This window comes from Notamacropus eugenii, chromosome 2 (genome assembly GCF_028372415.1).
Source record: "Notamacropus eugenii isolate mMacEug1 chromosome 2, mMacEug1.pri_v2, whole genome shotgun sequence".
NCBI classification, from domain to species: Eukaryota; Metazoa; Chordata; class Mammalia; order Diprotodontia; family Macropodidae; genus Notamacropus; species Notamacropus eugenii.
Window position 1 is genome coordinate 483,865,508 of NC_092873.1, and position 72,089 is coordinate 483,937,596.

The 72,089-nt window shown below is 38.2% G+C and overlaps 1 long non-coding RNA gene across 1 annotated transcript; it reads right to left on the reverse strand.

The window, feature by feature from the left end:
• Window positions 1–5,921: 5,921 nt before the first annotated feature.
• On the reverse strand, window positions 5,922–37,633 carry LOC140529832 (uncharacterized). Its single transcript, XR_011975699.1, has 4 exons — window positions 37,443–37,633; window positions 20,860–20,918; window positions 12,481–20,686; window positions 5,922–11,955 (listed from the first exon to the last, which is right to left on the reverse strand). It is a non-coding gene; the product is annotated as an uncharacterized lncRNA (long non-coding RNA).
• Window positions 37,634–72,089: the final 34,456 nt, after the last annotated feature.

The following is a 72,089-nucleotide window of genomic DNA, read 5'->3' on the forward strand; positions in this document are numbered from 1 at the left end:
ATAAGAGATTGGAAGTAGAAGTATAAGCGGGGAGAGAGGGGGAGGGGAGAGAGGAGAGAGGAAAAGCGGAGCCTTCTGTCCTGTCCACTCCGCGCCCCTCCGCCCAAGAGAACTTTCAGGCTTTCCTGATCCTACTTAAACTCTTCAGCAGCATAGTTTGCATCTGAATACCGTGCTGTTAGATAACAATAGTGTGCCCAGATCCGGGACAATCTCGAGGGCGGGGAGAGCTCTCTCCCATCACGTTTCTCACGGGAAGAGGCGGAAATACACGAGATAGCTCGGTTCACCTCAATTCCCAGTCGTTTCCTGGGGGGTCTCGTGAGAACTCTAAGATTTAGAAGTTCCCACCTTTACCCGCCCGAGACTGTCCACATGGAATTGAGCTTCCAACCCTAGCACCAATACATAGTTGGTGCTAAATAAATACTTGTTTCCTTCTTCTCTTGTACTTACAAGTAGCTTTGTGATACAGTGGATAGAGTGCCAGGCCTGGAGTCAGGAAGGCCTACTAGCTGTGTGATCCTGGGAGCGTCATTTAACCTCTGTTAGCCTCAGTTTCCTCAACTGTAAAATGGGGATCACAATAACATCTCTCTCCCAAGGTTATTGTGAGGATCAAATGAGATAACATTTGCCATACACTTACCATAGTGCCTGGCATCTATCTAGTTGGTAGTTAATAAATGCTTGTTTCCTTCCTACCCAATTCTACTATTGTCTAGTTTCCTCTTACATCAAATAAGGAGATCTAACTAATCCAGTGCTTCTCTGAACAAATCTGACCACACCTGGGGGCCAGAATTCTGAATGCTGGTCTGGGAGACTTGGAATAATGTTGCTCTGGGAGACCAGGGCAAAAGGTGAGAGTTGTGTAGCAAAAAGGAGAAGGAAGAAGAAGAAGAAGAAGAAGAAGAAGAAGAAGAAGAAGAAGAAGAAGAAGAAGAAGAAGAAGAAGAAGGAGGAGGAGGAGGAGGAGGAGGAGGAGGAGGAAGAGGAGAAAGAGGAGAAGGAAGAGGAGGAGAAATGAACCTTTTCATACTGAGAATATTATTGCTCATTTATTTATGGACATCCTTTTTGTAGATGCATATTTAATATATGCTTTGATTGTAGCAGGTGCTTGATAAATATGCTCATTTTTTCAATGAATTTTGGAGGTAAAAATTTATTAACACCAACATTTTCTTGTGGAACTCCAATCATATGATTTGGGGTATATGGTTCCCTTGAATATAGCTTGGGAAAGACTTGAATAGAGATTATGTCTAAGATATTATCCTGGTCCAACAAGTTTCTATGACTTCTGATTTCTTTAAAAATTAAGTCACTCTTTCTTGCCTCTTATTCCTTCCTCCCCTCCACAAACACAAATTCCAAGAAGTTGCCTGACTTTTTTCCTCCTGATAGTTGTAAAAAAAAATGGTATTAAATTAAAATCATGAAACCATAAAGTCTCAGAATTGGAAGGGACATTACAATGATCATCTAGTCCAATCCAATACTCCAATAGACAGTGGGGTAGTGAATAGAGCAGTGGGACTGATGTCAGGAATAGTCATCTTTGTGAGTTCAAATCTGGCCTCAGATATTCACTAGCAGTGTGACCCTGTGTCATCTAACCCTGTTTGTCTCAGTTTCCTCATCTAAAGAATGAGCTGGAGGAGAAAATGGTAAATCATTCCAGTATTTTTGCCAAGAAAACCCCCAAAAGGGTCACAGATATGACTGAACAACAATAAAATTGATTGAGAAGTCAAGCAGAATAAGTCTAACCTTTTCTGTTGTTGTTTGCTTTTGGTTTTGATTTTCACAAAATAACTCTTTTCTTCAAATTATTGCAACAGGAATCATGGTCCTCTCTACCTCCATCCTAAACCTGCTCTTTTCTAGGCTAAATATTCCCATTTCTTTGATCTGATTCTTTGACATAGTTTTCAGTTCTCTTCCACATACCCATTTCATGTTCAATTCAATCCAGTTCAGTTTAACAAGTATGTTGTTAAGGACATATAGAGTGTTACACTAGGCACCAATGTACAAAAACAACAATGAAACTTTCCCTCTTCTCAAGAAACTTGCATTCCACCATTTCGTTTTTGGTTTTGTAATCCTAGTGCCTAGCATACTAGCTAGAAGATATATAGAAGATACCTGCTGGTTCTTGAGGCAGCTAGGTGGTATAGTGGACAGAGAACTGGGCCTGGAGTCAGGACAGACTAGAGTTCAAATCCAGCTTAAGGCATTCACTAGTTGTTTGACCCTATCAAGTCACTCTACCTCTTTTTCAGTTTCCTCAATTGTAAAATGGAGATAATAATTGTACATATCTCCTAAGGTTACTATGAGAAACAAATTAGATAATATTTGCAATATACTTCATAGTGACTGGCACATGGCAGGTACTTGCAAAATTCTGGTTTCCTTTGCTTCTCCACCTTGATTGATTCTACTGTGGGTACTTATACGTAGAAATTTGAATCAGTTCTTTCTCTGTTTTGGAAATGAGACTTTTATTGGAGAAACCTGTTGTATATTTTTTTTCTGTAACCTGCTTCCCTTCTGTCTTTAGCTGCATTGTTTTTGTTTATGTCATACCTTTTAAATTTGATATAAATAATATATTGTCCATTTTATCTTCTTTAATCTTTTCTATCCTTTGGTCATAAACTCTTCTCCACAGATCTAAAAGGTAATTTCTTCCTTGAACTTCTAATTTATGTAGGATGTCTAAAGGATGTAATCCTTTATGTCTGAATCATGTACCTATTTGGAGATCATCTGGGAATATAGTGTGTTGATGTTGACCTAGTTCCTGCCAGAATGCTTTAAAGTTTTCCTAGGAGTTTTTGTTAAATAGTGAGTTCTAACATCAGCAGCTATAGTTTGGGAGCTTATCATACACTGGGCTATTGTGTTCTGTATGTTGTGTACTTAGTCTGTCTCATTGACCGATCTCTATCTCTTAACCATTACCACACTGTTGGGATGATTACTGTTTTATTGTATAGTTTACTTGGGTTTTAAATTATGTTAGTTTTGTGGCTTTTTAAAACTGCATGCCCAATTCATTACTTTGTTCTTCTCTTTTGTTGATCAAAGTATTTAGAACTATGTCTTCCTGTAAATGCCACTTTGGTTATGTCCCCCCAATTTTGGCTTGTCTCATTATCCCTAATGAAATTATCAATTGTTTCTATTATCTGTTTTTGACCCACCTATTCTTTGAAATGAAGTTATTTAGACTTCAATTAATTTTCAGTCTTTAGCATATCTTTATTAAATATCATTTTACTGAATTGTGGTCAGTAAAAGATTTGTTTGATATTTCTGGGAGTTTTTGCATTTGCTGTCTATATTAATTTCACAGATCAAATTATTTCCCACAGTAACACAGACTCACATTGCTATAAAAACTTTATAACATTTTCTAATGGATGTCATGGTACCAAATGCTCAGTTTCCAAGCTACATGAAACAAAAGCTTTAAAAATATAGCAGAGGAGATTAAAATCATGTGGGAGCAGGCTGAGGCACCTGTCATGTTATGTCTACTCTTGGGTTGTCCAGAGCACATGTTCAGTGAGCATACAGAGGATGAGCTTACATCCTAATGATTTTATTCAATTATATAATTCATTATTTATGAAAGAATAATAGCAGTTCTTGTCCCAGAACTGTTTCTGTCTTATCTTTGTGGAAAAAAATATTATGATAAAAATAAAAATAAAAGAGGAGAGCAGAAGAGCAACAGAAGGTAGGGAATAAAGGGGAAGTATCTTCCTTTACCACTCCCTCCCCATTCTTTCCAGAACTTGAGCATTACCAAGAACTCCTGGGGGCATGGGCTTTTTGGCTACTTATGCGGTTCTGTTGGCTATTTCCCCCCACCTCAACCTTTGCTCTTCTGCCTTCCCCATCCTGTTTCAGGGTTCTGTAATCAAATGTGAGCTTGATATAGAGTTATTGCACCCAAGCATGGTCTTACAGAGAAGGTTCTCTTCTTTTTCTAGGCACAGAAGGGGGGAAATGTCATTCCTGTGCCCTATTTTATTGCCTAAAGGGAAGTGGTAGTGATGATATAAAAGAGCCCTGTATCCATATTCATAAGACATGGATCATAGATTGGAGATTGAATTTTGCTATTCAGTAGCTATGTGAATCCTAATCAATTTCCTGAGCCTCAGTTTCCTCATTTAACAAATGAGGGTCAATCAACCAACACTTATTGTGTGTTCACCATCCATCCAGCATTGTGCCAGCTAGCAAAAATGTAAAGATGAAATTAAATGGTCCCTCCCTTCTACTGGAAGAGACAACATGAACACACACAAGTATAGTTAAGTAACTATGTAGAAATACTTATATGTATATAGTTATATACATGTATATATACATATGTAACACATTACATTACATACCATCTTGCGATACTACTGGACCAGTGGGTTAGGGACACCCTCTTTCACTAAGTAATTCTAGGTATGGGCTCACATGGATAGAATTCAGCCCTGGGGGAGCCTGGCCTCTATAGTAAGAGATCACGTTCTTTGTCATATTTTCTGCCTTTTTACTCCTTCCACCCTGAGACTTTAGGAAAAAATCACATTACTTATGTTTGACTCATGGGTAGGGTTTCCTTAAAAGAGTCAGAAATATATTCAATATTTAATGTGGATTCGGTCTAGGACAGCTATTTGTTTTCTCCACACAAAAGAAACGCTTAAAATATAATAGACCCATAAAACAGATTAATGAAGACTTAAAACATGAAACAATAACCCATAGCTTCTATTATACTTTCCCTGAAGGTTGATGTTTGAAATATTAAAACATAAACTACTTAAAGAAGTAGTTAAACAGTCATTTCCTACTATGGTAACTCTAGCTTTTGTCTTTCCCAATAGTTACAAGCAAGTGGCTGAGCTTTAGTGATAGAAGGAACTTCTACACTGGCTGTTCCTCATATCATGGGAAATCACAGGTTCGTGTTTCTCTAACTCTCTGTATCTTTGTTTTGTTTCTGTCTTCATATATGTCTTTACATTCTAATCTCATTGGAACCTTACCATAACTCCATTAGGTAGGTAAAGTGTTATTACCATCCCTATCTTACAGAAAATTGAGACGAAGAGAGCTCAATTACATGACTACAGTCACATAGCTAGCATGGTTAAAAGTCCAAATTTGAGTCCATGTCTTTTCCCTGTCAAGCCCAGCACTCCACACGTAATTCTGCACATTATGGTGCAGTAGCCATACTGCTGGGCTTGGAGTTATGAAGACCCTAGGTAACATCCAATCTTAGACACTTACTAGCTGTGTGATCCTTGACAAGTCACTTAACCTCTGTTTACCTCAGTTTCACATCATCTACAGAGTGGGGATAATAATGACACTAACCTCTAAGGGTTATTGTGAGGATTGAGATAACATTTGTAAAGAGTACTTAACACAGTTGTCTGACAGTAACTTCCGTATAAATGCTTGTTTTCTTCCCATTTCTTCTTCTTTCCTGTTCAGATAAAAGGCCTATTTTTACTTTTCTGCTAGATGCCTAACACAGAACAGCTGCTATTATCTCTCTGGGCCCCAAAGTTAATGCCCTTGATCTGTTGGCTTGTAGCTAGGCGTTGAATTCCATCAAATTTTGCACTCTAAATGCTCTAAGTCAGGTGTTCTGGCTCTAAACAAGCTATGGTTACCTCCACATTTAGTGTGCACATGGAAATAATTCTTGAAATCAGATAGATTCACCAAACTGATCATTTAGCTTTACTTGGCTTACAAACCTACTTCAAGACATAGAGGAGTTTGAGAGAGGATGATGAACTGAAATGCATGACAGGGTAGCTGGGTAGTTTTCCTGCTGCTCCAAAGTCAGACACCTTCATTATACATTAGGATTATTTGAGGTTTTCAGATAAGCCCATAAACAAAGTAAAAACAAACAAACAAACAAGTATAGGATCAGTTTTAATATCTGCCCTTTAAGATTATCATGTTCTTTCACTAATAGTATTGTGAAGGAAAGATCCCTGGACTTGGCATAAAAAGGTCTAGGCTGGATACATACCCTCAGTGTTCAGTTGCTGTAAGTACATGAGGAAGCAGCTTCACTCCTCAGAACATCAGTTTACCAATCTGTAAAATGGGGATAAGCACAGTTGCCCTGCCCACTTAACAAGAATGTTGGGAAGAACAAATTGCTGATGTGCATGAAAACTTTTTGCTTCCAGAAAGTTCTATGCACAAATGAGCTAATATTATGACCAAGGTGACTAACAGTGAGCTTGAGTTGAATGCGCACATGTAATTGCAACTCCCACAGAACCAGAGTACCTTAGATTATGCATGGAATTATGACTTTTTTGACTTTTTGCATGGTGAATACACAAAGTAATCACCTCCTCGAAGAAGGGAGTTTATGAATTACTACAAAATTTTCAAACATTTATTTAAAAAGGTTACTGCTGAATATGCTATTAATAGAAATCAAATTTTGGGTGATATTCAGATGGGAGTGGGGTATACAGTAAATACAATCCAGAAACCATTAAATCCATGTAGAAGACTTCATTTTCCAAAGAAAGACAAATAGGTTTGGTACATGCAGAACAAAACAATTGTAAAAATCAAAAGATATTTCTTTTTAGATTAGCACTCTTCATATTTGTGGATTTGGACCAATCATGTCTGGAACAGATTTGCCCAATGACATCCATGCCATTTCACTATTTCTATGGAAATTTTGTATGGGTTTCAGGGTAATGAGGGGGAAATAATTCATTTGAAAGGACAAAAGGCAGTAACTCTGTGGCTTGGATCCATATGAAGGTATTTTTCCCATGTTTTTCTTCATTTTTATTTTTTTCCCAATAAATAGCAATTTATTTTTTCCAATTACATGTAAAGATAGTTTTCAACATTCATTTTTGTAACATTTTAAATTCCAAGTTTTTCTTCCTCCCTCTCCTCCACAATACAGCAAGTAATCTGATATAGGTTACACATGTACAGTCATGTTAAACATAATTCCACATTAGTCATGTTGGGAAAGAAGAACCAAAACAAAGAGAAAACCCACAAGAAAGAAACAAAGAACAACAAAAAAGTGAAAATAGCATACTTTGATATGCATTCAAACTCCATAGTTCTTTCTCTGGATATGGATAACATTTTCTATCATGAATCTTTTGGAATTTTCTTGAATCATTGTATTGCTGAGAAGAGCTAAGTCTATCAAAGTGGATCTTTGCACAATGGATCTGTTACTGTGTACAGTGTCCCCTTGTTTCTGCTCACTTCACTCAGCATCTGTTCATGGAAATCATCTGAAATTTTCCTACTCATTTCTTATATAATAATAGAATCCCATTACATTCACATTACTTGTTCCATCATTCCCCATTTCATGGGCATCCCCTCAGTTTCCAATTCTTTGCCACCACAAAAAGAGCTGCTTTAAATATTTTTGTGCATATGGGTGCTGTGTGGGATGCCCCCTCCCTTAATAAAATTAGAGTCTTGACCAAAGGAGTAAAAAGGAAAGATATTTATTCAGCTTTCTTGAGAATGGGCACTCTTGTCTGTGCTCAAGATGGCGATGGCTGAGAAGGGCAAGGGTGTGTCCTGCATAGCAATTTTTATAGACCCTGATCACAATACCCCCACCTTAACCCCCTTCCTCTTAGCCATTGACTGAGCCTTGAGGGTACAATGTACCTGTGGAAAATCTACTCCAGCAGCAAGGAATAAGTGTACAAGAGTAATTTTTAGAATGTGGGGGGGGGGGGTAAGAGAGTGAGCAACTTCTGTTTAAGGGCTATGGTGTAACATAGAGTAATGTCTAGGAAAGGAGATAAGAGAGTGAGTAAAGGCAGTCTCTGTCAAGAACTATCTCGTAGCACATAAAGAATTTTTAAGAAAACAGAATCTCAGGGGCAGAACCAAGATGGCAGAGTAGAAAGACACACATATGCTAGCTCTTCCCCCACAGCCTATAAAATACCTGTAAAGAAAGACTCTCAACAAATTCTACCACAGCAGAAGCTACAGAACAATGGAGTGGAGGATATTTCCAGCCCAGGGTGACCTGAAAGGCTGATGGGAAAGGTCTGTCACATGGGAAAGGGGAGCAGAGCCCAGTCCAGCCTTGGCCAAATAGCACAGCACCCAAAGGAGGACCACAGCAGGCCTTGATGACTGAATCCCCAGTGGCAGTAGTGCAATTTGCAGATCCCTCAACCCACAGGTGCCAAAGGTCAGTGAGAGGGTTTTTTCAGCTGGCTGAGAAGGGAGCAGGGTCTTCCCATTGCTCCAGCCACATGCAGCAGCAGCTTCCACAGCAGCCTGCATCCATTGTTGGATCGTAAAACCCCTGGGGGTACTGAGCAGTTGATTCTTAGTTCAGCCCTGTGTGGGCAGCCTGTCCCTACCTAATGCTCCTGGGGGAATCAAGCAACTGATCTTTATCTCACATTGAATGGCATCACTGCCCCACCAAAGCCCCTGAGGGAATTGAGCAGCTTAGTTGAATTTCAGCTCCCAGTGCTGGTTTGGTGGAACTGGAGGTCAGGTGGGTGTGGAGAAGAAACTGCTACTCACAGATTCTGGGCACAAAAGTTTCTTGTTGTCCCCAAACCAGTATACACATTTCATTGTGCCACCTTGGAGGAACTGAGATCTTAAAGATCTCCAGAGTATACCCTACTCTTAACAAAGGACCCAAAAGTCAAGTAACTGGATGGGAAAATGCCCAAAAAGGGAAAAAATAAGACTATAGAAGGTTACTTTCTTGGTGAACAGATATCTTCTCCCATCCTTTCAGATGAGGGAGAACAATCCTTACCATCAGGGAAAGACATAAAAGTCGAGGCTTCTGTATACCAAACATCCAAAATAAATATTGAATGGTCTCATGCTGTGGAAGCGCTCAAAAATGATTTTGAAAATCAAGTAAGAGAGCTGAAGGAAAGATTGGGAAGAGAAATGAAAGCAATGCAAGAAAATCATGAAAAACGAGTCAACACCTTGCTAAAGGAGACCCCAAAAAATGGTGAAGAAAATAACACCTTGAAAAATAGGCTAACTCAATTAGCAAAAGAGGTTCAAAAAACCAATGAGGAGAAGAATACTTTAAAAAGCAGAATTAGCCAAATGGAAAAGGAGATTCAGAAACTCACTGAAGAAAATAGTTTTTTTTAAAATTAGAATGGAGCAGATGGAGGTTAATGACCATGAGAAACCAAGAAATCACAAAACAAACCAAAAGAATGAAAAATGGGAGATAATGTGAAATATCTCATTGGAAAAACAACTGACCTGGAAAATACATCCAGGAGAGACAATTTAAAAATTATGGGGCTACCTGAAAGCCATGACCAAAAAAAAGAACCTAGACATCATCTTTCATGAAATTATCAAGGAAAACTACCCTGATATTCTAGAGGCAGAGGGCAAAATCAATATTGAAAGAATCCACTGATCACCTCCTGAAAGAGATCCAAAAAGAGAAACTCCCAGGAACATTGTAGCTGAATTCCAGAGTTCCCAGGTCAAGGAGAAAATATTGCGAGCAGGTAGAGAGTAAGAATTTGAGTATTGTGGAAATATAATCAGGATAACACAAGATCTAGCAGCTTCTATATTAAGGGATTGAAGGGCGTGGAATATGATATTCCAGAAGTCAAAGGAACTAGGATTAAAACCAAAAATCACCTACCTAGAAAAACTGAGTATAATACTTCAGGGGAAAAAATCATCTTTCAATGAAATAGAGGACTTTTGAGCATTCTTGATGCAAAGACCAGAGCTGAAAAAAAAATTTAACTTTCAAGCACAAGAATCAAAAGAAGCATGAAAAGGTAAACAGGAAAGAAAAATCATAAGGGACTTACTGAAGTTGAACTGTTTACATTCTTATATGGAAAGACAACATTTGTAACTCTTGGAACTTTTTTCAGTATCTGTGTAGTTGGAGGGATTATACACACATACACACAAACAAACACACACATGTGTGTGTATACATACATAGAGAGAGAGACAGAGACAGAGAGAGACAGAGTGTGCAGGGTGAGTTGAATAGGAAGGGATCACATCTTAAAAAAATAAAGTTAAGGGTTGAGAGAGGAATATTTTGGGAGGAGAAAACGAGAAATGAAATGGGGCAAATTATCTCCATAAAAGAGGCAAGAAAAAGACTTTTCAATGGAGGGAAAAAAGGGGGAGGTGAGAGGGAAAAACGTGAAGCTTACTCTCATCATATTTGACTCAAAGAAGGAATAAGATGCACACTCATTTTGGTATGAAAACTTATCTTACAATACAGGAAAGTGGGGGATAAAGGGATAAGAAGGGGGGATGATGAAAGGGAGGGCAATGGGAGGAGAGAGCAATTAGAAGCCAATATTCTTGGGGAGGGACAAGGTCAAAAGAGAGAATAGAAGAAATGGGGGGCAGGATATGATGGAGGGAAATATAGTCTTACACAACATGACCATTATGGAAGTCATTTGCAAAACTACACATATATAGTCTATATTGAATTGCTTGCCTTCTCATTGGGGATGGGTGGGGAGGGAGGAAGGGAAAGAAGTTGGAACTCAAAGTTTTAGGAACGAATGTTGAGAATAGTTTTTACATGTAACTGGGAAATAAGAAATGCAGGTAATGCGGTATAGAAATCTATCTTGCCCCATAAGAAAAGAGAGAAGATGGGGATGAGGAAAGGGAGGGATGTTAGAAGTGAAGGCAGATTGGTGGTAGGGATAATTAGAATGCTCAGCATTTTGGGGTGGGGGAAGGGGAAAGATAGGGAGAAAGTTTGGGACTCACACTTTTGTGGAAATGATTGTTGAAAACTTAGAACAAATAAATAAATTTTTAAAAAGAATGAAAATAAAGGTAAACATTAGTACATTTTTCCCTTTCATATCATGGGGTTTTAGGCATGCAGCACCCTTGAAATTTGGAAAAATCAAAATTAAATTTTTGGTCCTCCCTTTGTATCAGAGAAAAGTCTGAATTATCATGTTACTAAAAGAGAAAATATGTTGGTATTATACAATATTATATATTTTATGCATTTCCAAGTTTCTTAACTTTTTCTGTGTTGTCTACTGGTCTTTGTGTGTTATGCTGACCTGTCATATAGTGAAACCTCTATGGAGAAAGGTGTGATGTGGAAGTGATAACTTTATAAGGAACTGAAGAATCCTAAATTCCTATTCTGAACTTCCCACCTTGACATATAAACTTTCTATGTTGTACGAGAGAGAGAGAGAGAGAGAGAGAGAGAGAGAGAGAGAGAGAGAGAGAGAGAGAGAGAACAGAAAAACAGAATCTCTATTGTTTTGTTTCTCAGGGCCAAGTGAGACAAATGGGGATGATATAAGGGGCCCCTGAGAGGTTTTCATTAAATATACCTGTTCTGCTCAATCCCTCCTATTTTTTTTAAAAGGAAAGATATTTATTTCTCAATTGAAAACTTCCCACACCATTCCTGGTATACTTCAAAATACCTGCAGCAAAACAAAGAAAAGATATAACAACTAACAAAAACAATAAACCCACAACAGTCCTTTCCATCATAAAAGGATCTGTCTCTTCCTTCAAATTTTAAGGTTCCAGGATCTTGTGATGACAGTCCACTGGGTCAGAGTTAGCACTGGTCCCTTCACTCAGGTATGAGGCTGATTGATGCATTGACAAATTAAGGGGGGGGGGGCAGTCCTCTCCATGAGATTTCACTGAGGAGTCAATAACAGGCTCCAGTACTTACATAAATATACTAAATAATCATTGTTAACACAGCACATATCACTTCATAGAATAATTCCAACTTCTGGTCATGTGATACTTCTTCAAGCCATCTTCAGCACAGCATCTCAGCATCTTCTTTCCTTCTCCTTCTTGTAGAAATCCAGATGTCCACTCTCCTACAAAATGGACCTTAATACAATAACATTTTAGATGACCATTCCATGGCTTTATACACTTATCACCCTTACAGAATCAAAATTGTAACTTTGACCATTTGTCATGTTTAAGAAATTCACATTAACCAACTGAGGCAAAATAATAACTATGTATGCTAACTTCACAAGCCCTTGACCTGATTGTCTCCATACTATTACTAAGAATTAAAGGACTATAACTTATTGCTCATCTAAAATCCTAAGCCTAATAGCTTAATTTTTTAACTTAACTTCAAATATTCCCCTACTAATAATCTACTATTTAATAGCTCTGGTATAATGCTGCAAAACTTTTGATTATAGGAAATTCCCATTAAGAGTAGGGAAATTTCAGGGAAACATCTCCCTAACTTCATGTCAATCCCAAGCAGAAGTAGATTGTCACCTGGCATCCAGCCAGGCTTAAAGTCTGCCAGGTGTCAGTGGGAAAATTGAGTAAGGAAAATTCTACCTCAGCTCAGGCTGAGCAGTCGTTTCCCCAACCTTTCCATGAGCTTACCTTTGCAGTTTATACCAGCATCTCACAGACTCACTGGCATCATGGATCAATGGTTCAGATGGTCTTTCTTGCTATCCATACCTGGACTTAGAAGAACAGTCAGTTAATAGTCCCATAAAATCTTAACATAGCAAGCCCTAATTATCAGTTTCAGATATGACTATAATTTCACATTGGCTAAGGAACTATCTTGCTATCTTTCAAAACAAGTCTTAAATAGCTTGCATTTCTTTCTATACAAGTTCTAATTCCTGATTAAAAAACAATCAAAATCAAATTTACCATTAAAACCATGTTATTGCTCTAAATTTACATCTGTTTCCCAAGCTTCCCTATACCTTGAACCCTACACAGCCTAAAAGAATAAGCTACACATATGGTAAGTTCAAACACTAATTTCAACTTATGTTCATGTAATGAATTCAAATCCAAACAGAAACATTTAATTTTCCATTAATTCCAAATATTACCAGAGGTTACCTGCCTCTAAGAAACTGCACAAATTCTTTTCCCCTAATTAAAGATGTCTCTGATTTAGTCTGAGTAATCTGATTCAGTCAATTATTTTAATGTTAATTCCTTTTACATCATTTTGTAATAGGTAAAGACCTTATTCCAAGTTGGGACTTTGTCCCTTACTCCAAAGGAGTTTTAGTCCCATTTGTCTAAAAGAGCCCTGGAAAAACCTCACATTGAAAGCTCTTTAGATTTCTCTATTTGATCTGGCTCTCTAGAGGCCCATAAATTCTTCCTCATAATTATACCCAAATCTCTGTTTTATTTCCCATCTTTGATCCTATCAATCCAAATCTCCAGGTTGCTGGCTACTCCAATCAAGACCATCCCTGGAACCCCCAGAACACCTGGGGCCACCCCCAGACTCCTTCCTCAGTCCCTCTGTAGGTAAGATAACAAACTTCTTTAGCTGAAAGAAACCTTGGGTTGAATTCATTTGAGCAGGACTCAACATGTCACTATTTTTGGGTCGCGAACAATCACAACCTCAACAATTCCATACAATTACAGTTAACTTTAAATTCCAGTCTTGCTCTGTGGAACAATGATACAACTATATTTATACTTTGATTTTCTTTCTTTTATCTAATTATTTCTATAACATTCAGAAAGAATGTCCCATTCACACCAGAGTACCCATCTACCCAATTAATTCGAAACAACAAGATTCCACTATTTGCCTTGTGCTTGCATCTTAAACTATCTGCTTTGATTATAGAAATGTCATAAAGATGAAAAGTAAGAACCCAATTAGATATCAACTCCACTTTATAACCAGACTCAGAAATAATCAGTCACTGGAGATCATTTCTTTACATATTCAAATTCTCACCAAAGCAAGTTTTCTTTATACAATCTCCTCAGTTGCTGGGGCTGTACTTTTTGACTAGTCTTAGGACTGCTCCTTTCCACATATACACACACAGTATAATAGCTTTAGGTTTTAGCATTAGAACTATAAACAGCAAACTTACAATTTTCATAAGTGATAGCCAAATTGTTTTAGCTGTAAACATGAACAATAAACTTCAGATGACATCAACTGCATTTTCATGTCAAGATGGGCAGTCTTACCAATTGCAGACAGCAACTGGCTGGCTTCTCCATCCTGACTCATTCCCCTTCACCCTCTATCCACAGCTGTGGCTATGTGCTGAACCTAGATATATTCAGGCTGTAATTTTTTCACTAGAAGCAGGCACTTCCATCACGGAAAAAAGCCCTGAGGGCCCTGTGGGGATAGGAAGTCCCACTTTGGTGAGGGAGGGGATGGGGAATGCTGTGTGGACCAGATTAGACTGCAAGGTCAAGGTATCAGGGTGCCATGGGGAAAAATCCACTGAGGAAGAGTATGGGTCAAAGGGGAAATGGTCAAGAGAGTGCCATGGGAGCAGGGCCTGAGGTCTAAATGGGTGTTGCCTCAGGAGGAAGGGCTACAGAGTGTTATACCTCAGCTGGGTTGGGGGAAGGAGAGAAGGCCAAAGTCAGTTGACCCCCATTGCTCTTTTGGGAGGGAAGTTCTAACTATGAGCATCTCACAATCTCTCCTGAGAACAGGGTTCTGAGAGCTTGACAAGGATCATTACGTAGGAAACTTCTACCTATTTTCCCTCTAGGCTCACAGTACAATTTTAACTGTAAGAGAGTATTTATTTTTAAAGTCCCAAAAATGGGCCATGCTTTGTGGCCCTCTAGGTGATACTGAGGTCAAATAGTGTTGCAAAAGAACATGAACTTTTTCTTTTTATGTTCTTTAGAGAAACTAAATTTTTCCCAATTTTCTAAAAGATGAACTTTTGAGAACTGAAGAAATTAACTCACAAATACAAATTGGGTAGGGCTTCCAAAAATCATGCAAAGATTTTATAAAGCATTTCTTCATACAAAAATAAATATCTTCCTCTTTTAAGAACGTTTACAATTTATCACAAGACTCTCATGAACCTAATTGGCAAAAATTGCAAAAGATCTAAAAACCAAAGCCTTTTCATAGTTGCCCATAAGCTTCTTTTTATAAACATATCTTTGTAAATGCTTGATTCATAGCAAAAACAATTTTAGTTAAAACATCCTTCTTAACATCAGAAATAAACTTTTTAACATACTTAATAGATCCTCAGGTGGAACAGGCTTGAAAATCACACCCATATATAAAACAAATATGTATTCTTTTAAGGATCCTCATTTTCTCAATATGAATTCTACAACACAGAAACTCTTACATAGAATTCATAACAGCTTATTTTAACCAATTCATTATTAATTTAATAATGCCATTCCTAATATAACAACACTTAGATTTACTTTAAAAATTTAAAACTATTTAAGTTTACTTAAAACTTAAAAAAAAAATAATCATTAACCCATTCAGGTGAGTGCATTTCCACATCACTTTGCACAGTAATTCATCTTTGTACCACCATGTGTGCACACTCTATCACCTGACCAGATAGAATCATCTCCAATTTGTGTTATTAATTATCGAATCAAGTTACATGATTTTTCTGTCTCCTTAAAATACTCCCTTACACCCTCACCACTTACTGATGCCATCTGAAATTGACACAACAGGTCCAGGACAACTATCTAGGGACAAGAGGGGTTTAAATAACCCCCATTTATTCCCAAATATTATCTGCCTTCCATATTTTCAATCAAATCTTTATTCACCTTTCCAAATCTCTCAATTCCGTTACTCAGATTATACAACTTTCCTTTACATTTTAATCATAAGATAAGATAAGTCATAAGTTATTACTTTTTATTTAAATTCAATCTAAATAACCTTTCTTCTTTTCTGAAAAAGTTTAAAATTATGTTAACCTAAAATGTGCTTAAGTCAACTGGCTTTAGCCTTGGTAAAAGAGATCTTACTAATTCTGAACCAATGTTAACTAGGTGGGCTTGACTTACCCTCCAAGAAGGGAACTTGGAAACTTAATAATTCATTGAATTGTAACAATTACCAATCACAATAACTGTCTGTCAGTTTTCCAATCAAATTACAAATTTTCATTTTCTCCACATACCCAAATCTTCTGAACTGATATGGGGAAGAGAGTGGCTGAAAGCACATGAGCCTATTTTTGCCCCATCTCCCATTTTTCTTTATATCATTTTTTTCTTTTCTGCTTTTATTCAGACTACCTTTATTCTCCTTTATATTCCAAATAAAAATAAAATGCCTAACAATTTTGTCCTACCTCAAACCTTAAAAACTAGAGGGAGTTAAATGTCTAACAATTTGCATACCAAGAAAGCCACATTTCTTCCCCTCCTTAAAAAGATAAAATAGAATGAAACCCTTTTCTTTATCCTAAAGTGATCACTTAAAAAAAAACCTCTTCTTATTATTCATTTATTTTTATCGCTTTAAAACCCTTGTCTAGTATCAGATATATTGACTTAATTTGAACATAAAGTATCAACTTTAGCTTCAAGACCTAATTAAACCTAAATTCAAAACTCTCAGACCTTCTTCTAAGTTGCCTGTTTCAGATTTTTTGGCTAATCCACCACTTACTTCCACCAGACTTTAATAAATTCTCACCTATCTGAAACATTAAATTAAGAGTGACACATATCACCTATTCACAGTTCCAAAGATGACCAGAGTGAATTCAATTACCTTTCTGTTGTGTTCCATTACACAAAAATTTCTCCTTTGGGCGAGGCAGGAAATGATTAAATGCTGGTTAGCCTGCCTTTCTTTGGTCTGAGAAAAAAGGATAAATTCCCTCCATCCCTGTCCCTCTGTCAAGGACAGTCCAGCTCAGATTTTCTGTTCTTACTGGCTGACTGGATAAATTTACAACCTTATAAAATGTCAAATAAAACAGAGACACAGAAATATCAACACAACATATATAGACAAGGCATTTAACAAAATAGGAGTGTACATATAGGTTTAAATTTTTGGCAAACCCAGTCGTTGGAGAATCCATACTTTGGCCAGAAGACATTTCCTCCAAGCTGAGTGCCTGCTCAGACTAAACAATACTTAATCATCTTCTTCTCATCTTTTCCCTAATATTTTGGTAGTTCATTCCAATTACTAAGTTTTGACCCAAGAGGACTATCAGTTGCCATATGAGGTAATTCGCCACCACTTTCCTTAGAATTAGTCTTCCCCATCTTTATGGACTCTAACCACTTAAGTGGGAGATTAAACAGCCCTTGCAGACTCGAATTGCTTAGGATTACACCTACCCAAACCTTATGGACTCTAACCACTTAGGAGGCTAAACTACACTTACCCAAACCTTACTGACTCTAACCTTTTAGGTGAGAGGCAAATCCAGGAGCTCATTGGTCTTAGCTAGACAAGCCTTATGGACTCTAACCACTTGTGGTGCCAAGTCTCACAGATCTTGCTTGCCTGGATAGGGGGAGGGGGGGCCATTGTGCACACTAACTCATGACACCAAGTTGGTTTCACTTTGATCTGGTGGCCTTGATGACCTCTTTGTTACCCCTGGAGCTCCACTGTTTCCTTTTTACTGGGTCAAGAACTCTCTTCAGGACTTTCCCTTCTCAAGGAGGATTCCCTGGGAACCAGGCTCATGAGCCACCAGGAAAGCTGGCATGGCACCTGCCCCCAAGTTGGTACCAGAGAAATTCCAAGGAAAAGGGGAGTTTCCCTGTCAACACACCAAAACTGTGTGGGATGACCCCCTTAATAAAATTAGAATCTTGACCAAAGGAGTAAAAAGGAAAGATATTTATTCAGCTTTCTTGAGAAAGGGCACTTCCACCTACTATCAAGATGCTGATTGCTGAGGAAAGCAAGGATGTGCCCTGCACAGCAGTTTTTATAGATCCTGACCACAATACCCCCACCCTAGCCCCCTTCCTCTTAGCCCATTGTCTGAGCCTTGAGGGTACAATTTATCCATGGAAAATCTACCACAGCAACAAAGAATAAGTGTACAAGAGCTATTTTTAGAAAAAGTAGGGGTAAGGGAGTGAGCAACTTCTGTTCAAGGACTGTCATGTAACACAGAGTAATGTCTAGGAAAGGAGATAAGGGAGTGAGTAAAGGCATTCTCTGTCAAGGACTATCTTGTAGCACAAAAAGAATTTTAAGAAAACAGAATCTCTATGGTTCGGTTTCTCAGGGATGGGTGATACAAACAGGGCTGATACAAGGGGCCCCTGAGAGGTTTTCACTAAATATACCTATTCTACTCCCTGAGGGGTCTTTATTAAATATACCTGTTCCACTCAGTTCTTTTCCCTTTGTATGATCTCTTTGGGATACAGATGTAGTAGGGGAATTGCTGGATCAATGGGTATGTGCAGTTTGGTTGCCTCTTGGTCATAGTTCCAAATTGCTCTTCAAAGCTCCACAACAATGCATTAGTGTTCCAATTTTCCCACATCTTCTCCAACATTTTTCATTTTCCTTTCTGTCAGATTAGCCAGTCTGATAGGTGTAAGGTGATACCCTTGAGTTTTTTCATTTGCATTTCTCTAATCAATAGTGATTTAGACCATATTTATTTTACTATAGATAGCTTTAATTTCTTCATCTGAAAATTGCTTCTACATATCCTTTGACCATTTATCAATTGGTGAATGGCTTATATTCTTATAAATTTAATTCAGTTCTCTGTATATTTGAGTGATGAGATCTTTAGCAGAAACACTTGCCAAAAAACTGTTTCCCCACTTTCTGCATTCCTTCTAATCTTGGTAACATTGATTGTGTTTGTGCAAAATCTTTTTAACTTAATGTAATCAAAATTATCCATTTTGCATTTCATAATGTTCTTTATCTCTTGCTTAGTCATAAAATCTTCCCTTCTTCATAGATTTGACAGTAAACTATTCCTTGCTCTCCTTATTTGCTTATGGTATTACCCTTCACTGCTAAATCACATAACCATTTGGACCTCATCTTGGTATACAGTGTGAGGTGTTGGTCTATAATTAGTTTCTGCCATGCTGTTTTCAGTTTTCCCAGCAGTTTTTATCAAATAGTGAGTTCTTATCCTAGAAACTGGACTCTTTGAGTTTATCAAACAGTATATTACTATAATTATTTGCTACTGAGTCTTGTGTTCCTAACCTATTCTACTGATCCACCATTCTATTTCTTGGTCAGTATCAAATAGTTATGATGATTGCCACTTCATGATATAGCTTTAGATCTAATATGGCTAGGTCACCTTCCTTTGCATTTTTTTCATTAATTTCCTTGATATTCTTGGCCTTTCATTCTTCCAGATGAATTTTATTATTATTTTTTCTACTCTATAAAATAATTTTTGGTAGTTTGATTGGTATGGCACTGAATAAGTAAATCAATTTAGGTAGAATTGTCATTTTTATTATATTAACTCAGTCTATCCATGAGCAACTGATATTTTTCCAATTATTTAGATCTGATTTTATTTATATGAAAAGTGTTTTGTAATCGTGTTCTTGGGTTTGCCTTGGCTGATAGACTTCCAAATATTTAATAATGGAATAACTGTAATTGTAAATGGAATTTATCTATCTCTTGCTCCTGGGCTTTGTTGGTAATCTATAGAAGTACTTATGATTTATGTGTGTTTATTTTATGTCTTGCAACTTTGCTAAAGTTGTTAATTCTTTTTAGCAGTTGTTTTAGCTGATTCTCTAGGATTCTCTATGTATATCATCATACCATATGCAAAGAGAGAGAGTTTTATTTCCTCATTCCCTATTCTAATTCCTTCCATTTCTTTTTCTTCTCTTATTGCTTAAGCTGACATTTCTAGTACATGTTAAATAATAATAGTAGTGGTCATAGACATACTTGTTTCACCCTTGATTGTACTTGGAAAGCTACTAGCTTATTCCCATTCCATATAATTATTGCTGGTGGTTTTAAATAGATATATTTATCATTTTAAGGAAAACTACATTTATTCCCATGCTCTCTAGTGTTTTTTAATAGGAATGGGTGTTGGATTTTGTGAAAAGCTTTTTCTGTATATATTGAGATAATCATATAATTTCTGTTAGTTTTGCAATTGATATGGTCAATTATGCTGATAGTTTTCCTAACATTGAATGAACCTTGCATTGTTGATATAAATATCACCTGGTCATAGTGTATTATCCTTGTGATAAATTGCTCTTTGCTAACATTTTATTTTAAAATTTTTGCACCAATATTCTTCAAGGAAATTGAAATATAATTTTCTTTATTTTGACTCTTTCTGCTTTAAATATTAGCACTATATTTGTGTCATAAAAGGAATTTGGTAGGACTTCATTTTCACCTATTTTTCCAAATAGTTTATATATTATTGGAATTATTTTTTATCTGTCTCTGGAGGTTTTTTTTCCTTAGGGAGTTCCTTTATGGCTTGTTCAATTTCTTTTTCTAAAATGGGGTTATTTGGGGGGGTGGAGCCAAGATGGTGGACTAGAAAGACACACTTACATAGGGTCTCCCCACACAGCCCACAAAATATCTGTAGAGAGGGACGCTCAACAAATTCTGGAGCAGCAGAAGTGGAGAACAACAGAGTGGAGGAGATTTCCAGCCGACGGTGACCTGAAAGGCCCACGGGAAATGCCAGCTGTGCCAGGCACAGAACGGAGCAAGGAGCCCAGCCTAGCCTTGGCCACAGTGCAGGTGTGACAAGACTCTGGGAGGAGGACACCTCGGGGACAGAATCTCCAGTCAAAGCAGTGGGGCCTCAGATCCATCAACCTACAGGCGCCAAAGGTCAGTGTCAGGGTTTTATCAATTAGCCAGGAAGGGGGAAGGGCCTTCCCATAGCTCTGGCAGCAGGCAGCAGCCACAGAGGGTGCACAGCAGCCCATACAGACCGCTTGTTGTTGGAGCTTAAAAACCCCTGGGGCCACTGAAGAGCTGAGTCTTACCTCAGCCCTGGGTGGAGGACCTGGCCAAGCTGGTCTTTGTCTCATGCTGAATGGCAGCCCTAAAAAAAAAAATAAAAAAAAAAAATGAATGGCAGCCCTGCCCATCCAGCTTATCTGAAAATCATCCCCCAGTGCTGGCTTGGTGGAACTGGATGCCAGGTGGCTGTGGAGAGGTAAATGCTAAGATTCTGGGCACAAGAATACCTCTCTGCATCCAGATTGTGCCACCTTGGAGGAACTGAGATCTCACAGATATCCAGAGCATATCCTACTCTTGACAAAGGACCCAAAAGTCAAGTAACTGGTTGGGAAAATGCCCAAAAAAGGGGGAAAAAGTAAGACCATAGAAGGCTACTTTCTTGGTGAGCAGATATCTCCTCCCATCCTTTCAGATGAGGAAGAACAATGCTTACCATCAGGGAAAGACATAGAAGTCAAGGCTTCTGTTTCCCAAACACCCAAAATAAATATTCAATGGGCTCAGGCCATGGAAGAGCTCAAAAAGGATTTTGAAAATCAAGTTAGAGAGGTGGAGAAAAAACTGGGAAGAGAAATGAGAGAGATGCAAGAAAAGCATGAAAAGCAGGTCAACACCCTGCTAAAGGAGACCCCAAAAAATGCCAAAGAAAATAACATCTTGAAAAATAGGCTAACTCAATTGGCAAAAGAGGTTCAAAAAGCCAATGAGGAGAAGAATGCTTTAAAAAGCAGAATTAGGCAAATGGAAAAGGAGGTCCAAAAGCTCACTGAAGAAAATAGTTCTTTAAAAATTAGAATGGAACAGATGGAGGCTGATTTTGTGAGAAACCAAGAAATCACAAAAGAAAACCAAAAGAATGAAAAAATGGAAGATCATGTGAAATATCTCATTGGAAAAACAACTGACCTGGAAAATAGATCCAGGAGAGACAATTTAAAAATTATGGGACAACCTGTAAGCCATGATCAGAAAAAGAGCCTAGACATCATCTTTCATGAAATTATCAAGGAAAACTGCCCTGATATTCTAGAAACAAGGGCAAAATCAATATTGAAAGAATCCACTGCTCACTGCTGGAAAGAGATCCAAAAAGAGAAACTCCTAGGAACATTATGGCCAAATTCCAGAGTTCCCTGGTCAAGGAGAAAATATTGCAAGCAGCTAGAAAGAAACAATTCAAGTATTGTGGAAATACAATCAGGATAACACAAGATCTAGCAGCTTCTATATTAAGGGATCGAAGGGCGTGGAATATGATATTCTGGAAGTCAAAGGAACTAGGACTAAAACCAAGAATCACCTATGCAGCAAAACTGAGTATAATACTTCAGGGGAAAAAATGGTCTTTCAAAGAAATAGAGGAGTTTCAAGCATTCTTGATGAAAAAACCAGTGCTGAAAAAAAAATTTGGCTTTCAAACACAAGAATGAAGAGAAACATGAAAAGGTAAATGGCAAAGAGAAGTCATAAGGGACTTACTAAAGTTGAACTGTTTACATTCCTACATGGAAAGACAATATTTGTAACTCTTGAAAATCTTCAGTATCTGGGTAGTGGGTGGGATTACATACACACACACACACACAGAGAGACACAGAGCACAGAGTGAATTGAATAGGATGGGATAATATCTTTAAAAAAATGAAATTAAGCGGTGAGAGAGAAATATATTGGGAGGAAAAAGGGAGAAATGGAATGGGGCAAATTATCTCTCATAAAAGATGCAAGCAAAAGACTTTTCAGTGGAGGGTAAAAGAGGGGAGGAGAGAGAAAAACATGAAGCTACCCTCATCACATTCGACTAAAGGAAGGAATAAAATGCGCACTCATTTTGGTATGAAAACCTATCTTTCAATACAGGAAAGTGGGGGAGAAGGGGATAAGCAGGGTAGGGGGGAGGATACAAGGGAGGGCAGTGGGAGGAGGGAACAATTTGAAGTCAACACTCTTGGGGAGGGACAAGATCAAAAGAGAGAATAGAAGCAATGGGGGGGAGGAGAGGATGGAGGGAAATATAGTTAGTCTTATACAACATGACTATTATGGAAGTTATTTGCAAAACTACACAGATATGGCCTATATTGAATTGCTTGCCTTCCCAAAGTGAATGTGTGGGGAGGGAGGGATGTAGAGAAGTTGCAACTCAAAGTTTTAGGAACACCTGTTGAGTATTGTTCTTGCTACTAGGAAATAAGAAATACAGGTAATGGGGTATAGAAAGTTATCTTGCCCTACAGGACAAAAGAGAAGATGGGGACAAGGGAAGGGAGGGATGTTAGAAGAGAGGACAGATTGGTGATAGGGGAAATTAGAATGCTTGGTGTTTGGGAGTGGAGGGAGGGGAGAAATAGGGAGAAAATTTGGAACCCAAAATTTTGTGAAAATGAATGCTAAAAGTGAAATAAATAAATAAATTTAAAAATAAAATAAAATAAAATGGGATTATTTAAGTATTTTATTTCCTTTCCTATTAATCTGGGCAATGTATACTTTTATAAATATTAATCCATTTCACTTAGATTGTCATATTTATCATACAGCTGGGCAAAATAGCTCCTAAAGATTGTTTTAATTTCCCCCTCCTTGGTGGTGAATTTGCCCTTTCCATTTTTGATACTGGTAATTTGGTTTGTTTTCTTTCTTTTTCTCAATCAAGTTAACCAAAGTTTATCTGTTTTATTGTGTTTTTTTCATAAAACCAACTCAGTTTTAGTTATTTATTCAATAGTTTTCTTACTGCAAATTTTGTTAATCTTTCCTTTGATTTGTAGAATTTCTAATTTGGCATTTAATCGGGGACTTTTGATTTGTTCTTTGTCTAGCTTTTTTAGTTACATGCCCAATGCATTAATCTGTTTTTTTCTCTATTTTATTCATGTAAACATTTAGAGATATAAAATTTCCCCTAAGATTTGCCTTGCCTGCATTTCATAAATTTTGGTATGTTTTCTCATTTTTGCCATTCTGTTTGATGAAATTATTGATCATTTCTATGATTTGCTTTTTGACACATTCATTCTTTAGGATTAGATTGTTTAGCTTCAATTAATTTTAATCTCTCTTTCCATAGCCCTTTATCATTCATAATTTCTATTGCATCATTATTTGAAAAGGATACATTTAATATTTCTGCCTTTCTGCATTTGATTGAGAGGTTTTTATGTCCTAATACATGAGAAAAGGCATATTTCTTTTTATCCCAATTCACTTTTATCCAGAAGTCTATCACATCTAACTTTTCTGAAATTCATTCACCTCATTAACTTCTTTCTTGTTTATTTTGTGTTAAAATTTACTAGTTCTGAGAGGGGAAGTCTGAGATACTGCACTGGTATAGTTTTGTTTTCTATTTCTTCCTATAACTCTCCTCCTTTAAGAATTTGGATGCTATACCACTTAGTGCATATATGTTTAGTATTGATATTACTTCATTGTCTATGGTACCTTTTAGCAAGATGTGGTTTCATTCCTTATCCTTTTAATTAGATCCATCTTTGCTTTTGCTTTGTCAGAGATCAGGATTGTTACCTTGGATTTTTTTTTTACTTCACCTGGATTCAACTCTTAGCCTTTTACCTCTGTGTGTATCTCTCTGCTTCAAATGTGTTTCTTCTAAACAACATGCTATAAGAGTTGGATTTTTAATCCACTCTTCTGTCCACTTCCATTTTATGGGAGAGTTCGTTCCATTCACACTCAGAGTTATGACGGGTAACTATCTCCCTCCATCTTATTTTTCTCTCTTTTTATATTTTTTCTCCTTTCACCCTTTTCCTCCTCAACAGTGTTTTGTCTTCTTTCCCCTTCCCCATCCTCCTTCTGCTCTTCCTTCTATCTGCACCCCCCTTTTCTTTTCCCTTGCATTTCCTACTTCCCTACAGGGTAAGATAAGTTTCTATACCCAACTGAGTGTATATATTATTCCCTCTTTTAGCCAAATCTGATGAGAGTAAGGTTTAAACAATGCTTACTCCCCCCTCCCTTTTTTCCCTCTACTGTAATAAATCTTTTGTGTCTCTTCATGTGATGTAATTGACCCCATTTCTGCTTCCCCCTTTCCTTTTCTCCAATACCATTCTTTTTTTCACCTTTTAGTTTTTTTATGTATCACATAAAAGTCAACCTCTATCTCTGTATACTCCTTCTAACTGCCTTAATAAAGATACAGTTCTCCAGAGTTACAAGTACCATCTTCCTGTGTAGGGATGTAAACAGTTTATTCTTATTTAATAGCATTTTTTACTCTTTCCTGTTTACCTTTTTATGCTTCTCTTCAGTCTTGTATTTGAAGAGTCAATTCTCTGTTCAGCTCTGGTCTTTTCATCAGGAAAATTTCTGTCTCCTATTTCACAGAATAGCAATCTTTTACCCCTGAAAGATTATGCTTAATTTTGCTGCATTCTTGGTTGTAATCTAAGATCCTTTGCCTTCCAGAATATCATATTTCAAGCCCTTTGATACTTTAATGTAGAAACTTCTAAGTCCTGTGGGTCCTTGATATTTGAATTATTACTTTGTGGATGCTTGCAATATTTTCTCCTTGACCAATAGTAATTCTTTAATTTGACTACATTACACCTTGTGGTTTTCATTTGGGGATCAATCTCAGAGGTGGATTCCCAATGACTTTTTTGCCCTCTTGTCTAGGATGTCAAGGCAGTTTTCCTTGATAATTTATTGAAAGATGCTGTCCAGGTTCTTTTTTTTTATATAATGGCTTCTAGACTATCCAATAATTCTTAAATCATCTGTTCTGGACCTATTTTTGGAGGTCAGCTATGTTTTCAATGAGTCATTTTAAATTTTCTTCTATATTTTCATTCTTTTGATTTTGACTGATTCTAGATGTCTCATAGAGTCATGAACTTCCACTTTTCCAATTCTGATTTTTAAGGCATTCTTCAGTTAGCTCTTGTTTCTTTCTCCTTTTCCAATTGACCAATTTCAGTTTTTAAGGAATTGTTATCTTTTTTCCATTTGGCCATTGTAATTTTTAAGGAATTGCTTTCTTGAGTTTTGTCCTTCCTTTTCAAAGCTATTGACTCTCTCTTGAATAACTCCCATTTTTCTTCCCATTTTTCTTCTACCTTTCTTATTTGATTTTTAAAATACTTTTTGAGCTCTATTAAGAAGGCCCTTTGGTCTTGAGAACAATTTATCTTCCCCTTCATGGCTTCACGTGTAGGTATTCTGACATTGTTGTCTTCTTCTGAGTTTGTGTTTTGATCTTCCCTGTCACCATAGTAGCTTTCTTTGGTCTGGGCTCTTTTTGATTTTTTACTCAGTTTTTAGCCTTTTTGTGATTTTTAAATTAAAGCCCTGCTCCTTGGGCAAAGTCCCAAGCTTCTTGTGCTGGCAGTCAGAGGCCTGGTCACTGGCTTTCTGGCCTGGGGCCTCAAGTGCTGCCATCTTGCCTGCTGTACTGGGGTCACCTGGTCTCCTCATGCCTGTTATGCCAGGGATTTTCCAGGCTAGCAGTTTGTTTTCTGCACTGAGACTAGAGGCCTCGCAGCTGACCTGCTGTGCCACTAGACTGCGCCTCAGTTCCTCATCTGTTCTGTGGCTAAGAGCCTCCCACTGGCTTGCCCTAGACACTGTGCTAGGCTGCACTCTCCTTTTACCCAACTGAGACAGACATTTTATTAAGTCCTTCTAAGTTATCTTAAGCTGGAAAACTGTTTCACTCCATCTTTTTGTAGATTCTGTCACTCCACAATCCATTTAGAGGCTTTATTTAACATTATTTCAGGCAATTTCCTGTCTTTTCTCCACCATCTTAGCTCTGCCTCTTTAGTGCTCCACTCTCTTTTCCTCTTGTTGCAGGACTTTTTGCCCAGTAAGGTTCTTTTTATTGAAGTTTTAAAAGAAGGAAATGAAGAAACTGGTCCATTTATAAATGTTTTTAATTATCCTGGCTTGACTTTTACTGGTCTGATTTAAATGAAGTCTTAAGAAATAATTTTCTTTAATGAGTGATGATAACTTTGATATTCTCTTTTCAGCTTAAGTAGTGCCCCCTCTTAATGGTCTCAGATTGCTCCCCTTCCTTCCATTCTGGATGTCATCATTCTAACCCCTGTAAACTTTACCTTTTGTCTGGATTCCTAATGTGGCTATTTATACCTTAGGGTCATTAAGGTATAATTAGGAGAGACAGTAGAGGTCATCTAGTCCAATAATATGATTTTATTATTAGAATTTCTGAAAAGGAATGATTTGTGCTAGAGCATAGGAAGCTTTCCATCAGTAGAGAGCTCTTTCCCTAATGGTCCTCTCATTTACCTTCAGCACATTGTGCTTCTTTTCAGTCTTACTTATATGGTGTAACCCCTTGTATTAGGCACATTTAAAAACTTTTTTGGTTTCTGTAGTGCCTTCTAGAGCTTAAAAGCCCATGTAGCCCTTAGGAGTCCAGAAATCAACAGCAGAATAAAGCACTGGAGCTGGACTCTAGAGAAAGGCCTGTTGACTGAATATGTGTCTATCATGGAAGGAAGGAAGGAAGGAAGGAAGGAAGGAAGGAAGGAAGGAAGGAAGGAAGGAAGGAAGGAAGGAAGGAAGGAAGGAAGTTAGGAAGGAAGGAAGGAAGGAAGGAAAAGGAAGGAAGGAAGGAAGGAAAAGGAAGGAAGGAAGGAAGGAAGGAAGGAAGGAAGGAAGGAAGGAAGGAAGGAAGGAAGGAAGGAAAAGGAAGGAAGGAAGGAAGGAAGGAAAAGGAAGGAAGGAAGGAAGGAAAAGGAAGGAAGGAAGGAAGGAAGGAAGGAAGGAAGGAAGGAAGGAAGGAAGGAAGGAAGGGAGGGAGGGAGGGAGGGAAGGAGGGAGGGAGGAAGGAAAGAAGGAAGGAAGGAAGGAAGGAGAGGAAGGAAGGAGAAGGAAGGAAGTTAGGAAGGAAAAGGAAGGAAGGAAGGAAGGGAGGAAGGAAGGAAGGAAGGAAGGAAGGAAGGAAGGAAGGAAGGAAGGAAGGAAGGAAGGAAGGAAGGAAGGAAGGAAGGAAGGAAGGGAGGGAGGGAGGGAGGGAGAGAGGAAGGAAGGAAGGAAATAGGTATTTATTGACTACTATGTGCCAGGCACTGTGCTAAATACTTTACAAATATTATCTCATTTGATCCTCACAATAATCCTGAGAAATGGTGTTATCCTTATCCTAATTTTACTTTTAAGGAAACTGAGGAAGACAGAGATTAAATTATTTATTCAGGGTCACATAATTAGGAAGTTTCTAAGATTAGATTTAACTTCAAATCTTCCTGAGATCAAGTTTATCACTCTATTGAGTACGCCACATACCTGTCTCTATTCAATTCAACCATCATATTAACTAATTTCAGAGAGACTTATCTCTAAGTTGACCAGAGAATTTTATTGCTACAGTGATATCCTTAAAAACAATACATATCAAGGGAAAAACACAGGGAAAAAATATAAGAAAAAACAGGACAGGGAAAACACAATTAATAACCAAAACACTGAATGTGAATGAAATGAATTCACCTATAAAATGGATGTGGATGGGATAATGTATTAAAAAGCAGAACATGCAAATTCTTGCTTATAAGAAACACATTTGGAACACAAAGATTCAGACAGAATAAAAATGAGATGTTAGAACAGGATTTATTACGCCTCTGTTGAATTTTTTAAAAAGGATAATAACTATGATGTCAGATAAGGCAACAATATGAAATATATATTGTAAAAAGGGGATAAATAAGGAGCTACATTATGCTTAAAAGCATTATAGATAATAGAAAAACATCAATATAAACACACACACACACACACACACACACATACACACCAATTTGCATGTCATCTAAATACCTAAAGGAAAAGCTAAATTGAATTAAACTGAAAATAGTAAAACTACAATGAGTAGAAGCTCAGTGACATTTTCAGATTTGAACACAAATAACAAAAAAAAATAAAGATTTTATAATAGTTAGATATTATAGCTCTCTGGTAATTAGAGAATAGGAATCAAAATCAGTATGCATACATATATATGCATATACATGAATATATACGTATGTGTGAAGAGTATGCGTGTATATATGAGTAATTTATGTTATGTATTATATTACTATGGCAATTCATTAAACTAAAAAGGGAAGTGGGAAGGGATAAGGACAAAGTGGGAAAGGAGTCCTCAGAGGAAAGGTAAGATAAGTAAGGGAATAGTTATAAGCAAAACAAGCTGAAATGTTGAGAGAACATGAAGGGTTTGATTAAAAGGAAAAGAGAAATGAGTAAAAAATCTAAAAACACAGTTGGGGAAAGGGAATATCATTTCATTTATAGATCAGTGAAGCAATAAACATTTATTAATTTCTTAACATATGCCAGGCATTACATTAAGTGCTGGGTCAAAAGTGTTAAGCAAATTCCCTCTCTTTTACCACTTTATTTGTAAAAAGGAGGATGAGAGTAAAGAGAGGTAACAATACAAAAGGACAGGATGGAGAGAAGTCCCGTTTAACAATCATAACCATGAATGATAATGGGATGAACACATCTACAAAATGGAAGAAGCAAGCAAAATGGATTAGAAAGCAGAATTCGACAATATGTTGTATATAAGAAGCAGACTTAAAACACAAAGATTCACATAGTGCAAAAATGAAGATCTGAAGCAATATTTATTATGGTTCAATTGAAGTAAAAAAAGCACCCAATATCAATCATAATTTCAGATCAGACAAAAGTAAATATAAACAAGAGATAATTAGAGAAATTGCAGAATATTTCAAGGAACCATAGATAACAAATTAATATCTACCTATCTATCCATTCACTTCATAGTATGGTACCTAAATGCTTGAAAAGTTAAGCAAATTAAAGGGGGAAAAGCAAAATCCCAATAATTGAGACACTTTAGTGTACCCATTCCAAATCTAGACAAATGTAAATAAAAGTTTTAAAAAAAGAAACAAAGAGGTTAAAAACCTGGATACCACTTTAGAAAAATTAGAGTTGATAAATTTTGGGAGATTGCTAAGTGAAATAAGAAAATAATTCACATATTTCACAGTTGCACATAGCACCTTTACAAAAATTTACCATGCATTGGAGTATAAATTCTTCTGAAAATTTTAGAAAGCAGAAGTACTAAACAAATAATTTACTGACCAAAATGTTGTGAAAAATATAACCAATAAATAGCCATCAAACAAATAATTTAAAAGTAATTGGAAACTAAATAATAATTTTAAAGAACTGGAAAGTCAAAGAAAAAATTATAAAACTATAGAAAATTTTGTGAAGGAAAATAACAATAAGACAACACACAAAATCCTGTAGGATATAACTGAAGCAGTTGGGGAGGAAGTGTTCATCTCTACATGCATTCATCAACCAAGAAATACCAAATCAATGAACTGGACATGCGACAACAACAACAAACCTGGAGCAATAATATATCAAAAAACTCCAACTAAGCAAAAAAAATAGAACTGCTGGAAACTAAAGAAGAAAAAAATAAAATTGAGAGAACAAGGAATTATTTGATAAATAAAAATGAGTGATTTTTTAAATGAATAAAATAGATGAAGTTAGTTATTCTGATTTTTTGAAAGCCAGAGGAAACCAAATAATCTATTACCAGGTTATATTTACATTGGGAATGCAGGGTTGATTCACTATTAAAAAGACTACAAATATAATAAAACAAGTTAATATTATAAATTACAGGTGTCAAGCTAATGGCGCCCAGGCCACATGTGATTCACAATTACCCTAAATACAATTCAAATCATATTAAAATGCAATTGGAAATGTTTAACAACAAAAATAAAAAATACAATACATATCTAAAGCATATGTAAATATGTAAAAAATACATAAAAATGTAAAAAACAAATTTCACAGAAAAATACATAATTTTTTTTTAAAACGTGGTTTTCTAAGTCAATATGCAGTCCATGGGGATCTGTTTCTATTTGAGTTTGTTACCACTGTAATTAGTGATGAAAATCATATAATTATATTAACAAACATTGAAAAAACTCCTGATAAAATCTAGCACCCATTTCTTTTCAGAACTCCAGAAAACAAATAAATGGACCTTTCATTAATGTAGAATATAAATATCTATCTAAATTCAAGAGCAACTATATATAGGAGAAATATTAGAGGACTTTCCAGTAAGATCAAGTTCAGTGCAAAGATGCCCATTCTCACCAATATTTTTTTAACATTGTGTTAAAAATGTTATTTGAAGTAATAAGGAAAAAGAAATATGGAGAAAATAAGCATAGGAAAAGGTGAAACAAAACTATTACTTCTTGAAAATTCTAATAATGACTTAGAAAATCCTAGTCAACCAAAAATGAAATTTTCAAAAAATTAATAAATTCAAAAAAGCTTCAGGATATAAAATAGACATACATAAATTAACAGCATTCCTGTATGTGTTTCCTCTACTCCCAAAGGAGACAGGTAGATGGATAGAGCACTAGGCCTGGAGTCAGGAAGATCTGAGTTCAAACATGACCTCAGACACTTACTAGCTGTGTGATCCCAAATCACATAACCTCTGTTTGCCTTACTCCACTGGTGAAGGAAATGACAAGCCACTCCAGTTTCTTTGCCAAAAAAGCCCCACAGACAGCATTGACTTGCTATGGTCTATGGGGTCATAAAGAGTTAGACATGACTGAATGACTAAACAACTACCCCACAAATGGTGTGGGAGAAGGGGGAACCTCAGCAGGAAAAACTGGAAAGAGATATTTCATTCAAAATAACCACAGAAGCCATAGCAAGGTTGAAAGTGTATCCACTAAAATGTATATAAGAATTTGGGGAAAATGTCTACCAAGATACACTCAAAAATATAAAAAAGTTATAGTAAAAACAAAGTGGGAAGGAAGGGGTTCTGTCAGAATCAAATCCCAACCTATACTACAAAGCTGAAACCATTAAAAATGATTTTGTACTGGCTAAACAATAGAGAGGTTTGTCAGTGGAAGATATTATATATACAGCATACAGAAAGAAAGAAAATAAACACAGTGGCCTACTGCTTGCCAAACTCAGCAATTGGAGGAAGGACTCATTATTTAACAAAACTGCTGGGGAATCTGGACAATAGTTTGGTGGAAATTAAGATTAGATCACCACCTCACACCATATACCAAGACAATCTCCAATGGATATGCAGAGGTGTGCTGGAGACAGCTTGAATTGGCTCACAACAGTCTCTAAAACAATTCTACAAATCAGGCCTTAATTTTTGCTTTTTTTTTGTTGATTGTCTAGACTTATAAAAATGAAGAAAATGTTAATAAGGCAAATTAAACTTTAAAATGTGTCATGCATATTGTTTCTGAGTGTTAATTGTTTAACATATCCTGGCATGCTATCAAATAAATAGCTTACATATAAAAGATCACATCATAAACAAATTAGAGAAACAAGGAAGAAACCATCCTTTGGATCTATTAATAGAAAGATTCATGATTAATAAGTAGTAAACATGATCATACAAGATAAAATGGGTATGTATAAAATTTTAAAAAGGTTTTATGTAAAAATAAACCTAATGCAGGTAAAATTAGAGGTAATATAAACAGGGGGGAAATTCATACAGCAAATTTCTCTGATAAAAGTCTTGTTTCTAAGACATAAAAGAAACTGATCTAAATTCATAAAATTAAGGGCCATTCTCTTAATACATAGTGGTCAGAGGATTTGAACAAAAAGCTGTCAAAGGAAGAAATCCAATAATTAGAAAAATGAAAATTAAATCACATTTGCAACTTTATCTCATCATACTAGCAAAGTTGACAAAGGATGAATGTTGAAGAGGTAGTGAGGAAATAAGCACCCTAGAACACTGTTAGTGGAGCTATGAATTGGGTCCAATCATTTTGAGAAATGATTTGGATCTATATTCCAAGAGCATATCCTTTTACCCAGCTAACCACAACCAAACCTAGAGTCCAAAAAGTCAAAGAAAAAGGAAATGAACCTATATCTTTCTAATTTTGTAGGTACACATTTCCTGATCTCATTGACTTTTCAATAAAAACTGCATTATTCTTCTATCCTTGATTATACTAGCCCCAAACAAATAGAATCACTTTCTCATCACATAAACTTTTAGGCAAAGGGTATATACTCCACTTATAAGAATCAATAAACATTTAGTAAACACATACCATGTGCCAAGTACTATGATAGGTGATGGAACTAAAAAAAAAAGAGAGAAAAACATAGTTCCTGACCTCAAAGAACTCACATTCTAATGAGAGAGTCATGCAAATAACTATGCACATAAGATAGATAGATAGATAGAGGGTAAATGGATTTAATAAGTAGTGGAGGACATTAGAAAGTGTGATTTGAGCTGAATTATAAAGCATGTCAAAAAACCAAGAGGTAGAGATGAGTACAGAGAGCATTCCAGGAATGAAGGAAACAATGGAGCAATGGAACTGGGAGATGGAGAATTGGGTGTAATGAACAGCAAAAAGGCTAATGTTGCTTAATTATAGAGGACATGGAGAGGAGTAAAGTTTAAGAAGAATACAAAGTCCAGAAGGGACCAGGTTAACATGATTTAAAAGTCAGAAGATTTTATACTTGACCTGGAGCTAATAGAGACCTACTGAAGTTTATTTGAATAATTAGGTGACATGATCAAAATCCCACTTTAGGATGATCAGTTTGGCAGCTGAGTAGAGGATAGACTGGAATCATAGAGACTTGGGTTGGGCAGACATACTAGTAGGCATATTTCAATAGTTCAGACCCAAAGGAGTGAAGATTAGATACATGTAGTACAAATATGGAGTCAAGTCAATGAAGTTGTGAGCCTGGGTGACTGGGAGGATGGTGGTACCATCTGCAATGATAGGAAAGCTGGGTAAAAGAGAGGGCTTTGGAGGAAAGAAAATATTTTGGAAATATTGAGTTTCATATGTCTATAAAAATTCTAGTTTAAGATATCCAAGAAGCAGTTAGTTGGTGGTGGAAGACTAGAGATCAGGCAATCTGAGAATCATAGGTATAGAAAGAGATGAGAATTAAATCCATCAGAGTTGATGAGACCAACAGTTGAGAGTATAGAGGGAGAATGAGAGAGGGCCAAGGACAGAACTTTAGAGGTTACCTTCTGTTTAGCACAGGTGACCTGGGTGAAGATACAAACAAAGGTGACAAGAAAGAATAGTCAGGAAGACGAGAGGAGAAATAAGAGAGATCAATATCATGAAAGACTAGAGAGAGAATATACAGGGAAAAAGGTGATCTACAGTGCCAAAAGCTAATGAGAGGTTAAGAGGGGAAAAAAGATGAGGATTGTGAAAGGCTTTAGATTTGTCAATTAAAACATCATCAGTAGCTTTGGAGAGAGGAGTTTAAGTTGAATGAAGAGGTTAGAAAGGGTTTAGAAGAGAGTGAGAGGAAAGAAAGCAAGATCAGCAATAGATAATTCTCTTAATGAACTTAACACAAAATGGACAAAAGATATAGGATGATCTTTATCCAGGTCACCCTTGCTAAATGGAAGATATTCCCCAAAGGTTTATCTTTGGCTCTATCTTCTTCCACTTTGAGAATGAAGGATGGACAGAAGTTCTTCCTCTATACTATCTCAACTGGTGATCTCATTAGCATCTCTGTACCTATGATTCTCAGATCACCACTAGTGGAGAGGGTCAGATGAAGTCAGATCGTATAGAAGGAAATACAAGATGACTAACTGCCCTAAGGTTGGTTGTCAGGACTATATTAGCCCTCTATCAGCCACTATTCAAGGATTTTAAATTTTTATTTTTGAAAAGTACCATACAGAAAAGTGGATAAACAATGATTAGCATTATAAAAACAGCACTAGGTCATGCTGTTTCTGTGGCTTAGCAACCCATCTATCTACACGTGCACAGACTGGCACATGGGGAATATTAAGTATAATTTTTTTCTGCTGGGGACTAGAGAGCCAGCTGATAGAAACGTGAGGTAGAAAGTCTAATGCAAGTCAAAGTCTTTATAATACAATTTTGTTATCAGTAAGTATATACTAGAAAACAGGCTTTTCTTTTCCAGAATCTAAAAGATCTAAAGGAGTCTTTTTAAACAAAAAGGAAAGAAAATGAAAACATTATGAAAGCAGATAGAGAAAAAGGGGAGTACCATGTCTCGCTCTGACTCTTTTCCTATTCTAAGTTCCTGTCCTTTTGTGTGTTACACCTTTTGTGTATTATACCTTTTGTGTATTTGGTGGGGTGCCTTGGAAGTGTAGCTGACCTTTCTTTCAGGAGGAGGGGAGTCCAAGGGGTCATGACTAGATCAAATTGGCTCTGAAAGTGGCTTGGTGGATAGAATGTGGGATTCAGTTTCTCAGACACTTATCAGTTGTGTAATGCTTGGGCAAATTATTTAACTTCTATCTCTGTCAATTTCCTCATCTGTAAAGAAAAAAAATCTATAAAAATATGTAAAATATTAAAGAAGTGTGGAAAGACTGATAAAGAGCTAAGTAAGCAGAACCAAGAGAATATTACATGTAGTAACAATATTGTTTTGAGAAAAACTTGGAATGACTAATTCATTTTCACTATTAAAAATACACAATTTACATATAAAAGACAAGGAGAGATTCTGTCTTCATCCAGAGGGTAAACTGATAAATAGAAGTGTGTTTGGAATGATTTTACATAGATATATTTATTTGTGTCTAATGGTGGCCATCTCTGAGGTGGGGGGAGGGAGGGAGGTGAGAGAAAAAAGAAAAGAAAAGAAATGTACACAACTTTGTCATATATCTGGAGGAGATAAGTTGTACATGGTAGATTTGCAATTTTTAAGTACAATCATCTTTTTTATTGCACAGTATTATAGAAATGCTTGTTTTGCTCCCAGAATTGAAAATAGAATATTTTTTAAAATACATAAAATAATTAAAATATTACTATTAACTCCTATCTCTCCAGGGTCATTAGGTGAGTAGATGGAAATATTCAGTAATGTTTGTAAAGGAAAGTTATATATAAATATTATTATTGTTATTATCCCTTGACCTCAGTACAGACAGTGTATAATCAGACATTTGCTTCAGAACAAGGGATTTTTTTAAAGAATGTGGTAGGGGATTATCCTTTAAAGAGAAAATTATTTTCAGTAGGGGAGGGGGATGAGAAGCATGTTAAAATGGACTTACTACTATAAAGAGATACATGCTCTAGGAAGTAGGTTCCTTTCAGCCAGGAAACATCTCTCAAGCACCTTCCACATGCAGGATGTGTAATATTCTGTTTGTACAAATACATGGCCCCTAGCATGAAGGCATTTATAATCTTGGGGAGGTCAGTAAGAAGCACATAGCTAAATATAAAAAGAATTAGAATATGGTCATTGTGTAATTTCAATGCAAAGTGCTTTAAGTTCATTCAGATGAGAACTCATTTACTTCCAGCTGGGGTGATTGGAATGGTTTCACAGAACATGAGTTGGGTTTTGAAGGCTGGGTAGGATATTAGCAGGTAGAGATGGGGAGTAGGAGACACCATTCAAGGTACAGGGAATGTTGTAAACCAAAGGCAACCAGTAAGTGCTTTCAGAGAAAAGTGATCCACAACATCTGGAATAAATGAGACTTCTTAGAGAAGTTAAGGCTTGAAATAAATCTTAAAGTTAAATGTGTTTATTTCCCCTTCATACACTCTGGGTTCCAGGCGAACTGGGCTCCCAGGTAGCTTGTTAGTATAGTAGATAGAGTTCTAGGCCTAGAGTCCTCATATACTAGCTATATGACTTAGAGCAAGCCATTTAATTCTGGACTGCCTCAATTTCCTCCACTGTAAAATGAGGACCTATCTCATAGGTTCTACTTTGTAGCATTGTACCATATGATGATATCAAATGAGATATTTGTAAAATGTTTAGCAGCATCTTCTAGTGCATGTTGTTGTTCAGTCATGTAAAACTCTTCATGATTTCATTTGGGATCAGACCCTAAAATGGTTTGCCATTTCCTTCTCCAGATCATTTTACAGATGAGGATACTGAGGCAAACTGGATTAAGTGACTTGTCCAGGGTCACACAGCTAGTAAGCACTGGGGCCAGATTTGAACCCAGGAAGATGAATCTTCCTGACTCCAGACCCTGAACTCTATCCACTATGCCACTTAGCTGCTCTCTGACTAGCATATAATTTATACTTAATAAATGTTTGTTTCCTTCCTTCCTAGACAAGAGCTGTACTATTAAATGTGCATGCTTTTTACTCACGTTGTTTATTGGAATTCCTTTCACCCTACCCCCGTTGGATGCTTACCCATTCTTTAAAACCAAACCGAAAAGCTGCCTCCCCCAGGAAGCCTTCTCTAACCCTGTCTTGCATGTCTCGTAGTATTTTGTTCTGTAATTTTGTAATGCATTTAACAGGTAAAATTGTTCATTATAACTATGTGCTGGTGCCTTTTCTTCCTTTCAGTCAATTATCAGCTCCCTGAGGGCAAAGATTATGTTTTCTCACTACTCTGTTTCTCCTAGCACCAAGAACAGCTCCACCCCATAACAGGTCCTTAAAACACGTCTGCTGATTGAGTGGCAGATAGCAAAACAGACAGCAGCTCAGAAAACAGGTCAGATAGCATGGCCTACCGGATAGAGAACCAGCCTTGGAGTGAAAAAGATCAGAGCCCAGGGCCCACTTCAGACATGTGCAAGCTGGATAATTCTGGAATAGTCATGTTGGTAGCTCAGGCAACTATGTAGGACTCTGAATTGCAGACAAGGTCAGCGACTTTCATGAGCAGAGGCAGTTCCAGCACCTGGAGCTCTCTTCAGGGATGAAATACCTAGTTCAGACCAACAATATGAGAAATGAGGAGGAGAATTAGCTTTTTTATAGGAGAAGCCTCATAGGATAATGGAGTGTGTGGGGGAGGGGGTGTGAAAGGGAGTACAAATTTGGTCACTCCCTGTCAGCTACTCAGTCATTGAGAGGAAGGGGCACATTTTCAGAACTGGCAGGGGTGTGAGGTGGAGGAAAAAGTGAGGAAAAGGTACCTAACTAGGGGCAAGGTGACTTTGGAGGAGAAGAAAAGGGAAAAAGCCAGAAAGTAGAGAGGGGAGTAAAGTTTGGTTGGAGTTTTTCCTGAAACATTAAACTAAGAGTGTCAGTCACAAATCTGGAGAGTGGACCCAGGATGGATATTCCTTTAAAGTGAGGAGGCACCTGGAGAGGAGGAAGAGGAGAGAGGAGGAAGAGAAAGAAAAGGAGGAAGAAGGAGACCAGGGAATCAGAAGCAAAGTGAAGTATATGTGGAGCTTTGCCTGAAAGAGTGGTCTGGATAAAACAGTCCTAATACGTGGTTTTGAGCATTTGTGTTTTTTTTAGCATTTCTTTCTAATGGAAAAAAAAAGTCAATAAGTATTTATTAAGTGACTACTATGTACCAGGCACTGTGCTGAGCACTGAAGATACAGAGAAAGGCAAAAGACACATCCTGCTTTGGAGGAGCTCCCAGTCTAATGTCAACAATGATGAGCAAGATTTTATTTATACAGATATATATGTTTATATATACATACACATATATATATTTATGCATGCATATACATATATACATACATATATACGTATGTATGTGTATATATACATATATATACATATATATATGATATTGGAAGTAATCCATAGAGGGAAGGCTCAAGCATTAAGGGAGATTAAGAAAGCCTAGGTGGGGGAGATGAGAAATGAGAGGATTCCAGATCTGGGAACAGCCAGAGAAAATGCCCAGAGTCAGGAAATGGAGAGATTTGTGTGGGGAGACTTGTGCAAAAAGGTCAATGTAAGTGGACCACGGCATATGTGAAAGGGAGTATAAGACCCAAGAAGACTGGAATGGTAGGACTTGGAACACCATATTTTGTATTAACTCTGGAGGTGATAGGAAGCCACTGGAATTTACTGAATGGGGAGGTGGGGTGACATGGTCAGATTTGTGCTTATGAAAAATCAATTTGACAGCTGAATGATGGCTACTGTGAGGAAACTAAGACAAGACTATTCCGATAGTCCAAGTGTCAGGTGATGAGGACTTGCATCAAGACAGCTAGGTGGTGCAGTGGATAGAGCACTGAGCTTGGAATCAGGAAGACTCGTCTTCATGAGCTAAAACCTGTTCTCAAATACTTACTAGCTATGTGACCCTGGGCAAGTCAGGTAACCCTGTTTACCCTAGTTTCCTCATCTGTCAAATGATCTGTAAAAGGAAATGGCAAACCACTCCAATATCTTTGCCAAGAAAACCCCAAAGGGGGTCACAAAGAGTTAGATATGATTGAACAACAAGAACTAAGATGGCAGCAGTATCACAGGTGAGAGGGGGCATACATAAGTGATGCTACAAAGGTCAAATTGACAAGACTAGGGAACTGATTGGACATGGATGAGGGATGGTGAGGAACAGAGGATGATGCTTTAGGCTCTGAGTCTGAGTGACTTGGAGAAAGGCGGTACCCAATCATTTTGATGATGTACGGTAACATTTGGAGATTTGCATCTGGAGGTTAGGAGAAAGGTTAGGCTGGATAAGAAGATCTGAGAACCATCAGCATAGGGATGATCATTGAATTCATGAGAGCGAATGCTATCATCATGCAAAATAAATCACTTTCTTGTATTTGATCTTCTTTAAATCAATGTTCTCCTTCCTTTTGGGAAGAGCCTATATGTCAGCCAAACTGAGATTTTAAGTGATTTTCCCTGGAGTTCTGAGATAGGATCATAACAAACCAGAAAGTATAAAAAAGATACTGACCACTTTCTTTAGGGGAGAGGTGCCACCAAAACTGAACTCAGCACCCACATGAGCCCAAAGCCAGGATTCCCTTAGTAGGAGAGAGTGAGCATGCCAAGTCCCCCTGGACCCAGTGGGTCTGTTGTTACAATAGGAATGTCCAAGGGAACGGGATTTTTCACCTCTAGTAAAACACGTTTTGACTAATGGTCAAAATTATAAGGGAAATGGTGCTGAACATGGGGTCAGAGGGCCTGGCTTTGACTACCACCTCTGCTACTTACCATGTGACCTTGGGGAAGTCATTTAACACACTTAGGTCTGATTTTCATTATATGTAAAATGAGAAGGCTAGACTCAATGAACTTTAAAGTCCCTTAAACCTCTAAATCTGTGATCCTGTCAACCAAAAACAAACATCTCCTTTGAGCAGATTCTATTTTGCTGAGAGTAATTTTCCCCTGGAAACCACACAGAAGCAGAAGCTAAGAATAAGGTTAGCCCCAGGACTGAGCACTGGAGAGGGGCAGAGCAGATTTAGTTCTCCCTCTGGGACTGGAGAAAACAGAGGTAAGAACTGACAGACTAGCTTTAATAAGACTTGGGTTGCTTTCATCTTGATTAATCCCTGGAGGAAATAGGCTTCCGTGCCTATAGCCTAATTGCTTTCTCAGCAACAGCTGTTGCAAACCAGCTCCTCACACGTGTGGAGGCAATCACATGGAGAATAGTGTATATTAAACCCTATTCTCCAATCCACAGGTAAAAGAGTGGGCAGGCATGAGTCATGAACAAAGCCATAACTAGGAATTCTGACATTTAAGATAAAACTCGATTGAGTTGGGGCTGGGGGCAACTAAAGGCTAAATAGATAGTCTACCTTAGATAGATGAGAACATGGGAGATTGAGGAACTAGGAGGTCATGGAATTCAAAGAGGGTAAGGAGTGGGGTGGAGATAAAGCGGCCCAGTGGATAGAGTGCCAGACCTGGAGTCAGGAAGACTCATCTTCCTGAGTTCAAATCTAGCCTCAGAAAGTTATAAGCTGTGTGACCCTGGACTAGCCACTTAACCTGTTTTGCCTCTGTTTCTTCATCAGTAAAATGAACTGGAGGAGAAAATTGCAAACCTCTCCAGTATTTCTGCCAAGAAATTGCCAAATGGGGTCACCAAGAGTTGAAAACAACAAATGACTGAAGATTTATTTATCCTAAGTGGAAAATTTTGTAGCTATGGCTTTGTTTCTGACTCATGGCTGCTCTTTTTCTTACCTCTGGGTTGGGAATCAATCAGACTCATGTGTGATACAATAACTGTTTTTGAACTTATTGGGGAGAAGGGAGGGTGACAGGGAGTTTCACAGGGATCAGCCACAAGGATCTGGATAGAATTGAGTTCATTTTAAACAATGAGATGTCAAAAGGATGAGCTGAAAGTGGTAATGGAGAGCAAAGAGTGTGCCAACCCCTTCTGGTCCTGACTCACCCATGTGTATTAGAGAAGAAGCAGCCAATCCCAAAATTTGTCAAAATGGTATCAAGAGATGCTGTTGTCTTCAAGATAAAGTCAGGGTTCAGTTAATGCCAGGAAATGGAAGGAATCTGACAGGAATAATTTGAGATGCAAGAGAATTTAACAATAGAGTTAAGATTCCAGAGGGAAAAGTAGAATCAAAAAGTAGGAAGGTTAGATTTCAACCTGCTTTTGGTGGAGTGGGTTCAAACAATCCTGCCTTTGCTAATGGTCCCTTTGCTGATCCCTTCCTGCTATAATGACCCACACTGATCCCTGGGGGTCCCATGGGGCATGTGCCCCAAGGCCAGGTGCCATGTCAAGAACAGTCCCTGGTGGGAAGGTAGGCACCAGTAAAGGGACAAGATGTCCTCATAACCATACATGGCAAGCAACTCTTAGGACCTAGCTACAGTATAGGCTAGTCATGCAGTCAATGCTCTCCAGTGGGGAAAATATGACTCCTCCCTTTCCCATGTCTGCTATTGACACTCTCCCCAAGTCTCCCCATTCCATTTCTATTTCTGCTCACCAGGCTTGATTCTGACAGATTGTTGGGGCTGGAGTCTGTAAGACTTGAGTTCAGAACCATCCTCAAACACTTACTAGCTGTATAAACCTGGGCAAATTATTTAATCTCTGCCTTCTTCAATTTCCTCATCTGTAAAATGAGATTAAATAATAGCACCTGCCTCCCAGGGTTTTGGGAGAATCAAATGAATTAATCTTTGTCAAGTGCTTTGCGAATCTTCAATGCTAACTAAATGTGTGCTAACTATAGTTTTACAGACCACAGTAATAGACAAGAGAATGGCAATTAACTGTTGATAAATACATCCGGCAAAATTATCATAAAATAACTCAGAATCATTTATTAATTAGTTTGTTTATTCATCACACACTTAATCATCCTCTTCTTTCCTATCTATCCAAATCATTCTCATCCTTTGAGGCTCAGCTATTGTTGTTCAGTCGTGTCCAATTCTCCATGACCCCATTTGGGGTTTTCTTGGCAGATAGTGGAGTGGTTTACCGTTTCCTCCTCTAGCTCTTTTTTGCAGATGAGGAAACTGAGATAAAGAAGGTTAAGTGGCTTGCCCAAGGTCACACAGCTAGTAAGTATCTGAGGCTGGTTCTGAATGTATGAAGATGAGTCTTCCATTGGGCTTACAAGACCAATGCTCTACCTACTTCACCACCAAGCAGTTCATTTAAATCTCAAATCCAGGGTCTTCTCCTCTAAGAAAATTTTCCTGGTAGCACAAGTTCTCTCTCCTTCTGAATTTATAACAAGTCATATCATTTAAAAGTTTATTAAACAAGTGAAATGAGGTCCTCAATCAACTTTGCCTTTCCACATTTTTATTTGACTGTCTCATGCTAATTTTTGTGTTTGACTGATTTGTTTCTATATAGAATCAATATATTCCTGAAAATTTGTGTTTCAGTCTTTAATGATGAAACAGGAGGGAAATAAAACTCCTCAGACGAGCCCATCTCCTATATCTCTTGCTAAATTTCAAAGAAACACAGGATGTTGACTAGAGATTATAGAGATATGATTGTACTCAGTTAAATTGCGAGTTCCCTGAATTATGTTTTACATTATCCTCTGTTTTTCAATTGTTTCTGCATTCATTAGTGAGCTATTCTCTCTCAAAGATCTTTAACACCTGATTGCTTCTCCCTCTTCCCCCTCCTTTCCCCCTGCAGTCTTCATTCTCCTTGAAGTTTTGACAGCTTTTAACATTGTTGACCACCCTGTGCTACTGACTGTCTCCTTCCTTGCCTTCAGAAACACTCTACTCTCCTGTTCCTATTCTCACTTGTCCTAAAGCTTAAACTTGCAGAAAAATCTTGAGTGTTTTCCTATTGCCTATGAAGTGAAGGTTTTAGGACGAAGTTAATGAATTCAATTTTGGATATGTCTACTATATTCATTAGTCCTATTTTCATCTCCCCCAGTCCTGGCTCTGATCCCACTACATGGCCAATCCAGCTACTCTGTTGCCTCAAGAGTAATTCGCCTCCACTGGCCTCAAACTCACCCATGCTTCTCTTTTCAGTTCAAAGATAACATCCTTTTGCCAATTTTCCCTATTCTGTTTGCAGGGGCCATGACTGTCTTAGTGTGAGCAAGGCTCCACCTACTTCCCCAGGTTCAGACAGATTGAAGCAGAGATCACCTCCCCCTCCAGAGAAATGTTCCTCTAGGATTATGGAACCCAAAGTACATTTCACATGCAGTCATATCCACAGGCAATTCCCAAAATAGTAAGGGAAGGGCCACTTATTTAAAAACTTACATCTCAATGTGATGAGGCATCTCAGCACAGGACTTATTGCATACAGGATCAAATATATCTCACAGAGTGCTTTTGTGGAGACAGTGCTTTGTAAGTCACAGAACACTCTACAGATGTGAGTGATTGTGATTGTTACCTTAAGTGAGAGGTTAAGATGAATAGCTGTCTGTATTCTGCCATGATCGGACGACATCAGAAGCATTGTATTCAGTTCTGGGCACCAAATTTTAGAAAGAATATTAAAGCTGGAGAGCAGCTAGAAGACGAAAAGGAGAAAATTGGAGTGCCAATTGATTGACTGATCGTGCTGTCCAAATGCTAGAACTTTCTGTTATACCCCTAGTGCTGGGTCTCCCCCTCCTCCCAATTGCCGTGTTTCTACTGTATTTTTACTTTGTATAACATAGTTTTTCCCCCATAAAATGTGAACGACCAAAAGATAGGAGCTATCTCATTTTATATCCTCAGCACTATTGTAGAGTCTGAAACACAGTAAGTCCTTAATTATTACTTAGAGATTTCATCATCCTCAGTTCATCACTTGTCCTCACCATCCCATATGCAACAGTTGACAGATTCTATTATTTCAACAACACCACCACCCCAAATACAAATCCTTATTCTCTCCATCACTGTAGTTCTTGTTTGGAGTATTATAATGACCTCCTAACTAATCTCCCTGACCTCAGTGTTTTTCCCTCTCTAACCTATCCTTCCCAATGCTGCCAAAGTAAGCTCACTGATCCAAAGATCAGATCATCAACCCTTCCCCACATTCCACTTAAAAACCTTCATTGGCTTCACTTCTTTTATGAATAAAACCCTTGACCTCCAGAGCCTTGGCTTAAATATATCCATCCCTATTTAAGCATTCTATGCTCCCACACAAATGACAAAAATCCCTATTGTCCAATAGTGTCTAACTTCTCCCAGTACTGTACCTTATGTGCACAGTATAGTCTGGAATATTCTTCCCTTCCCTGACCCATAACTGTATATTGAAGCCAATTTCCTCTGTTGAGAGCTTGCTCAGAAGCCTCCTGCCCCCTCCTTCACTGAATCATGTAGTAAACTTAATAAATGCTTATTGACTGACCATTCCTAAGCAGTTTGTCAGCTTCTAACTTGTATTAAAGTTGTCAGATATATGGTTATGTAATATAAATATATGTAATATATGTATACATATGTATATATATATGCACACATGTATATCCACATATATCCATATGGATTATCTAAATTATAGACATGGCTCCTGGTTGATGGGAATAGATATCTCTGGAACCTGTCCCATCCCTCTTTAATAGGAATTATGATTTCTGCCTTGAAGGGAGACTCTTATCTCCAAAGTAGATATGAGATTGGAATTTTATCCATCTGCCCCCTCAAATATCTCTCATTTGGTTTACGTAGGAACAATTTTTATGGGATCAGATTAACAGCAATTATTGCTATTCCCTGTTAAGGGGCCTGGGCAGCCCTTTAGCTTACACTCACCAGCTTAACTCCTCCCCACCAAATGTTGGTCATACAAAAGACCATCACAAATAAGAGTCACATTTCCCTCCACCTACCAGGAAAACACTCAAGTCTTCACTGGAAATCCAATTGCAGTCATTCTTGTTCATATCTTCCCCCTCCCACTCAGTTTGTAATATCTTTGATGGTTGGGACTGCGGGTTATCATTGTTGTACTTAACAAATGTTTCTTGAGTTGACTTTGCTGTAATACCTGTATATTACAGGGAGGTCCTTAGGTTCATCCTTGAGTCTTTGCTCAGGAATGTTTAACATAGGTTTCCTGCCCCTGATTGTGGCTCTCCCTAAGTGCTGTTGTTGGTTAATTGTTTCTCAGTAATGTCTAATTCTTTGTGACCCCATTTGGGGTTTCTTGGCAAAGACACTGAAGTGGTTTATCATTTCCTTCTCCAGCTCATTTTATAGATTAGGAAACTGAGGCAAACAAAATTAAGTGACTTGCTCAGGGTCACACAGCTAATAAGTGTCTGAGGCCATATTTGAATGCATGAAGATGAGTCCTCCTGATTCCAAGCCCAGTAGTCCATCCAATACCACCTAGCTGCCTCCCTAAGTGCTTAAATATATTGTTTCTGTGTGGGGGATTATAGCCATTTCACCCTCTCCTTCAAAACTCACCTGAATAAAAATGGAGACCTTCCTCATAGCCCATGATAGAGCTAACTATTCTATGGGTCAGAGCCCTGGAAAAAATAATGCTTGTTAATCTGTCACAGTTACTTCTAGCTCCTAATGAGAAAAGCTCTCTTTAGAAGTTTACTATCATTAGGATAATGAGAGGGTTGGGGATAATGACAATGATGATGATGGATGCTAAAGAAGCCATTCTATGCTTCTTCTAGCCTTTCAACAAAATGCCTTTTCTCCGATTGTGACAAGTTAGATCATTTTAGAAGTGGGTGACTCCACCCGTGAGCTTATTTGTTTCTGACTCATGGGGGATGACAGTGATTTAATTTCATTACTGTTTCAATTCCAAATTCAAGAGGCTCTTGGAATACAGCTAGATGGGCAGCTCAGCTAAATCTCCTTTGACTGACATGTATAGGCATTGAATGAGGATGTTTTCTCCCTTTCCTGATTACTCTTCTGAAGTAGCACGTACTCATTTAGTCTCTTGATAAGAAAGGTTATGTCACACAACTCTTTTCTTCCATAAAGCTCAGAGTAATTTGTAGGTCTATTTTCACCCACACCCATAATACTTGTAAGAGGCAGGTGGGAATCATGATGAATGGGACCATTTGCTGGGAGAGGGAGTGAGTTTCCTTTGGACCCTATGAAGATAGTTTGGTTATTAATATGTATTAGATGATCTCATTCCCAAGGTGGTTTCACAGTACAAAACCTAGATAGATAAATAATAGGGAGACCTAAGGAGTTTTCAAATCCATTTAAAATATGGGAAAATTAAGGTACAAGAAGGGGAGGTGATTTCCTCCAAGGTTATACACATCCAGAAAGGTTGAAGGTAAAAGCTGGTAATAGAAGTAAGTTTTCCTCATGACCCATCCAGTGGTTTTCTTTTCTGAATGAAGGAAATCGTACTGGCATCCTGTCAAAAATGGAATATCTTACATCTCAAAAGCTTGCATCACTTCCTAACTTCCCTGTTGTTCCCACAATCAGAAAGGCAGGACAATTGATCTAAGGGAGCAGGAAGACAGTAGCAGCTTCCATTGCCCTAATGAACATTATCTTCTCTCCCATTGCCTACAGGCAGCTTTTTAAAGCAGAGACAGCACAGGTTTCTGGGATATTGCTGGATTGGTCTTTTATTTGGTAGAGAGATATGCAGAGAGAGAGAGAAAGACAGAGACAGAGACAGAGAGACAGAGACAGAGAGAGATAAAGACAGAAAAGTGAACAAAAGTGAAAATGCCAAGTGAGGGCTCATTGTGAAAGAGCAATCCTGCGCTGGGGATTCCAGTTCTTTGGATGGATTGGAATCAGGAGACTAATTTTTATAAAGTGAAATTTGGTCTCAGACATTTACTAGCTGTGTGACCCTGGGCAAGTCACTTAACCCTGTTTGCCTCAGTTTCCTCATCTGTAAAACAAGCTGGAGAATGAAATGGCAAACCACTTCAGTATCTTTGCCAAGAAAACTACAGATGGGGTCAGAAAGAGTTAGACACAAGTGAAAAGAAACTGAACAACAACAAGAACTTTGGAAGAGGCACAATCAGGGACAGGAAGCAAAACCTCAGGAACAGGTTAAGGAACTCCCTTCTGAACCTTTTCCTACCTTCTCAGCCTGGGACATAGGTCCTGAGACCCCAACAGTTGGAGTTCATGAGACCCTTAAATTTTTTCTGTTTATTTTTGTTGTTCAGTCATTTCAGCCATGTCCAACTCTGTGACCCTATTTGGGGTTTCCCTGGCAAAGTTATTGGAGAGGTTTGTCATTTCTTTCTTAGGCTCACTTTACAGATGGGCAAACTGAGGCAAGTGGGGTTAATGACTTATCTAGCATCACAGCACTTAGTAAAGTGTCTGAGGCTGGATTTGAACTCAGAAATATGAATATTCCTACCCCCCGGCATAGAGCTCTGCCCATTGTACTTCCTAGCTGCCCTATTTCTGTTTATAGTATCAATCTTCTACTAGTCACCCTGTTCATAACACTGATTCATATTTCAAATTTAGCAAAATCCAATTTGCAAGACATTTGTGAAAACACTACATAAATGTAAGGCACTATGCTGAGCTCCAGAGATCTAGGTGAAAATAACAGAGTCCTCACCCACATCGTGCCTAATCTAATTGTAGGGAGTGAGTGAGGATGGTACATCTACAAGTCAGTTTGATGCAAGCTAGAATGTGAAAAGCACGAAAGAAGGACCCAGACAAAATGCTCGAAGAAAACTGAAAAGCAAGGATGTTTTTCAATGGAGGGGAGAAGGAAGGAAGATTTCATGAAGGAAATGGCAACAGAGTTGAACCTTGAAAGAAAAGAGAGGATTTAATAGGCAGAGTATCAAAGGAGCATGTTTCAGGTATGGGAGAAAGCATCCATGAGCACCAGAAGGTGGAAGAGGGTGTGACAAAAGAAGAGAGCAGCTAACAGGCTAGATGGAGTGGCATTTACATGCTGTGAAGAGGAGTAATATGAAAGAAAATTAGAAAGTTGAGTGGGAACCAACATAGGGGTTCTACATGTTAGGCTAAGGATTTGGTATATTACCCTTCAGGCAATAAAATATCAGATTAAGGATGTTATATATTACCCCATAGGCAGTAAGGATCATAGGGGTCTTAAATGTCAGGTCAACTGTGCATAGGCAATAAAGAAAGGATATAAGCATTTATTGAGCACTTAGCATGTGCCAGGCACCAAGCTAAACCCTTTACAAATATCTCATTTGATCCTCACAACTCTAATAGGTAGGGGTTATTATCATTGTCATTTTACATATGAGGAAAGAGAAGTCAACAAAAGTTAAGCTACTTTTCCCAGCATTCTACAGCTAGGATGGATTTGAATTCAAGTCTTCCTAACTCCAGGCTGAGCACTCCATCCACTGTGCCACCAATGTGCCTCTATCTAAGAAATATTAAGGTCTCAAATGTCAGACTAAGGACTCTGTAACTTATCCTATGGACAATAAGGAGATACTGAAAGTTTTTTAAAAAGAGAAGTATGTCATTAGAGTTGTCTTCCAGGAAGATAAATTTGACTACTCTTTAAAGGACAGATTAGAGAAGGAAGAATCAAGAAAGAGTAATTAAGAGGTTATGACATATTTTCTATCACTTCATTTTTCTTGCTTTTTTGTCAACATGGCTAATGGGGAAATGTGTTTTTCATGACTTATAAGTCAAATGGGTACTGCATCTCTTGCCTTCTCAACAGGTGAGGGAAAGGTTGGAAGGAGGAGGAAAATTCAGAGCTGAAAATAAAAATAAACTCAATTGTACACTTTTTCAAGGAAGCTATGACAGCAACCCAGCTGAGAGGCAATAAGGGCTTGAATTGGGGTGGTAATTGTGATTGGAAATGAAGGGAAGCATTTAGTGATATTGGGAGGGTAGAATTGATGTTACATGACAACTGGTTAGATGAGAGGGATGAGGAAGAGGATTGATGATGACCCTTATGGTTTGGAGCTTTGGTGACTGGGAGGAAGGGGGTAATGTCAAAAGAAGGAGAAAATCTCTGAAAGCATGTAGGCTTTGGAAAAGGGTGGATAGGGGAAGGTGGGAAAATAATGAGTTTGGGAAGTGTTGAGTTTAAGGGATGGGAGATGGTCTGAGTGGGGATGTCTAGTGGGCAATTGGAGAAGCAAGACTGAGGATGAAAAAAAAGATTGGGGATGGAGATCTAAAGTAGGAATCATATGCATAGAGTTAATAACTGAATTTATTGGAATGGATAAGACTACCAAGAGAGTGTAGACAGACAAAAGAAAGGGAATGAGGATAGACTCCACCTCCGTAGTCAATCAATGGCCAAGTCATGATGTTTTAAGGTAGCTAGATAGCTCAATGAATACAACTCTGGACTTGGAGTCATGATTGACCTGAGTTCAAATGTAGCCTGCAACACTTACTAGCTGTTCTGCCTCAGTTTCCTCAAAATAGGTACCTATAGTACCTATCTCCCAGAGTTGTAAAGGTCAAATAAGATAGCATTTACAAAGCACTTTGCAAACCATAAAGCACCATATAAATACTGATTGTTGTTAGTTTCACCTCAAGTCATATCAACAACAAGCATTTATTAAGCACCTACTGTGTGCTGGGCATTGTGCTAAGTTCTGGAATCACCTCTTACTATTTCTTCAATTGTCCCCTCTTTTTCATTCCTACCACTTTCATTGTCATCCAGGCTCTTATTATTCCTTGTCTGAAATATTTAAAAATCACTCTCAATGAGTGCCCTTCCTTCCAGGATGTTCTGCTTCTAATCTATCCTTCACGTGGCTCCTATTTTAATTTCCCAAATATGCAGATGAGGGGCAGCATGCTGAGGGTAGGGTAGCTTCAGAATCAGAATGACTTGGGCTTAAGCACTGCCAATAACACATCATGTGTGTGACCCTAGGCTAGTCATTTAACCTTTGAGAGCTTCAGGATCAAGTACTAGCTGCACCTGTGCTTTTCCATGCACCTGTCTAAGGCATTTAATTAGAGAGCAGATGCTGATCTGCATTGGCAAAGGGCATTTTCTCACTGGGATTTCCAGATATAAATGAAATCCCAGATCCCATTCCTCTACTTCACCTTCCTCCCATTCACACTCATTTCCTACTACCACAAGAGGACATGACAGAACCCAATAGCTATTGAATATGTTTAAGTGTCTTGGTCTGCACTGCAGAGATCTCCTAATCTGGCTGCTACTGCCCTTTCCAGCTTTGCCTCACCACACTCTCCTCCAAATATTCCATGTTCTAGTCAAATTGGGCTATTGGTCATTCCACCTAATGACCAAGTCTTCTCAGACATTTTGTCTTTTTTCCCCACACAAAGTCCTAGACTCAGAATGCCCTGTTCCATGTCTCTGCTAATTAAAATCTTGTCCATCCTGCACAACTCAACTCAAAATACCATTTACTCCTTGAACCTTTCTCTGATCCCTGAGTCATGCTCTCACATGAGGTATGTATGCGATGGGCATATGATGCATGAGGATAAGCAGGGATGCAACTCACCCCTGCTTAACTTTCTTCATGGAATGACTCATGCTGCTTTTTATTTGAAGCTTCTCCCAATCACACCATATGCCATCCCCTTCAACACACATGCACGTACACACATACACACGCATGCACACATACATACATTGACACATGCACCACACATACATCCATACCCTCATTCATACATAATGCCCTCTCACACACACGCACACACACATATCCACCTATACTCCCACACATATGCACACATACATGCACTGACACATGCACAGCTGTACCCTATACACACATGCACATATGCATGCATTGACACATGCACTACACATACATCCACACCCTCACTCACACACATACATACAACCACCCACTCACACATACATACACATATCTACCTATACCCACACAAATATACATGCACACATACATATACTCCTCACACACACACACACACACACACACACACACACACACACACACAGGTTATTGGCACTCTTTTTGGAACTGCCTTGAATTACTTTGTATACATTTTATATTTACTTTCTTAAGTTCGTCTTGTGACTCCAAATAGAAGTAAGCTCTTTGAGGGACTGTTTAATTTTTTTCCTTTTAAACCCAGATCCTAATACAATGCCTACCACATAGCATATGCTTTATAAGTGCTTGTTAAATTGCATTTTCCTCTCTAAAACTGATCCGTCCCTGCTCAGAACTCTCATAGGTCTTTGTTCATACCTCATTTATACACATCATTTCTATATTTTATTGTAGCTATTTGAATATGTCATATTCCCACCTCCATGATCTGACCAAGGCTTTTGATGCTGTCCGTTGCGAGGGCTTATGGAAATTTTGTCAAAATTTGGTTGCCCAGAGAAGTTCAATATCATATACATCAATTTCACGATGCCATACTTGCCCAGGTTCTGATAATGGATAATGCTCTTGCACTTTTCCAGTCATCAATGGGGTGATATAATGTTGTGTGATTGCTCCCATGCTTTTTAGCAAGATGTTTGCAGCCATGTTGTCAGACACTTTCAATGAGGATGACATGGCATCAAGACCAGTTACTGTACTGATGGTAAAATGTTTTAACTTAAAAGGGCTACAAGTCAAGACCAAAGTGGAGGGAGAGTTGGTGCATGGTTTTTTTTTGTTGTTGTTGCTTGCTGATGATTGTGCACCCAGTGCAGCCTCTGAAGCTGAGATGCAACAAAGTAGGGACCAGTTCTGTGCTGCTTGTACTAATTTTGGCCTAACAATTAGCACCAAGAAAATACACGTACTCCACCAGCCAACATCACGCTATGTGTATGTGGAACCATCAGTTACAGCAAGTGAAGAAATTTTGAATGCTGTGGATAAATTCACTTACTTTAACAGTATACTTTCCAGGAAGTACACATTAATAATGAGGTTGACGCATGCCTTGCTAGAGCTAGCTTAGAGTTTGGGAGACTCCGAAGTAAAGTATGGGAGAGACTGACTACTAAACTGAGGTCTACTGAGCCATTGTGCTGATCTCATTGTCGTATACCTGTGAAACCTGGAGAGTCTACCAGCATCATGCCAGGAAATGGAATCACATCCCTTTAAATTGTCTTAGGAAGATGCTAAAGCTCCCCTGGCAAGATAAGCTACCAGACACCAAGCATTCAAACTCTTCTGCAGAGAGTGTAAAATCAATGGGCTGGTCATGTAGCTTGAATGTCAAATGTATGCTTGACTAAAAGACTGTTTTATGGAGAACTCACACAAGGCAAATAAATGCTTACACTGAGGTCAGATGAAGCAATACAAGAACACTCTTAATGTCTCTCTGAAGAACTTTGGAATTGATTGTATGACATGGAAGACCCTGACACAGGATTGTCCAACCTGGCATGCACTCATCAGAGAAGGTACTGTGTTCTGTGAGCAAAGCAGAACTGAAGTAGCCCAAAAGAAATGTGAGATGCACAAATTCAGAGAATCCACCCCAAATATTCATATGGCCTATCTGGACCTGACCTCTGGTAGAGCATTCTGACATTCTGAGCTTGTATTTTTCTGATCAATCCCAGTTGGGCACACTGTAACTTGACTCTCACATAGTGGTGCCATTTCGATACTTTTTGAGAATAATGGACAGCAACCATCTCCATCCCCACTCACCTCCTGGCTCACCCACATCCCACTGAATTTGAAAGCTCACTGAAGGCAAAAACTAACTAATTCCTCTGTGCAGTTTCCCTGAGAATTCAACATAGTGCTCTGTACTTAATAAATACTTGTTGAATTTTAACTTGAAACAATTCAGAAGGACTAGAGGTGGCCATCAGCAAAATTGTGAATATAGTGATATCTGTTTTCAGACCCCTTTGTGTCTTCTTGACATTTGCCTGACCATTCTAGGATTCTTTGTAGTCTTAGGCTGATAAGGTCATCCATTTAGTGCTGGAAAGAGTCTTAGAGGTAATCAAATTCAACCCTTCATTGAACAGATTAAGAAACTGAGGCACAAAGAGGATAAGTGATTTGTCCAGGATCACATAGCTAATGTATCTAATGCAGCATTCAGTGTCAGGTCATCCTGAGTTTGAATTCTATCTGCAACATCTCCTAGCTGCAGCATTCAGTAACTGTGTGAACCTGGGCAGGTTACTTAACCTTTGCCTTCCTCAGTTTCCTCATCTGTAAAATGGGGTCAATAAGAAAATCTACTTCCGAGGGTTGTCATGAGGATTAAATGGGATAAAATTTATAAAGTCCTTAATAAACTTTAAAACATTAAATAAATACTAGTTATTATTATTAATGATTAAAAAGTTGATTCCTCCTAATAGATAACAGTAATTAAATTTTTATTAAACTATTTAGATACAAGGGCCATTCTTGACTTTCCACAACTCATACCAACTCTATTTTTTCTACTTAATATAAGGCTACTCTAAATGAGAAAAAAGGAATAATGATTTATTAATCAATACAGTTTTAGGTATTAGGTAATACCTAATAATTAGTTATTAATATACCTGCTATGTGCCAGGTACTGTGCCAAGTGCTTTGCAATTAGTATATCATTTGATCTTCACAACCTCCTTGAGAAATAAGTTTATTATTGACCCCATTTTATAGAAGGAAAAATTGAGGAAGGCAGAGGTTAAGTGACTTGCCCAGGGTCACACAGCTAGGTAGCATCTGCAGTCAAATTTGAAGTCAGGTGTTCCTGACTCTAAAGCCACTTCTCTACCCACTGTGACTCTCAAACGCCATGAAGATGCAAGGGCAGAACCAAAATGTTCAATGAATTACCTCATTCTATCTACACTCTTTCCCATCTGAGAGTTTTAGGCTGGTGTGAATAGCCCTAGGAGTATTCAGTTTAAAAATATAATTAATAAAAACAACCACCAAGAGCCCTGTGGAGCATATCCTCTGGGGCCATATGCAGGAATTTTGTATTAATTGCCCCACTAACATTGGTGAGGCATGCTTAAGTATAAGCAATCTCCTCCAAAACCTCAAGGAGGAAAGAGCTCTGTACCCCTCTCAAATGCAGCCTCCATAGATCCCTTTCTTCTCTATAAACTATCACTCTTTATCTAGGAGGAAGTCAACATTGGCCTTCCATGGAGAGGGGAACACTGTGAGACAGGAGACAGGAGAAAGAACACTGTATTTGGAGTCAAAAACCCAAGTTCAAATCCCAGTTGGGACACTTTCCTTTATATAGAAGGCCTTTTGAGCAACTCAGTCAGCTTTGTGGGGTTAGGGGACACAGGACTGTCCATTGATAATAACATGAAGTCATGGGCCATTATGACCCTGAAGGCCCCTTTCAACATCTAAGTCAGTGATCTTGTAATCAGACCTAGTCTTATTCCATCCTTAGCTACCTATGATGAAAAATAAGATTCACATTTTCTTCAATCTCTGCTACTCTTATCCTTCACCTTTAGATATTAAGACCTACACTGCCTTCAGTTTAATCTGTCAGGCAGACAAAATTGTATTCAAACTCCAGTGAAGGGATGAGATGAGGAGGGGCAGCCCAGCCAGAAAACAGGAAAGGGGTGATAGTACAGCTAACAAGTTACTGCTATGGGAAGATCATCTTCCCATTCAAGCCCTGTTTGGAGACTGCAAAGCCAATTTGGTCTGGGTTGTCATGGGAACAGAGAAAGGAGTTCCTGGAACTGCTGTAATAATTGCTGTCATCTCAAAGGGCAACTCTCGTCTTTACTAGCTTCCCATGTATCTGAATCAGGCCACCCGGGAGTTGGGAAATGGGTGTCATAAGTCCCTTTTTTTTGCACTTTATGAAGAGAATAGTGTCCATAGTTGTCCACATAGTCCTAGGGAGTGGGTGGGTGGGTGGATGGTTCACCTGTACATGGCTTGATTCAGCCAAATTTTGTCATCAGTATTTGTTTTCCAATTGTATTTACTGTCTTATATTACCTGGTGGGGTATGAGACAGTTCAGAGAATGTGCCTCACACCAGATAAAGGAGTCTGGGCAGGATACAGACCACAAAAAGGACCAGCACATTTAGCAGGGGTCAGGGAACATAGTTCAGTTTCATGGAACAGTACAGTGACACTGGAGGATGGTAGAAAATATGTGACTCTGACTTCTTGCATGTCACATTTCAGCTTATTGAGGATACTCAGAAGGAATGGATCCAGGATTCAAAGAGTATAAGAGCAGAATCCCAGAATCTCTGGTCCTAACCCACCACACACATTATTCCTAGTATCTGTAAAATGCTGCAGATCTTAATATAAGCCATGAAATATGGGGCTCCCAAACTGATCTTGGAATGTCAGTCCATTAATCAACAAACATTTACTGTTTGCCATGTACTGGACATTATGGTAAACACTAGATACAAAGAAAGGGGGAAAAAATTGGAGCAGTTAGGTGGCATAGTGGACAGAGTGCTGGGCCCAGAATCAGAAAAACCTGAGTTCAAATTGGGCCACATTGATTAGTTTTGTGACCCTAGACAAGTCACTTAACCCAGTTTGCCTCTATTGCTCATCTGTAAAACGAGCTAGAAAAGGAAATGCAAATCACTCCAGTCTCTTTGCCAAAAAAAACACTAAATGAGATCACGGAGTCAGACATGACTGAAAAAGTAAACAACAATTCATTTTTCTATGTTGTGTTAAGATTTGCAGTGTACTTTCTTCACAAGAGTGGTGGATATTGTTGTAAGTATATTTTCTTGTTCATGATCTAGACCTATAATTTTATTAGTGTGAAAACTGCCTTTTACTATCCCTGACAAAATTCCCTATACTGATCAAATCAACAGCTTGTTAACAATAATGTAAAGACAGACAACTCTGAAAGACTTAGGCCCTCTGATCAACACAATAAATAAGCCTAATTCTAAAGGACACATGATGAAGCATGCTATCCACCTCTAGACAGAGAGCCAATCGACTCAGAGTGCAGACTGAAGTACATTTTCTTATCTTTTCTTTCTTTTTCTTTCTGGTATATGTTTGGGCATTCTGTGTTGGGTTACTACATAGATGATAACAGCCATTTTTCCACTGACTATGTAGACAGAGTTTTCTGTGTCTTTAAAACTTCCTGATTGAGCACAGTCTGCCATATTTCCTACATTCACAGAAAGTGGCATCATGAGGTAAGAGAGGAGGATCTGAGGATCAGCTCCTCTATTTGAGTCACATAGTTGTGATAAACTGTCTTGAGGTTTTGGTCTTATTTTATTTGTCCTTTTTGCGTCTAGATGCAGAGTGGAGTCTTATAATCAGAAACTTGAGTCATGAGAATCCCAATCTAGTTATCTAGACTGGCTATTATAGCCAGTCCAATAAAGACAAGAACATGGATACTAGATGTAGCCCAGTGGTCTTGAACTTGGTGGGACTAATAATATGTAGGAAATGAATTAAACTATGAACCTAATCCACTTCTGTTCCTTAGATACCAAGGTCATATGGAGGAATTAAACCCTCAAGGTATTGGGGAAAATGTTTATATGTTTATTTTTGTTATATACCTTTGAAGTAAATATTGCTTTGTTAAGAAAAAAAAACAACTTATATTAAGTTGTTAAATGGAACTGGAATACTAGTCACTTACCCTTTGAGGAGAAAGACAACTGATAGGGGCTTAAGCCAATGATAGAAGAACACATATTCTCCCAAATCCCTCAGGGTACTGTAGAACTCTGGGCTAGAGGGGGTAAAATGTAACAGACCTCGACCAGACTCCAAGCAATTTTATGATAATAATTGCTAATATTTAAAGTTTGCAATGTGCTTTACATATATTCTCTCATTTCACCCTTACAACAACCCTGTGAGGAAACTGAGGCTGAGAGGCTACGTAGTTTGCCCAGGACCACAGGACAGCAAGTTTCTGAGGAATGATTAGAACTCAGATTTTCCTTGACTCCATACTATCTACTATGTCAGGAGGGTTCAAGTTCATTCAATCAAACTTTGAAATAATCCATAGTATGTTTTCTCTTGTCCTGTGTGGCTGTGTGTATGTATGCATGTGCATGCTTTATGTTCACATTTCAACTTCTTCTAAAAGAGCCTCAGTTGGACAGCTCCCCACCATGGTGGTAGCATCACCTAAAGAGGAAAAAGTCACCATCGCATATGTACAATCTAACCCAACCAAAGTATTCATTTAACCTGGAACTCCCTCTTGTCCTTTCTCTCCACCCAGTCTACAACAGTCATCTCCTTCTCAGCCTTACTTGAAGCTCATTCATCTGCCCTAGGTAACCTTCCATAACTGTCTTTTGCTTTACTATTTGTTCAGCTTCTAATCAAAATATATGACTCATCCTGTACTGTATTAATTTGTACTTGTTGGCATGTTATTTTTGAAAAGTATGTTCTTCAGTTGTTCTATGCATATATGTTCTGTCTCCACAACTTAATTTTTGAGGGGGACAGAGATTGCATATTCTATTTAAAAATTAAAATAAGGTCCTCTCTAGCACCTAGGACAGAGTTAGACATAGGAAACAACTTATGTTGACTCATTGCCCTAAGGGCAGCCATGTCATTCCTAAAATGGGACACCACAATTCTCTAGAAGTGATCTTATTAGAGAACAATACAATGGGATTATCACACCCCTCAAAGTGGACACCATGCTCTTAATATTAGAAAATGAAATCTAATTGTTGACTTGGTTTGGAGGATCTTGTCAAGTTTTTCCTAGAATTTCTCACACCAAGAGTAATAAGGCACTGGTTCTGACTCATACCTGAGGAGAGCTAACACTAGGGTATAACCCAGGGAGTGGAATTAATTTATCATGTCATTTCTTTTCATCTGTTTCATGGTCAAGTTAATAAGCAAGGACCACTTCTTAAGTGCTCGCTTTAGGTCAGGCACTGTGGGAAGAACTGGGAATCTGAATACAAGCAGAGAGGCAGTCCTTGCTCTCTTTGCTTACATTTTAATGGAGAAGAAGAAGAGAAGAAAACATAAAAGAATGCAGCAAGGGGAAGAAGCTGTGATAGGAGTATACTAGAGAAAGTTGGAGGGTAAGGAAAAGTGCCTGGGGAGTAATTATGACCTAGGTGGCCCAGGTGTTTTTCTTAAAATGGAGGTTCTCAGTGGAATGAGCTAATTAGAGGAAGGAGCCCCAGAGGCACAATGTGCTTCCCGTGTGAGAAGTCTGAGTGGAGTGAACTTCCTGGTTGAGGAGGTTCTTGTGGTATGGTAGTTAGCATAGCCAAAGAACTCTTCATGTACTAATCAGCTTCTTGGATATTTTTCTCTAGGCATAGCTAGAGAGCCCCTTATTCATCATGTACATTTTATACTAGATGGCCTCTAAGATGCCTTCCATCTCTGATTCTCTCTGAGTAATAGAAGTAGTAGTAGTAGCAGTAGTAGTAGTAGTAGTAGTAGTAGTAGTAGTAGTAGTAGTAGTAGTAGTAACAATTTTTATTGTTATTTCCATCATGTCCAACTCTCCATGACACAATTTGGGGTTTTCTTGGCATTGATACTGGAGTGGTTTGCCATTTCCTTCTCCACCTTATTTTACAGATAAAGAACTGAGGCAAACAAGGTTAAGTGACTTGCTTCGGGTCACACAGCTAGGAAGTGCCTGAAGTCACATTTGAATACGTCTTCCTAACTCCAGGTACAGTGCTCTATCTACTACTCGCTTCCCCTGTTGAGATCATGCAAAAAAAAAAAAAATCATGAAAGTGGAACCTGCTAGATTTTAGCGTATGTGAACACTCACACACATACACACACACACACACACACACACACACACACTTTTCTGACATGGACATTGAAAGCCCAATTTTATCTTCAAGTTGCAACAATAACATCGAAATAGGATTTCTGTAGAAGTAACAAACGCAGGGGAAATGGGAGGGAAATAAGGGCAGTATTTAGAAAATGAAGAAGAAATGAATTTAATTCAATTAGATTAAAATAGAGTGCTCAGAAAAGCCATATTCATATACCATGAGGACAATGCAATCATAACGCTTTCTTTAAGGAAAGAGCTGGAAGGCACTGGACATGGTGAGCACTGATACAGTAAAAAATAAAAATGATTATATTCATATATAGGAAATATGGTTTCTGAAATGATAGACATTTTGGAATCAGCTGGCTTGTGTAGACAGCTCTTTGGTTGTTTAGAATAAGAGTTTAAAACCAGTACTATGTTTGAAGGAAAGATGAAGATAACATAGTATGTTATTATAACACTCTCCCTATTTTAATAATTTTGATTCTAAAGAATTATTAAAAGGTATAGAATCTGATCACTACAATTTCTTAGGAAAGTTTAATTTCTGGAAACACTTACCACAGTGAAGAGGAAAAAAGAGCCTAGAAACCACCTCCTCTAGCAAATGCTTAAGTTCATTTCATTTCTGCCACTTACTAACTGTCTGACTTCAAACAAGTCACATGACCTCCATGGATTCCATGCTCTATATCTGTAAAATGAGGTGGCTGAACTAGCTGACCTCTCAAATCTCTTTGAGTTCTAAGTCTATGATCTTAGGATCCCTACCAAGGAGACACAGCAGTCTATTGCAACACTCATTCAAAGTACAAGGTCATTTGCAAAACATTATGAAGCAATTATAAGCAATATTATAATAAATTATAAACAGTATATAACCCCAAACAACTAAAAGCAGCTATGTGGAAAATAAGCCAACAGAAAGTTTTACATGGAATCCAACTAAGTCTGATCATCTTGAAAGCATCTTTAGATGAAAGTGGAAAGAAGATAACAGACAATTCAGTTTAGCTGATCTGATAGCATTGTTATCTCAATCTGTTCTCATCACTGATAAGGAAAGAAATAAAAAGAAAGGAAATTAACATTTATTAAGCATGTATCATGGACCAGGCACTGTACTGAGCACTTTGCAATTATCTTGTCTGGTCCACACAATAACCCCTGTGAGGCAGATGTTAATATTATGCCCATTTTACAGATGAGAAAATTGAAGCACACAGAGGCTAAGTAACTTCCCCAGGGTCAGAAAGTTGCTAACAACATAACCACCTCTTTGGACTCAGTATTCAATATCCAGTGTGTTACATTTAGGAACAGAAAATGTCCATTAGGATGAAGTCAATAAGAACAACCGCACACATAGAAGAAATTTATGTAATATCAACTACAAAACATATGGATAAAGGTTCCATTGAACCCTCCCATGGAGGTTCTTTTAGTGTCTCCTCCTTTTCTCTCTCATCCTTTTCTTCTGTCACCAAGCTACCTACAATTATCTCACCCATGGAAAATAGAGTAAAAAGAAAATATGCATGTCTTTTGCAACTTTAACGTAAGGTGGGTAGATAAAGATAACTGCTCAGGATTCTGTAGATGTCCATAGGAAAGCTTTATAAAACATCAGGCATCCCTTGTAAGTTAGGATTCTTGGCTGGTGAGGGGGAATCCATGTTAGTAAATGTGTCCTAGGAATTCCGAACAATAAATTTGTGTTTCTGCTAGATCTGATTCCCAAATAGAATGTAGAATTACTCAATTTATTTGCCTTGACATGAAAATAAAATATACCTTCTCCCTCATGTCAGGGCAAAATTTGTAAACTGTGTCAGATGCAGCCATAGTAACTCATATTTGTTTTTAATTGTTTCATTTGTCACAGAGCAACTAGATGAAATACTTCCTATGGTAGTGATGATAATAAGGCACCCCCTACTTTAAAATAATGATAGTAATAATAATAATATTAATAACTAACACTTATGTTTGCAAAACACTTTACAAATATTATCTCATTTGATCCTGAGAGGTAGGTGTTATAATCATCCCCATTTTATGGCTGAGGAAATTGAGGCAGACAGTTTAATTGACTTGCTTAGAGTCACACAGTTGGTAAATGTCTAAGGCTGGATTTCAATTCAAGTCTTCTGACTCCAGACCCAGAGTTCTACCCATTGCCTATAGTGTTATTTATAAATTTTATGCATGTACTACTGTACTGATAATTATGTGTACTTTAAAAACTGATACTAAAATACAAATTAAAAGGTAATAATAAGTATGAAGTAATATTTTGAAAATGATGTTTTACTTATTAAGGGTACAAAAATTTTTTCCCTCATTAAATTTATGGTTAGTACTTATTTATTAGTGAGAACAATATAATTTAATATGTTTGCTTAGTTTTGAAATTTTTATTTAACAATTTAAATTTTTAATTTAACAGTTTGTGAAATTGTGATTCTAAGACCTGGTTTTTAAGTTGTTTACTTTGAAATTTGGTTTTAATGGTTGTCATATCTTTTTTTAAAAAAAAGCATTACAGAGATATATGGCTATAAATGGAAGAAGACTTATTGGCCAGATTTATTAAATTACGCTGTTCATTTTTCAACTCCATCAACCAATTATGCAAAAGTTTTTGATGACATTCAGCTAGTAAATTTCCATTTTCCTTGATGTCAATTAGCAGCTGTTCCTGAAAAATAATCTGAAGGTGTTACATTTTTATATTTTTAACAAATAGGTTCAAAACCCACTGAAATTGAATTGGAAATTTTTAAACGGGTGAGAGAATTCTGTTCCCAAGTTGTCGTTATTTTTCATGGTTCAGTTATGAGGTTTTATAGGTAGCACATTTTCTGAAATGCAGAGAGGGAAGACTAAGCCTTCTGGAGGAGAGAATGATCAGAAGAATTAGAAAGGATGAAGCTTCTGAAAAGAACATTGGATAATATCGATTAGAGGACATCAGTTACTTTGGAGAGAGTAGTTTCTATTGAGTTAGCAATCAAGGAAGAGGAGGAGGTTGAGAATCAGATTTTGAAAGGGTGGTGATAGTGCACTTCACAGAATTAGGGAAAATTTGGGAAAACGCTGAGTTGTCTGAGAAAGATAATATAATAAGATCTGCAATGATTCCTATCTATACCTATACCTACTTACCCACAAAAAATTACAAGGTGTGTGAAAGTTTTAGTCACTAGCTGCTGCCCCCAGAATGGCAAACCACTCCAGTATCTTTGCCAAGAAACCTTCATGAAGGGACATGACTGAAACAATTGAACAGCAAACTGCCTCAGAACCTGTAGTGACAAAGCCACTGTGGATGTCAGGGTCCAAATTAGCTTATGACCTTGGAAGGAACTGACCCCAAGCAGCCACAGTGACCAAGGGTGGGCAAGGATATAGTGGGGGGAAGTGTTGAGTAATAATGTGTTAGGGAATGGGATGGTGTAATGGTGCAGGAAACAAACCTATAACTGACTGTCCCTTGGGAGGTGAAATCCAATACTTTACATCTAGGAACTGGAAATGAGCCCTAAGATGATGAAGTCAGTAAGAGCAGCTATATATACAGAAGAAGGTTTGGGTACCTTCAATCATTGCACGTGTAAGTAAGAGTTCCAATGAACCTTCCCAAGGAGGCTCTCTTATCACATTTCTAACTGTCCAGTTGGTTAATTACATACCTGTTGGTATCACTCCAGTGGGCCACAGACCCCGCTTGGAGACCACTGCTCTAAAATCGTAAGTTTCATGGAAAATACTGCTCTTACAACCAAGTTCCTCAGAAAGAGTTTCAAATAGCTATGAAAGCATAGACCTGGGGTTTTTTTTAAATCCAAAGCTGTTATATTTAGGATTTTTTTAGCATGATATAGAAAACAACCCCACTGTGGTTGTCACCCTATCACTATTCTGAAAGCTTCAAAGTCTCCAGGAGAGATGGTATCTACGCCACAGGGTTGATAGAAGGATGTAACATATATTAAGCACACATACTGAGATTCTAACATTCTGGAACAATAATTGGCCACTGGCTAAGGTTAGCAGTAAGTAACAAAGCCAGGTTCCACCCTATATCCTCTGTCTCCAAATGGAACAACCTCTTTCTCTCAACATGATAAATTTAAACTAAGGTATTATGATGATGATCAGTCTAGGAAATATGGGCTCTAGTCCCAGTCTAAATGGTAATGAAAATAATAACACACTCCTACGGTGATTTAAGATTTACAATGTTTTCCAATCAATGAGACAGTGAGGTAGGTAGTCCAAGAATATTATCTCTATTTTACTGTTGAGGAAACTGAGGCTCTTCATGTTGAAGTGGATTATCACCAGGTCATTGAATGATCAACAGATATCAATCCTCTGGCTTCAAGAATAGTTATCTCCATTTGATAAAAGTATTTCAGTAGGTCTCAATTTTCTCATCTGTAAAATAAGGTCCTTTTATGAACTATAACATCTTTCTGCAGGCTAACATTCTGTGTGTGTGATTTTTTTTAAAATGATAACTGACATTTGCATAGCATTTTAAGACTGGCAAAGCACTGTTTTATCTGATTCATCATAACAGTGAGATAGGTGAAAATAGTAAATTGTTTTGGAGTTTTTAATTGTTAGGCTTTGTTTTTGTTTTGTTTTGGGTTTTTTTGTGTGTGTGTAGGGAATTATGAACTAGACTTGGAGTCAGAAGACCCAGAGTTCACATCTTGTCTCAGAGGCTTACTAGCTGTGAGACCCTGGGCAAGTCTCTGAACCTCATTTTCCTTAGTTGTAAGATAAAAATGGGGATAACAGCCCCTACCTTAAAGGGTCTTTCAGTTAGTGATTTATGATTTCACTGTTTCAAGTGGTCTTCATTCCAGAAAGCTGCTCCACAACCTTTGCATCAAACACCTTCCTCCTGAGAGTACCACCCTTCTTCCCTCTCTCACTAGCCCTCTCATTCTGGAACCATGAAGTATGATCAAGTAAATTCTGCCATTGTACCTGGATGGGGTGTGTCAAACTGCTCATAGAAGATCTGAAATCAAATCTAGCCTTTGATACTTACTAGCTGTGTGGTTCTGGGCAAGTCACTTAACCTCTGTTTGCCTCAGTTTCCTCAGGTGTAAAAATAGGGAAATAAGAGCATCTACCCTACAGGGTTCTTATGAGTACCAAATAGAACAGTATTTGTAAAGCGCTTAGCACAGTGTCTGGCACATACCAAGTGCAATATAAATGTATATTCCCTTCCTTTTCCCCTTCTCATTAAAATGCAAGCACATTGAAGTCAAGCACCATCTCTATATAAAGATTGGTTCACAATGTTTAAAAAAATGCTTTTTCATTCATTCATATTAAATAATATATATTAACTTTAAATCACTGTACCAATATGAGCTGTCATTATTATCCCTGCTTACAGACTAGGAAACTGAGGTTTATATAAGTTAATGTTTTTCTATGATTATATTGCCAGGAATTGTTAGAGACAGAATTTAAAATTAAGTTATTCTTGACTCTAAGTCTTTCAATTTTTCCACTATGGTACAGTGAGTGCCTGAGATTTAAGACTGCCAGTGAGCTATTGGCCACATGTGGCCAAGGGCAGTCAACAGTCTCCACAGCATTCCTGTTTCTTATCTTGTAATGAGAATCTGTGCATGTTTGAACAACCGAAGGAACTGTATGTATTGGTTCCTTGGAACTCTGTGTTCTCGTCCCATTGAATTGTCTGCTTGTGTGGATGGACAAGGAAAGAGCCATTCCAATTAGCCTGGCCAGATTACCTCTTCTGGCCCCAAGAGATCTGAGTATCATTGCAGAGTAACTAGGAAGCTGTCATCTACTCTTGATCTGGTTCATACACTCTTTGGACACAGAGATCAATAAGGTGACACAAAAACCTAAGATGACATTTGGGGTAAGCAACTGGCGTCTTATCAACTCTAAAGATACTTTCTCCTCCTTTCCTAAACCTCTTGTCTAGAAAAAAATAATAATAGCTCCTATTTACAAGGAGTCTTAAGGACTACAAAGCATTCATATACATTATCCCACTTGACCCTCCCAACAACCCTGTGGGGCAACTGGTAGTAGTAGTAGTAGTAGTAGTAGTAGTAGTAGTAGTAGTAGTAGTAGTAGTAGTAGTAGTAGTAGTGGCAGCTGACATTTAGATAGTATTTCCTATGTACCAGACACTATGGTAAGTACATTACAAATATCTTATTTGATCCTCCTAAAAATCCTGGGAAGTAGGCACTATTATTATCCCTATTTTATAGAGTAATAATAGATATAATTATGATAGCTAGCTAACATTTATATAGCTCTTACTCTGTGCCAAACACTGTGCTAAGCACTTGACAAATATTATCTCATTTGATCCTCACAACCACCCTGGGAGGCAGGTGCTATGATTATCCCATTTTATAGATGAACAATATTAGTAGCTAACATTTACATAGCTCTTATTATATGCCAGGGACTGTACTAAGTGCTTTATAGTTATCACTGTTTGTCCTCACAACCACCCTGGGAAGTAAATGCTATTATTATCCTTATTTTACACATGAGGAAACTGAGGCAAACAGGCTAAGTGACTTATCCAGGATCACACAGCTAGTATGAACTCAGTCTTTCTGACTCCAGGCCTGGCACTGTAGCCACTGTACCACCCAGCTGTATTAAACTGTACTCTTCTAATATAGATATTACTATTCCTGTTTTGTAGAGGAAGACACTGAGTCTTTGGCTTAAATGACTTGCCTGTGGTCACCCAGCTAGCAGCTATCTAGTGCAAGATTTGAATCCAGGTCCTACAGCCTCCAAGGCTAGCATTCTTTCTATTTCTCTGGGCTGCCTCTTGACACAGGCCAAGCCATAATATTTCTGCTCTAAAAATAGGAGGAAAGGCGTTTTGAAATAGTGTGAAGGGCAGTCTCTCCAGTAATTGATTATTTTGGGAAGGGAGGTATGGCGGTTGACTTATGATTTTATTGGTAGAGGAAATGCTCTCCACCAGTGCTGATGTATATGTGCTCTGCAGAGCCTCAGAAAGTTTCCTGAGATACTAAAAAGTTAAGAGATTTGGCCAGGATCACATAACCAGTAATAGCTGGAGGTTTGTGTAAGTAGATCAGCATACAGAAACAGTTATATTCTCACTAAAGGGATAGGAATTGGACCTATGGTTGACCTGGTTTAGGGAACTCCTGGTTGAGAAAAACTTCTCTCTGCCAGTTCTGGTCAGCTGAGTATCTGAGAAGGTTACCTGGGGCAATGAGAAGTTGTGACTTACCCAGGGTAACATGGCCAGTATGTCTCAAAGGGGGACTTTATCTCAGGTCTTTCCTGGTTCTTTCCTAAATATATGCAAAATAAATGAGGTGATGGGGGGGTAAGGGTGGGCAGGCAATAGAACTACAAGCAGGGGGAAGCAGAATATATATTTTTAATTATATATAAGGTGGCACTTGAGTCAAGCTCTGAAGGAGATTAGAGATTCTAAGAAGTGGAAATGAGAAGAGAGGACATTCTAGGCATAGGAAACAGCTTGTGCAAAGGCCCAGAAGCAAGAGATGAAAAGCTTTGTATAATAAATAGCTAGCAAATCAGATTTTGCTGGACAACAAAGCAAATGAAAAGGAAAAATATTAATAAGGCCAGAGAGGTAAGTGGAAGCCAGATTATGAAGGACTTCATAGGTCCAACTGAGGAGTATGGATTGAATCCCTAGAGATAATAAGGCATCACTGAATTTTATTGATCCTGAGAGTGAAGTTGTAATGCCTGTGTGGCAAAGATATGACTTTGGCAGCTGGGTTGACAGTGTCTGGGGCTATAGGGAGGGTCTGGAAGCAGAGAGACCAATTGGAAAGTCAATCTCCAGTTGCAAGATGTTCAATGCTCCAACTAGGGTCGTGGTTTTGTGACTGGAGATAAAAGAGTAGATGCAAGAGATGGAGAGAAAGAATGGATAAGACTGAGAAGCTGAATGAATATGAAAAGGGTGGGGGAGAAAGAAAGAGACAAAGAAATGGAAAGAGAGAGACAGAGAGACAAAGACAGAGACAGACAAAGATAGACAGAGAGAGAGAGAGAGAGAGAGAGAGAGAGAGAGAGAGAGAGAGAGAGAGAGAGAGAAAGAGAAAGAGAGAGAGAGATCAAGGATGAGTCTGCATGTGAGATTTTGTGTGACCAGGAGGATGACTTCTTGAGCAGAAACAGGCTTAGAAGAAAGGTGGACTTGAATTTGATAAGTTTCCATCAGATCTCTCGTATCTGACCCTGGGAACACCCCTTTGCTGCCACCCTTTCCCACTGGTGACTTCCACCTGGCTTCCCCCTTTTAGGGAGTGGTCCAGGCTGGACAATCCTCATTCTCCTCCTGAATATGCTTCTGACTTTCCATGCCCTCTCTTCTCTTTCCAGTTCCCTTCTGAGTGTCATCTACCCCCCCCCCCATTAGACTATAAGCATCTTGAGGAGGACTGTCTTTCTTTTCCCTTGTATTTGCATCTCCAGTGATTATAATGATGAGCCCAGTACTGGGCACATAGTATCACTTAATAAATGTGTATTGCCTGCCTGCCTATCTTTTGGACAGGGTCAAGCACCCAGAGCTGTCTGTCACAGTGGAAGAGCTCCAGACCTGGAAACAGGAAACCCTGAGCTCAAACACAGCTTCAGACACCTACTAACAGAGTGACCTTGAGAAGGTCATCTAACCCTGTTGGCCTCAGTTTCCTCATCTGTAAAATGAAATGGAGAAAAGAAAATGGCAAACCATTCCAGTATTTTTGCCGAGAAAACCCCAGATGGGGTCACGGAGAGTCAGACACAACTGAAAAGCAACTGAACAAGAACAACAAAGCTGGCATCCATCACTGTCTACTGGAATAATAATATTAGCATTTATAAATAATAACTTTATATAAATGTATTTTATATTTATATAAATTATTATATAATACATTGTATTATATATAATATATATTAAATATTAATATCATATATTTGTGTAAATACATATTATTTATAAAAATAATGCATCTATAAATATTATATCATTTTGTCTTCACAAGTTAGGCACTATTATTATCCCAGTTTTACAGATGAGGAAATTGAAGCAGACAGAGGTTAAGTGATTTACCCAGGATCACATAGCTGATAAGTGTCTAAGACGTTATCTGAACTCAGGTTTCTTCTAACACTCCAGGCCTGGCACTCTATCCGCTGCACCACCCAGCTGGCTAGTGGAAAAGGCACTGGTCTTGGAATCACAAGAAACTGAATTTAAGGGGCCTCAGCAGTATCACCTTCCCTCTAAGGCAAATCACTTCTGTGTGGGCCTCAGTCTACTCATCTACAAATTGGGGAGAGTGAACTTGATGATCTCTCCAGTCTCTTCTAGCTCTATGATTCCATGATTCTTGGGGTAATGGACCCTTGGAAAGCACAGTCTCTCCTTCTGTGACTGTGATGCCTCTGAGGAGTCGAAAGAGAGAATCATTCCCTTCTACTCTGCCCCTGATGGATAATTGGGAGAATTGAGTAAACCAGATGGCAGGAGATAATTAATTCCTCCAGCAATCCACTTTGCTTTTTCAATGGAAAACTATGATGTGACAGACCAAAGGGGAAGGTCAATAGAGGGGCAATAAACCAAGTTCTTTCCAATAAGCCAAGAAGCATACACTCTATTTCATAGCTTCTACCAGGAAATAATTGGCTTTATCAAAACCCAAAAGGCTTCTGCTTAGATTAGATTACTTGGATCTTACCAGGAATGGAACAGAAAAAAAATTAAAGGAAATTCCTCCATATCCTCATTTCAAAAGACACTGGTACCCAGGAAATGGTGCTTGAGTAATTTTAGAGGAAACTGAACTATGGCTTTTTCTGTAATATATCTATCTCTCCTGTCTTCCTCTTCCCTCTCTGCCCAAAACCCTTTAGCACCAAAACTTTGACAGTCCCTGAATTTCTGTTCTGAAAATATTTCCCTTGGATGGTCAGACTTGGACTTTCCAAGTGGGAAAGTTGGACTTGTGTGACAAACAAAATTTAACAAACACATATTTCACATGGACTGACTTTCACAAACTGGCTCCAACCTACATTTCAAGCCTTATTATACATAACTACATCACACACTCTATGGTCCAACAAACTGGCTCTTTGGCTATTCCAACTCCATCTCTCATATCCATGCTTTTGCACAGGCTGTGCTCTGTGCCTGGAATACAATCCTTCCTCACACCTGCCTCTTAAAATCTCTAGGTTCCTTCAGAGTTCAGCTCAAGCATCATTTTCTCTATAAGGCCTTTTCTGACTCCTTCTAAAACCAATTATCTTTGTGTGTTTGTATGTATGCATATGTACATGTATGTATCATGAGTGCTTGAATTAGTGTGGTAGTTGTGTGAGTAGATACAAAGGCTTGGCAGATGCAAGAGGTGTTGTGGAGAAAGAACTGATAAGATAGCAATTGATTGGAGATGAAAAGTGGGAGAGTGATGAGTTGGCTACATGTGTATATGTGTGTACACACATATGTATATAAACATACATTCATGTCTGCATACATGCACTGTGTATATTGGGTGTGTGTGTACATGTATGTGTGGGAGCTATATGCATGTGTGTACATATACATGCATGTATACACATATTTTATTTTGACAGACAGTAAGTTCCTTGAGTGCAGGGACATTTTTATTTGGGTCTTTGAACTAATACAAAATGAGATAATATGTGGAAGTTCCGTATATCCTAGAGTTCTGTATAAAAGCTAGTTGTGGTTACTGTTGTTTTTAGTGTTTAATACAGTTTCTGAAACTTAGGAAGCATTTAAAAATAATTGATTGACTGACTGATTGATTGATTGATTGATTTAGAGAGCAGCCCAGGGAGAGCATCCTAGAAGAGACGTAAAGTTCAGACAGAGGGTCCTACCCTCTTGGAGTTTACAGACTAGTAGGGCTATGGTACTCTGACAGAAATAATTGACTGTTACTGGGGGAGGTGGGAGCCTCATCAGCCCATGGCTCCTAGGATACCTGCTCAGTTGTTCATCCTGGGAATTTTCCTCTTATGCCTTGTGGAATTTTCCTCTGTCTGCCATCTCGTGCTCTTTGATTGCTGTCCTTTGGCTTTTTAAGTGCTCAGAAGGAGCAGTGAGAGACAGAGAGGTTTACTGCCAGCCCTGAGATAGGGGAAGATAATTCTCCCCATCTATAAGCTTCTGTTGAGCTAAAAGTGCTTTCCCCATGTTTTCCTGGCCAATTCTTTCATATGAACTGAATTTTAAAAGTTGATGCTCTTGGAAGGATATAAAGCCATTATTTCTCAGGGCCCAGTGGGCCTTGGTGAGTCCATCAGGAAGCTCTTAGTCCTCTTTCAAGAACTTAGGAAATTGTATCCAATTACTCTTCCTCATAGGATCACTTCTAGTATCCATTTTTCTTCCCATTAAATGCATTGGGCAAAAGAAAATGAATCCCTCTCCAACTGAATACTGAGCAGCCAAGAGCATTTAGCCCTGTCCCATGAGATTTTATTCTAGTCTTCTAAGGGTTCAAAAAGAAACTAAGCTTCTGCTGCCACTTTCTCATTTTATTAACAAACTTCTTTCCATTTCTTTGGGTTCTAAGGACTTCAGTTCAGCTTAGAGATTTTTCACCTTTTTGTGTCTTGGACCTCTTTGACAGTCAGTCTGGTAAAACCTAAGGACCCCTATTCAGAATAATGTTCTTAAATACATAAAATGAAATACATATGATTATGAAGGAAATCAATTAAATCAAAATAGTTACCAAAATTTGGGGTCAACTAGGCAGAGCAGTGGATAGAATGTTGGGCCTGGAGTCAGGAAGACTCATCTTCCTCAATTTAAATCTGGCCTTAGACACTTACTAGCTGTGTGACGCTAGGCAAGTCACTTAACCCTGTTTGCCTCAGTTCCTTATCTATAAAATGAGCTGGAGAAGGAAATGGGAAATCACTGCACACACACACACACACACATATGTATATATGTATATCTTATCACTATATCTGTGTTTATGTCTTATTCCCTGAATATACTATAAGTCTAGGAGGACAAGGAGGGTGAATGTATTCAATGACTTGTTTATGTCCTCCAGTCCCTAACCCCAATGCTCTCCTCAGTATATGTTTAATAAATGTAACATCCTCGTTCTAGATTCAGGTCCGTAGGGGCATGTATTGAGTTCTTCAATATTTGGATTAATGCTGGAGATTTTCTTGCCTCTGCCTTCCTCATGACCATTGTCGGTATTAATCACATTATCATAATGCTATGGTTTAAAATAATACACTTGTAAAATCAAGAAAATACATTGTGTGAACACTCTGTTCTCCATTTCCAAAGTAGTCCACCTTCTGATCCCTCTCACTTCTCCATGAAAGGTTTTGAGTTCAGGGCAGCCCTATTCCCATGACTCAATCTATCCAGGGCCTGATAGGAAGAGGAGAAGAGATCGTTTATTAAACATTTACTATGTGACAGACCCCATGCTAAAAGATTTACAATTATCTCATTTGATCCTTATAATAACCCTGAGAGGTAGGTGCTATTATTATCTTCATTTTACAGTTAAGCTAACTGAGGCAAACAGAGGTTAAGCAACTTTCTAAGAGTCACACAACTAACCCTAACCCTAATCCAAGGGTCAGATGAAGTCAGATTTGAACTCAGGTCTTCCTAACTCCAGGTGCAACACTCCATTGACTGTTAGCTGCCTTAATATAGGGGAACAGGACGCAATGAGATAGTAATATGAGACTTGAGTAACCACAAAAAGAGCTGTCTGGATGTCCAGATCACCATTGTTGCTAAGCATATTAATGTTGAGTCTTTAAAAATCAGCAATTGCTTCACTCCCTTCTCCTAGGATTGAAGGAATGAGATCTGTCTGGTGCAGGCAACTCTAGACCACATAAGGTCCACTGTAGGAGGGAAAGGGAAACCTCGGTGTCTACAAACTGTGGCAAGATGAGTCAGGGAAGCCTCTTCTTGTGATAGCCTCCTTACCTACTTCTTTCTCCCCATAGTCGCTAATATTCCTGTTAGATATGAGACTGAAGTTCCCTCTCCCTTGTGGGCCCCCAGAAAACCACCCCAAGTTCAAGGCACTCTGTAGGTCAATACAACAACTCAAAGTCAAAGCCCACAACTTCCACCAATATGTTCACCTTTACCTATCA